The following is a 71,936-nucleotide window of genomic DNA, read 5'->3' as shown; positions in this document are numbered from 1 at the left end:
GAAAAAGAATTCCAACATATGGTCGCTTTAACCCCCGCAGCAAAATGTGTCCGGGGCATAACCCCCAGGATATTTTGGGGGGTAGAATGACTGAGGTCAGACATTCTACTCCAAAATGTAATTATGTTGACAATAAATCAAATCAAATTGTATTTGTCACATACACATGGTTAGCAGATGTTAATGCGAGTGTAGCGAAATTCTTGTGCTTCTAGTTCCGCCAATGCAGTAGTAACCAACGAGTAATCTAACTAACAATTCCAAAACTACTACCTTATACACCACACACAAGTGTAAAGGGATAAAGAATATGTACATAAAGATATATGAATGAGTGATATATATCAATATCAAAGATATTAAAGTGATGAGAGCCACTGCAGGGAGATGAGGAGCAAGTGGTGCCTGTGTGATCGTGGCACTCATTCGCGCCACTGCTCATTCTGAAACTCAGGTTAAGAAGGTTTTTTTATTCTATATTTACAAATTTTTCCAAATTTCAATAGCTCACTGTTGGTACAAATAGCCTACACATTGTAACTTGTCATTTATCTTAAAATGGAGAGTATGTGTTTTTTGGCAATTAAGCCCAGATACCATTTGTCTATGCGTGCAGTTGGAAGGAAGTTGAAGGTAGTTTTGCGAGCAATCTCTAACAAGCATTTCTACAGGAAGAGATAGCATGCTAGCTGTTCCCATAGACTTCCAGTCATTGCGCCAAACGCTTGGTAGTAACTTCCTTCAAACTGCGCGCAGAGACAATAATGGTATCCATGAGTTAATCTGACTCAGGGTAAGTAGAGAAAAGCATAATTGCTGAAGTCTCGCACTATCCCTTTATAAGTGCCTCTGCAGAGAGATATACAAAACTCACCCAAAAAAATAAACGTCCCTTTTTCAGGACCCTGTCTGACAAATAAATTGCAATGGCCATACTGTGAGACGCCTAAGACAGCACTACAGGATCGTCCTCACAGTGGCAGACCACGTGAAACACCTGCACAGGATCGATACATCCGAACATCACACCTGCAGGACAGGTACAGAATGGCAACAACAACTTCCCAAGTTACACCAGGAACGCACAATCCCGCCATCAGTGCTCAGACTTTCTGCAATTAGCTGAGAGAGGCTGGACTGAGGGCTTGTAGGCCTGTTGTAAGGCAGGTCCTCAACAGACACCACCGGCAACAACGTCGCCTATGGGCACAAACCCACAGTTGCTAGACCATACAGGACTGGCAAAAAGTGCTCTTCTCCGACGATTTGCGGTTTGGTCTCACCAGGGGTAATGGTCGGATTCACGTTTATCTTCAAAGTAATGAGCCTTACACAGAGGTCTGTACTCTGGAAGGGGATCAATTTGGAGGTGGAGGGTCCGTCATGGTCTGGGACGGTGTGTAACAGAATCATCGGACTGAGCTTGTTGTCATTGCAGGCAATCTCAACGCTGTGCGTTACAGGGAAGACATCCTCCCTCATGTGGTACCCTTCCTGCAGGCTCATCCTGACATGACCCTCCAGCCATACTGCTCAATCTGTGCGTGACTTCCTGCAAGACAGGAATGTCAGTGTTCTGCCATGGCCAGTGAAGAGCCCGGATATCAATCCCATTTAGCACATCTGGGACCTGTTGGATCAGATGGTGAGGGCTAGGGCCATTCCCCCCAGAAATGTCCAGGAACTTGCAGGTGCCTTGGTGGAAGAGTGGGGTAACATCTCACAGCAAGAACTGGCAAAGCTGGTGCAGTCCATGAGGAGGAGATGCACAGCAGTACTTCATGCAGCTTGTGGCCAGATACAGCAGATACTGACTATTACTTACTGACTTACTTTTGATTTTGCCCCCCCCGCCCCCTTTGTTCAGGGACACATTATTCCATTTATGTTAATCACGTCTGTGAAACGTGTTCAGTTAGTCTCAGTTGTTGAATCTTGTTATGTACATACAAATATATACACATGATAAGTTTGCTGAAAATAAAACGCAGTTGACAGTGAGGGGACATTTTTTTTGTTGCTGAGTTTATATAACGTTCAAAAGTTTGGGGTCACTTAGAAATATCCTGGTTTTTGAAAAAAAAATGATTTTTTTCCCCCATTAAAATAACAATTGAGCAGCCATACAGTGTAGACATTGTTAATGTTGTAAATGACTATTGTAGCTTGAAACGGCTGATTTATGGAATATCTACATAGGCCCGTTATCATCAACCATCACTCCAGTGTTCCAAAGGCACGTTGTGTTAGCTAATTCAAGTTTATTATTTAAAAATGCTAATTGATCATTAGAAAACTCTTTTGCAATTATGTTAGCAGACAAAAACTGTTCTGATTAAAGAAGCAATAAAACTGGCATTCTTTAGACTAGTTGAGTATCTGGAGCAAGTCCTCAACTGGCAGCTTTATTAAATAGTACCCGCAAAAGCCTAGTCTCAACGTCAACAATGAAGAGACTACTCTGGGATGTTGGCCTTCTAGGCAGTTGCAAAGAAAAAGCCATATCTCAGACTGGCTAATAAAAAGAAAAGATTAAGATGGCCAAAAGAACACAGAGAGGAACTACGCCAAGATGGCCAGCATCCCGGAGTCACCTCTTCACTGTAAACGTTGAGACTGGTGTTTTGCGGGTACTATTTAATGTACTAAAGTACTTGTCCTCTTGCTCAGTTGTGCACCAGGGCCTCCAACTCCTCTTTCTATTCTGGTTAGTTTGTGCTGTTCTGTGAAATGGAGTAGTACATAGCGTTGTATGAGATCTTCAGTTTCTTGGAAATTTCTCGCATGGAATAGCCTTCATTTATCAGAACAAGAATAGACTGACGAGTTTCAGAAGAAAGATCCTTGACATGTTCAGCCTGTAATCAAATGCACAAATGTTGATGCTCCAAATACTGAACTAGTCTAAAAGGCCAGTTTTATTGCTTCTTTAAATCAGCATAACAGTTTAACATAATAGCAAAAGGTTTTTATAATGATAAATTAGCCTTTTAAAATCTTGGATTAGCACACACAACGTGCCATTGGAACACGAGTGATGGTTGCTGATAATGGGCCTCTGTACGTCTATGTAGATATTCCATTAAATAAAACAATTAAATAAAAGAACATTTCCAGCTACAATAGTCATTTACAACTTTAACGAGGTCTACACTGTATTTCTGATCAATGTTATTTTAATGGACAAACTGCTTTTCTTTCAAAAACAAGGACATTTCTATGTGACCCCAAACTTTGGAACGGTAGTGCATATTGATTCATTTACCATACTTTCGGGAGTGGTGTAAATTTAAATGACTATAGGGTAAACAATCACATTTATTTATAAAGCCTTTTTTTATTTTACATCAGCCGATATCACAAAGTGCTATACAGAAACCCAGACTAAAACCCCAAACAGCAAGCAATGCCGAAGCTTCTGTTCACACTGATTAACATGTAGACAGAGTGTGAGGACTGTTACACACATTGGCAGTGCAGTTAAAAGAGCTTCAACTGAGAACCAAGAGCTAGGTGAAGTATTAGTCCATGTTCTGGATCGAGTTTGTATCTCGGGCGAGCAGCAAAACACTAAACCAATGTTTAACTTATCTACCCGCGTCTGCCTGTTTGGCGACGCTTTTCCCATGTCGGAGGGTATATCTTTGGTCAGTGGACAGTAGGGAATGTGTCGACGAGCTGTGCCCAGGAAATAATTCAATCCAATTGTTAGATGCCAACACCCCACCGTCAAATCAAAACCAAACATGGATTCCATGTTGTGTTATTGCCTTGGGAGCACACCTTCTTCAGGATTGGGTTGGTGGCTCACATCCAACTTTTAGGTGCACACACTGCCACCTACTGTACTGGAGTACCTACTGTACTGTCTGGGAGGATAGAACTTTACCACTCAACCCCCCCCTGCAACTATTTTGCAGTAAAACCTAACAATAACAAGTACTTCTTTGCAGCTGCCACGACAACCTCAATTTTCTGTGACTTACAGTCCCATTTCTGCAGTACAGTTGACAACAACGGCAATGAATTCTAAGAAACCCACATTATTCCCATTCCTCTCTGCGTACTCAAGAGGAACCCTCTCAGGATCCCTCACTCTGTACCCATCTTCCTCTAACACGCACTACACTGCTTCAGCATTACAACACACTTTCTGTGCTACTCTGACCCTGGAACCCGCAACCTGCCTTTCTCTCACCGGACACCTCAGATCTCCAGCCCCATGGGCACCCCCACCGATACTACGCATCCCTTTGTCTCATGCCCTCCTGCACACATCTAGGGATCTCCCTCCTACACAATGGCTGCAACATAACTTAAGCTTGGCACCTAAAACAAAACAAATATTTTCAGAACAAAAGCGCTAACAGGATAACTGACATCCTAACTTGACCTTGTCAGGCAAAGACGTCTAACAATTGGATTCAATTATTTTCTACACGGGCACTGCTCAGCAAATGATGCATTACCAATTCCTCTGACATGGGAAAAAGTGTTGACAAACAGGCACAGAAACAGATTGGTAAATACGTTGCATGGTGGGTTAGTGTTATACTGCTAGACCGAGAAACTCAGTCTTGAACCTGGGCTAGGGGAAACATATGACATTGGAGGAACGTTTCAGAAATATTTCACTAATACTTACCATACACCTACGAACCAGTTTAAAGGTCTCATTCCATGTCTTTTCTGCATATTTTGAGTGCAGGTCAGAAATGAAGGACTTACTCCCGACCACTGATGGGCAGAAGATTAAGTACTTAAGATACGAACACATTGGATGGCGACATCAAACAAGACAGCAGACTGGAAATAACAATTGCCATTGTGTGAATGGGGTCAAAAACAAGGCCGAGCCTCTATTGGCTATATATCTGCGTTCAATTGCTTCCCTCAATTACAATATTTTGAATATTTACCTCGGTATTGCCTTCTCTGAATTACATTAGTTCGCCAAGCACTAGTCTGACTAAATCAGGCTGTAATGTACATTTAGTTGGTATACGCCCAAAACTAATGACTGAACAACTGTTCTTTAAAAGCCAGAATGTTGAATAAAATTCTATTTGAGCTTACTCTAGCTGTTGGCTGTACAGTTTGTCCTTCAGCCGCTCCCAATTTGAGACATACCCGCAGGAAAGTATGGATTACACATTTTGTTTGTGCACAGTGCTGAAGTTTACATTTCTATCACTTGCCACATGCGTAAAACCATGTAATTAACTGCCGAATTTCCGTTAGTATGCATGCAACACGTACACACGTGTTTGCTCATGACCAAAGGCAGGTGCAAAAGATGGAAGTAGCCTACATGCACGCATACTAACTAAAGTCTGCAGGTGTTTACATGGTTGTTACGCATGTGCCAGATGATCGTAGACATTTCTACTTCAGTACCAGCGCTCTAAAAATTTGGGTAACCAATTGTTTACCGTGGATATTTCGATCATCTGAAGGTCCACCACCACGGACAACCAGTAGAAAAAGTTCTAATTTAATTTAATTAAACACTGGCTCGTGAGGAACGTTCACACGATGTTGCAGTCATTAGTTTCAGGCTGTATCAATTAATTTATCAGAATAGCCAAGCACATCTCTCACCTGCCATCTTCAATTATATCTTGAACCAGAAGTTGGTGCCCATGCGGTTTCAGAATGAAATAAACTGTTGTGTTTCCTCTAAAATAGGCCTACTCTGAAACAGGTCAACAACAAACAAAAAAAGTGTATGTGATGATTACGCACAGGAAGAGCTCCACCAACTGGGACATGACACTAATGATTTAAATACCCACAGTAGATGACGCTCAGGGGGAGCTGTTTTGAAGCCACTGATCCTCCATCTTGGCACTTCCCCACGTTGTGAAATATATTTTGGAAACTATATTTGTATTTATTTATCCGTTATTTTATCAGGTAAGTTGACTGAGAACACGTTCTCATTTGCAGCAACCGACCTGGGGAATAGTTACAGGGGAGAGGAGGGGGATTAATGAGCCAATTGTAAACGGGAGATTATTTGTTTACCGTGATGGTTTGAGGGCCAGATTGGGTATTTAGCCAGGACACTGGGGTTAACACCCCTACTCTTACGATAAGTGCCATGGGATCTGGGTTAGTGCCATGGGATCTGGGTTGGCGCCCCCCCCTTGGGTTGTGCCGTGGCGGAGATCTTTGTGGGCTATACTCGGCCTTGTCTCAGGATGGTAAATTGGTGGTTGAAGATATCCCTCTAGTGGTGTGGGGGCTGTGCTTTGGCAAAGTGGGTGGGGTTATATCCTTCCTGTTTGGCCACAGTGTCTCCTGACCCCTCCTGTCTCAGCCTCAAGTATTTATGCTGAAGTAGTTTGTGTCGGGGGCTAGGGTCAGTTTGTTATATCTGGAGTACTTCTCCTGTCCTATCCGGTGTCCTGTGTGAATTTAAGTATGCTCTCTCTAATTCTCCCTTTCTCTCTCGGAGGACCATGCCTCAGGACTACCTGACATGATGACTCCTTGCTGTCCCCAGTCCACCTGGCCGTGCTGCTGCTCCAGTTTCAACTGTTCTGCCTGTGATTATTATTATTTGACCATGCTGGTCATTTATGAACATTTTCAACATCTTGGCCATGTTCTGTTATAATCTCCACCCGGCACAGCCAGAAGAGGACTGGCCACCCCACAAAGCCTGGTTCCTCTCTAGGTTTCCTCCTAGGTTTTGGCCTTTCTAGGGAGTTTTTCCTAGCCACCGTGCTTCTACACCTGCATTGCTTGCTGTTTGGGGTTTTAGGCTGGGTTTATGTACAGCACTTTGAGATATCAGCTGATGTACGAAGGGCTATATAAATACATTTGATTTTATCTTTAATGACCTCAGAGAGTCAGGACACCCGTTTAACGTCCCACCCGAAAGACGGCACCCTACACAGGGCAGTAGCCCTGGGGCATTGGGATATTTTTTAGACCAGAGGAAAGAGTGCCTCCTACTGGCCCTCCAACACCACTTCCAGTAGCATCTGGTCTCCCATTCAGGAACTGACCAGGACCAAACCTGCTTAGCTTCAGAAGCAAGCCAGCAGTGGTATGCAGGGTGGTATGCTACTGGATAAATAGAAATGCATTAATGTAAAAAAAAAGAAGAAAAGTTCAGTATTATTTTACAGACACCTTAATGTTTCAATTATATTTAATTTGAGCTTAACCAAAATGGGGGGGGAAAAATCTAAAACAAGTCAATTAAAAAATATATATTTAATGTTACTGTCCCCAGTAAAAAAAAATGAAATACCCGGTATATGTAGTTTTGTCCTTGAAACATTTAAATAATTCATTCAAACCTGTGGAGAACTTCCTCATCTGGGGAGTGCCAATATGGCCTACCAGTGGCTTCAGACTCTCATTGGCCAATACATATTATTCACATCCAGGGTTTATATACATTATTGCATCACCCCATTCCTTCTTTTAGCGCCAAACACAGACTGTTTGTTCATTTGTCTAACGATTTCAAGCACATTCCAATTGTAACACTATTTAGAGACTCTAAATTCAATTATTAGTCATTATTAAGTATACTCTAAATTAGAGTATAAATTGTATATCGCCAAACTGTAGCTCACTCACTGTGGATTGTTTGTAGATTGGACTGATTTGCTGCAGATTACTCACATACTGGTCACACCCACATAGTTATCCAGCAGGTGCAGGTACTTAATAATGTTATATGTTTTTCTTTGGAATTTGATTGGCGGATTGCATCCAACTTTTAGGTGAGGTCAGTCACGGCCTACCCACATTAAGTTATCTTCATTAGGCCTGTTCTATGTTGAGCAGTGTGTTTCCTAATATCTATATCCCGTAAAGATGTGCTAGGTAGAAATCGCTCCACCTTTTCCTGGTTGCTAAAAATTGTAATAGTTTCCCTAATTTCAATTTATGTGACAAAACAAGCAAGTATAGTTTACAAAATCATTGTACCATCTAAACTGCTGTGACAAATATTTTCCATAACCAAAAAGATTGTATTTTCAGCTGTTTGAAGCTGTTGTACAAAACTGAAAGTAAAACATGCAAATTTAATATAATTTAACAGTTCTACCACTTCTTAAACTTGCTTTCAATGTGAATGACAGATCTACAACACAGATTTCTATGTGAATTTAGTGGGTTGCCCAGAAAGTTACATATTGCAGCATTAAATGTTTATGTGATATTATGTCCTGATATTGTGAAATGTAATAGCCTTTGCATTGACCATTGATACAATAACTATTGAGAAGTATTGATTAATTAGTGAGATATTAATGTTAAATGATGAAATTACAGTTTATGTGCATTTTGGATTATCACAGTGTTAGGCTTTAATACTTTTGAATTTTGGTAAAGATGTCCTTTATCTATTTCCCCAGAGTCAGACGAACTCAAGGATACCATTTTTATGTCTCTGTGTCCAGTATGTTAGCGTTTGCTCGCGAACCTACCTCTAGCTTCCCTCATGCTGGACACAGAGACATAAAAATGTCATCCACTAGTTCAGTGGTTCTTAACCTGGGTTCGATCGAACCCCAGGGGTTCGGTGAGTCGGTCTCAGGGGTTCGGCGGAGGTCAAGACAAACATCCGATTCATATGATTCGTGATGACACGCTCCGCTTGGCCATCATTGGCTGCAGGTGATCACGCTACATCGCTTGGCCTATCTGTGCTGCAGGGAATTTGGTGCGCTCAGTTTGTGACTGTGGTGATGGTACGTCTTGTGATTTCTTTCTTAATATTTTAATCCCTTCATACTTACTATGTCGAGCAAAAAAAGAAAGTGGTCGGACGAATATGTACAATATGGATTTACATGTATAACCGAACGTGATGGGAGTCAGTGTCCTAACTGCATGATTTGCAATGCCAAGTTGAGCAATTCTAGTCTAGCACCTTCAAAACTAAGAGAACACTTCCTTAAGCTGCATGGAGATGGAAAATACAAGAACACAACGCTCGCTGAATTCAATGTGAAGAGAGCCAGATTCGATGAAAAGGCTACTCTGCCGGTTCTCGGCTTTGTACCCATCAACAAACCGATCCTCACAGCATCGTACGAAGTTGCTTACCTGATCGCAAAGCAGGGCAAACCACACACCATTGGTGAAACACTCATAAAACCAGCTGTGTTGAAGATGGCGAATATCATGCTGGAAAAAGAGGCTGAAGTTAAGTTATCCCAAATTCCTCTTTGAAATGACACCATCAGCGACAGAATAGAGGACATGAGCAAAGACATCTTGGCTCAAGTAGTTGCAGATCTGATTTCAAGCCCGGCAAAATTCAGCCTTCAACTCGACGAGACCACAGACGTTTCCAATCTAAGCCAGCTTGCTGTATTCGTGCGCTATGTGAAAGACGACGTGATAAAGGAAGAATTTTTATTTTGTAAGCCTCTTACAACAACAACCAAGGCAGCCGATGTGAAGAAACTTGTGGATGACTTCTTCAAAGACAACAATCTTTCGTGGGATATGGTTTGTTCGGACGGAGCTCCAGTCATGCTGGGAAGAAAGTCTGGTTTTGGTGCGCTAGTGAAAGCCAATTCATTGTTACGCATTGTATTCTGCATAGGCATGCGTTGGCAACAAAAACCTTGCCTCCAAAACTGGCAGAAGTATTAAAAATTGTAGTTTAATGCGTGAACTATGTGCAGTGCTCTGCGGCATCGCATCTTCAGTGAGCTGTGTAAAGAAATGGGCTCTGAATTCGAGGTACTTCTGTACCATTCTAACGTTAGGTGGTTATCCTGGGGACAGGTGCTGAATCGTGTTTTTGCCGTGCGTGTGGAATTAGCCCTGTTTTTGCAAGAGCACCAACATTGTCATGCAGATTGCGTCAAAAATTCTGAGTTCATTCTCATTTTAGCGTACATGGCCGATATCTTCGCAGCTCTCAATCATCTCAATCAAAAGATGCAGGGCGGTGGAGTCAACATCATCGAAGCTGAGGAAAACCTGAAGGCTTTTCAAAGCTACTGTTATGGAAACGACGAACAGAGAACAATAACTTCGCAAACTTTCCCCTGCTGGACGACTGTGTAAGTAAGATCGAAGATGTATCTGGAATCGGAGACATTTCTGTACCCGCTGAACTGAAGCAAGCAATTGCCATGCACTTAGATGAGCTTGCAAACTCTCTCGACGGATACTTCCCTACAAGAGAGTCATATCCAGCATGGGTGAGACAGCCATTCACGTTTAGTGTTGAGACAACAGATGTCAATGATGAATACCTCGATGAAATCATTGAAATTCAGCAGAGCCAGGTTCAACAGCAACTTTTCAGAACAACAACTCTTTCAACGTTTTGGTGTCAACAAATGGTAACGTACCCTGTTATTGCTAAGAAAGCTCTGGAGATTTTCATACCGTTTGTTACAACATATCTTTGCGAGCAATCCTTTTCGAGGATGCTGGACATAAAAACGAAGAAAAGGAACAGACTTTGTTGCGAAAATGACATGAGAGTGGCACTTGCCAAGGTGAAGCCGCACATTTCTGAACTGGTCTCTGAAAGGCAACAGCAGAAGTCACACTGATTTGCAGTAAATATTCATTATTATGTTTTTGTTTTTGTGTGAAAATGATAATCTGTGTGAATGTTTTGATGATTTTGTTCTTTGAACACAGTGATGTTGATGCACGGTTCATTTTGTGCACCAGTCAAATATATACCTATGTTTTGAATTAGATTTTTTTTTTTCAATTAAGAAGGGTTCGGTGAATGCGCATATGAAACTGTTGGGGTTCAGTACCTCCAACAAGGTTAAGAACCACTGCACTAGTTCGTCTGACTCTGGGGAGGTAGAGAAAGGGCCTCAATGCCAAAATCCCGAAGTATCCCTCTAGCCTGTTCTGGTCGATACTTGGGGTGCGTTCAGCAGGAAACAACGGTTTGTAACTTCCAGATATAAATATGTTATGTAAGCTAGAACAAACATGCCTCACAGACCATTTAGGCTGTGTTGACACAGACAGCCCAATTTTTTATTTTTTTTTAGCTAATTGGTCTTTTAGTGGCATCCCTCTTGATGCTGGAGAGACGTTTAGGTTTTAAAGTTAATTTCCTGCAATTCTAGACATTTTGCCATGGGGCAGAGATCATTTTAACAATTTTAAATCTAATTTCCTGCAATTCTACACATTTTGCCAGGATTTATGCCATGTTCAAGATTGATGAGTGAGCATGACCTATATGAGTGGGCGTGACCTCTGTGCCCGGTCAGTACCGCTAGACTAATTTACCAATCTTGAAATTGTTTGCTGACATTGCTAATTGAGTGACTGTCAGTGACCGACATACCAATATAAAGATTGCTGATGCACAACCAAATGTCGAAGGTGCACCTTGTGTATTCTACTACTCTAACTCGCAACAGTAAATTGAAACCTGGAATGAGTTCCTAGCGGCCTGGGGACATAAGTAACTGCTTTGTCACTTATTCCTGGAGCCGACCCTAATGTTGGCTCTATTCATGTCATTTCTATATGTAATGTTCGACAACGTTTGGCTACTGAACGTGGCCCTGGTCGCTCATTTTCAGGAGAGATTATGCTGGAGTGACATGTTGTGCCAAGGCTCTCTAAACTGAGTTGTGTTAGGAATTATTGACACTGTCCTTATAGGCGTGTAGTGAATAGGCTATTTAGATAATCTCTTTGTTATTATGGCAGTGTTCCTCCTCAACGTTCAAATACATCCACACGTCTAGTGTGTAGAGTCAATTCGAAAATGTCCCAAGCTCAAACTGGTGTAGTTAGTTTGGAGTTGAGATGGCGGAAGCAGAAGTGTTTTTTGAAGATTTAATTCGTTGAGGACAGTTAGTGAGAACGATGAGTGGACAACAGTGAAGTCCAAGAATGGAACAAAAAGGGATAAAACTGTCGTGGAAAACGAGTCTGATGAATCGTTGCTTGTTGGAGTATGTATTTTGGATAAGGCTGTTCATTTGAGGAAACCCTTTTGAAGACACAAGGATGGTGAAGAAGGCGTTGGGGAACGTGGACGAAGTCAAAGTAACCAGGAGTGGTGTGGTGTTGATGTTGTGTGTGTATCTAAAGAGCAAAAGGAACGTGCATTATGGCTCGCAACGTTATCGGTGCATGAAGTGTACAGCTTTGATTTCCGGAGCAGGGCACAGGTAAAAGGTGTTATCTCTGGCGTCCCGTTGGATATTGATAATCGATATCTTAGGCAAAGAATTACAGGAGTAGTTAATGCACGTTGATTGAGCAAAGTGTATCTCTATTATTGATGTTTGATGAAGAGTATCTACCATCCTATGTAAAGCGGGGATATATAAGATATGCCGTAAGAGCGTTTGTGCAGTACAAGAAATGTACAAAGTTTGGCCACGTGTCAAATGTTTGCAGGCAGGAAGGAATATGTTATTGAAAGGCCTGTGAATGTAAAATGTTGCAACTGTGGTGGGGATCATATTCCCGAATTCCCTGAGTGCTGTGAAAGACGTTGGTATGGCAAGGATCGTGGCTGTAAAGCACATCTCCTGTGTGGAGGCGGTGAAGAGAGTCGAAGGGGCAAGAGGCCACAGTTCTGAAGAAGATATGGCAGTGGATGCATCGCAACCAGTTGCAAATGGGAAACCTCAGTCAAGTTATCGGGATACATTTAGTGTGAAGAAGGTGGATTTTGTAGCATTTATAGCCTCAGTTATTAATCGTACTGCACAAATGTCCAAGAAGCCCAAGCAGCTGGACATCATTATAGCTGCAGCTAAGAAGTTTTTAGGCCTCCAAGACTTCCCGGCAGAAGCACTGCAAGGACTACTGTCGCCAGAAAATGTCCCACCCTCACAGGATCCTTCTGAGCCTGTGTATGGACTTGATTATAACAGAAAAGCAAGCAGATTCATATTGTATGGAATTGTTATATATCTATTTGATCTTACCCTGCATTGTTTCCTTTTTGGGATCTTTATTATCCACTTGTACAGTAGGTGGCGGAATGCACCTATAATTGTGGCGTACGCTATTATACCAAAGAAGAGGTGGTCGGATTGGTGAAGCGTGTAGAGTTGAACCATAGTTCGGGGAATGGGAAATGGTGGCGAGTAGTGCGGATGGAATGGAGGAAAAGTTGGTGAAGCAACAGCTGTGCTGGAATGCGAACAATATGGGTGTCAGTATGGATGGTATGGAGCTGGAGGATGAGGGTCAAGGGCCGGAATGGTCGATAGTGGAAAGCCAGGAAGAAGAGGGATCAAGATACAGAAAGCAGTTGAGCGTCTAGTTAACAAAGCATAAAGAGGGCCAAGTTTGGAAGCAAGATTAATGATGTGTCGGAGTGGAAAGTTGTCATGGTGTTTGATGACGTAGAGAAAGAGGTAGGTGAAGTGAAATTAGCTTGGTTCATTGGTAGCCAAGCTCAGCAAGAGAAGATTTTAGAAATGGAAACACTTAATAGGACGACGTTTAAAAGCCATGTCCCTGGTGCTTATGCTAGATTGAGGGGAGTCATTACTGCGGCAGAGTGATTGAGGCCAAAAGGTTGATCAGTAGGAAAGAGGGTCAAAGATGTGAAAGCTTATCAGTGATGCTGAGGTTTGAGAAAGTCTTGCTGAGAAAAGTACAGATAGGACTCCTTGGTTTCAATGTTAGAGAATTTGTCCCATATGCACTGCAATGTTTTAAATGCCAAAGAATGGGACAAGTAGCTGCTCAATGTAAAGGAAAGAACAGATGTGAAGGGGAACATGATTACAGTGACTGTAGGAGCAATGTGAAGGTTCAGTGCTGTAATTGTGGGGGAGAACACAGTGCAGCATTTGGTGGCTGCCAGGTACAGAGAGAGGCTCAGAGATATAAGATCAGTCATGAGGTATCGTATGCAGAGGCCGTAAAACAGATTGGTAGAACTACAGTGCGGATTTATGGAGCTTACATGGATGTACCTGTAGTAAGTGTACTGACTGTTGTTGCTGGTGCTTCTGATGGTCCTGGCATGGTTTCGGAGCTTGTTCAGAAATCTTGTGCTCATGAATGTGCAGTGTCAAAGGACACTTTGATAATGAATAAAGTTGAGTTCATAGCTTTTTTTTGTAAGGTTATCAATACGATTTGGGTTGTGGAAAGCAGAAATTCCAGGTTGAAGGTTATTGCAGACACAGCAAAATAAATGTTGGTGCTAACAGGTGATCCTTATGAAATGGTTGTTGACATTTTTTATTTTACCTTTATTTTACTAGGCAAGTCATTTAAGAACAAATTCTTATTTTCAATGACAGCCTAGGAACAGTGGGTTAACTGCCTGTTCAGGGGCAGAACGACAGATTTTGTACCTTGTCAGCTCGGGGATTTGAACTAGCATCATTTCAGTTACTAGTCCAATGCTCTAACCACTAGGCTACCCTGCCGCTTTACAATCCTACGGGTGGAGTGTTTAATGGGAGGGGGAGGGTGTGGTAGAAGTTAAGGAATTATTTGGTTTTTATTTTCATGGTTGTACAGAATTGGGCAGCTCATGATTAATCTTTACATTCCAGCACAGTAGGTGGCGGCATGACTTAAACGATTGATTGCGGACCGCCATGATATCATAGAAGAAGAAGTAGATAACAAAGAAGAAGACTTGACAATCTCTTCTCTTGTTGCTAGGATCGCGAGAAGAGGGTAAGTAAACGATTTCTTCAAACCAGCTTGCAGCTGTCGTTTTTTGTAGCCTGTATCGCCCATAGTGTCCCAAGGTAAGGTTATTTCCAATACATGCTAGCTAGCCCAACCTTCTACCGCACTTCGAAGAACAAGTTAACTGACGTTAGTCATCTGGCTTAAGTAGCTAGCCAGCTAGCTTGAGTTTGTCGTTTTAGATAGTTAGCTACAGTACACCTCGTTTTTTTAGTATGTGAAACTAGCTAGTTTTGTGTAGCTAACTACAGTAACTAGCTTAGCTAGGTAATGCTAGCTTGCTTAGCGTCAGCAAAACTAACTAACGTGAACTGGCTAGCTACGATGGTTTCCTCGTCAAAAACACCATACAGCACTTGACATTTCACTTACAATTCCACTGTAGCCTAGCTAATACCCCTATTTCCCTGACACGTTGTCTCGCTCGCTTCCCTTACAGCGTCCTATTTCTTTTAATGGACTGAATGCTAACCAATCCTTGTTTGGAATTAGGACATACAGTGAATTCGGGCAGTATTCAGACCTCTTGACTTACCACATTTTGTTACGTTACAGCGTTATTCTACAATTGATTAAATAGTACCCCCCCCAAATCTACACACAATGCCTCATAATGACAAAGCAAAAAAAGTTTAGATCATTTAATACATTTGCACCAAAAATGTACAAGGTAGGACATTTTACATAAATATTCAGACCCTTTACTCAGTATTTTAAAGCACCTTTAGCAGAGGTTACAGCCTCGAGTCGTCTTGGGTATGATGCTACCAGCTTGGCACACCTGTATTTGGGGAGTTTCTCCCATAATTCTCTGCAGATCCACTCAAGCTCAGGTTGGATGGGGAGTGTCGCTGTACAGCTATTTTCAGGTCTTCCCAGAGATGTTCAATCAGGTTCAAGTCCGGGCTCAGGCTGGGCCACTCAAGGACATTCAGAGACTTGTCCTGAAGCCACTCCTGCGTTGTCCAGTTGGAAGGTGAACCTTCACCCCAGTCTGAGGTCCTGAGTGCTCTGGAGCAAGTTTTCATCAAGGAACTCTCTTTACTTGGCTCTGTTCATCTTTCCCTCAATCTGGACTAGTCTCCCAGTCCCCGAAAAACTTCCCCACAGCATGATGCTGCCACAACCATGCTTCACCGTAGGGATGGTGCCAGGTTTCCTCCAGACGTGATGCTTGGCATTGAGGCCAATGAGTTCAATCTTGGTTTCATCAGACCAAAGAATGTTGTTTCTCAAGGTCTGAGCCCTTTAGGTGCCTTTTTGACGAACTCCAAGTGGGCTGTCATGTGCCTTTTTACTGAGGAGTGGCTAACTTCTGGCCACTCTACCATAAAGGCTTGATTGGTGCAGATATGGTTGTCCTTCTGAAATGCTCTCATCTCCACAGAGGAACTCATGAGGTCTGTCAGTGACCATCAGGTTCTTGGTCACCTCCCTGACCAAGGCCCTTCTCCCTCAATTGCTCAGTTTGACCTGGCAGCCAGCTCTAGGAAGAGTCTTGGTGATTCCAAACTTCCGTTTAAGAATGATGGAGGCCACTGTGTTTGGAACCTTCAATGCTGTAGAAATGTTTTGGTACTCTTCCCCAAATCTGTGCCTCGACACAATCCTGTCTCAGAGCTCTACGCACAATTCCTTCGAACCCCATGGCTTGGTTTTTGCTCTGACATGCACTGTCAACTGTGGGATCTTTTTATATAGATAGGTGTGTGCCTTTCCAAATCATGTCCAATCAATTGAATTTACCACAGGTGGACTCCAATGAAGTTGTAGAAACATCTCAAGGATGATCAATGGAAACAGATGCACTGTTGCTCAATTTCTAGTCTCATAGCAACGGGTCTGAATTCTTATGTAAATAAATTATTTCTGTTTCATTTTTATAAATGGGCAAATAATAAAAACTTGGTTTTGCAATGTTATTATGGGGTATTGTGTGTAGATTGAAGGGGAAAAATGTAAGCAATTTTAGAAAGGCTGTAACGTAATAACGTGTGGAAAAAGTCAAGGGGTCTGAATACTTATCGAATGCACTGTATTTCTCTTGGGTCATTTCTAAATTCTCAGTTTCACTGATCCAGTTGTTTTAACTGCTGTGAGGGAACACTTCCTTGTGGGAGCACTCCCTTGTGGCGGTAGTGTACAATGCAGCAGTGTGAATGTATTTGATGTACTACAAATCATGTTATGTCTTTATTTATTTTTTCATTTTAGGGGACAAGCTCAATCTGCCTCACGTTGCAGTTGGGAGGTTGCTGTCCTATCTATCTGGCTTACCTTCAGATCCTCCCTTTTCCCCTCCTGGTTTCTTCCCGAACCTCTTGCTCTCCTTAAACCCTCTTTACTTGGAGTGAACCACCATGGCAACAGCAAAGCCCAAAGGGCAGAACTCTCTGGCCCTCCACAAAGTGATCATGGTGGGCAGTGGTGGAGTGGGGAAGTCAGCCCTCACTCTGCAGTTCATGTATGACGAGGTAAGAAACAATATTTGTCAGAAGAGCATATTTTGTTGGCTGTTTTGGAAGGCCTACTTTTCTTCTGGATAACATATGTTTATGGCCTACATCCAACTTTCGAGGCCAGAGATGGCTAAACGTTTTGGCTCGAAGGCCAAAAAAATAGAAAATACATACCCACTACCAGTCAAAGGTTTGGACACACCTTCTCATTCAATGGTTTTTTATTTTTCTACATTGTAGAATACTAATGAAGACATCAAATCTATGAAATAACACGTATGGATTCATGTAGTAACCAAAAACGTGTTAAACAAATCAAAATATATTTTTCCTCAAAGTAGCCAGCCTTTGCATTGATGACATCTTTGAACACACTTGGCATTCTCTCAACCAGCTTCATGAGTTATTCACCTGGAATGTATTTCAATTAACAGGTGAGCCTAGTTAATTTGTGGATTTTCTTTCCTTAATGCGTTTGAGCCAATCAGTTGTTGTGACAAGATAGGGCTATCTTCTGTATACACCCCCTATTTGGTAAAATACCAATATGACAAGAACAACTCAAATAAGCAAAGAGAAATGACAGTCCATCATTACTTTAAGAAATGAAGGTCAGTCAATCTGGTAAATTTCAGTCGCTTAAAGTTTCTTCAAGTGCAGTTGCAAAAACCATCAAGCTCTGAATGAACTGGCTCTTAAGAGGACTGCCACAGGAAAGGAAGACCCAGAGTTACCTCTGCTGCAGAGGCTAAGTTCATTTTATTAACTGCACCTCAGATTGCAGCTCAAATAAATGCTTCACAGAGTTCAAGTAACAGCCATATCTCAACATCATCTTTTCAGAGGAGACTGCATGAATCAGGCCTTTATGGTTGGATTTCTGCAAAGAACCCACTAAAGGACACCAATAAGAAGAGACTTGCTTTACACGAGCAATGGACATTTAGACCAGTGGACATTTTTTGGGTCTGATGAGTACAAATTTGTGATTTTTGGTTCCAACTGCCGTGTCTTTGTGAGGCCCAGAGTGGGTGAATGGATGGTCTCCGCATGTGTGTTTCCCTCCGTGAAACATGGAGCTGTGATGGTGCTTTTCTGGTGACACGCTGTTATTTTATTCAAAATTCAATGTAGCCTTAACCAGCATGGCTACAACAGCATTCAATGAAGGCCTGATTCATGCAGTCTCCTCTGAACAGTTAATATGATTGTTACTTCAAATCAAATTTTATTGGTCACATACACATGGTTAGCAGATGTTATTACGAGTGTAATGAAATGCTTGTGCTTCTAGTTCCGACAGTACAGTAATATCTAACAATTCCACAACTACCTAATACACACATCTAAATAAAGGGATTGAATAAGTATGTGTGTATATTTACGGTAGTGTTTTGAACGGTAGTGTATATACTGTATTTTATACCGTTTTAAGATGGTTTAAAATACAGTATATACACTACTGTTCAAAAGTTTGGGGTCACTTAGGAATGTCCTGTTTTTCCATGAAAACAGATGAAATGAGTAGGAAATATAGTCAAGATGTTGACATGGTTATAAATAATTATTTTTAATTGAAATAATTGTCTCCTTCAAACTTTGCTTTTGTCAAAGAATCCTCCATTTGCAGCAATTACAGCCTTGCAGACATTTGGCATTCTAGTTGTCAATTTGATGAGGCAATCTGAAGAGATTTCACCCCATGCTTCCTGAATTGCCTCCTACAAGATGGATTGGCTTGATGGGCACTTCTTCCATACCATATGGTCAAGCTGCTCCCACAACAGCTCAGTAGGGTTGAGATCAGGTGACTGTGCTGGCCTTTCCATTATAGACATAATAGCAGCTGACTGCTTCTTCCCTAAATGGTTCTTGCATAGTTTGGAGCTGTGCTTTGGGTAATTGTCCTGTTGTAGCAGGAAATTGGCTCCAATTATGTGCCGTCCACAGTGTATGGCATTGCAAAGTGGGTGATAGCCTTCCTCCTTTAAGATCCCTTTTACCCTGTACAAATCTCCCACTTTACCACTACCAAAGCACTCCCAGACCATCACATTGCCTCCACCATGCTTAACAGATGGTGTCAAGCACTTCAGCATCTTTATTTTTTCTACATCTCACAAATGTTCTTTGACCTGAACATCTAAAACTTAGATTAGTCTGTCCATGACATTTTTTTTCCAATCTTCCTCTGTCCAGTGTCTGTTCTTTTTCCCATCTTAGTCTCTTCTTTTTATTGGCCAGTCTGAGAGATGGCTTTTTCTTTGCAACTCTGCCTAGAATGCCAGCATCCATCCCAGAGTAGTCTCTTCACTGTTGACCTTGAGACTGGGGGTTTGCTGGTACTATTTAATAAAGCTGTCAGTTGATTACTTGTGAGGCGTTTGTTTCTCAAACTAGACACGCTCATGTACTTGTCCTCTTGCTCAGTTGTGCTCGGGGGCCTCCCACTCTTTCTATTCTGGTTAGAGCCAGTTTGCACTGTTCTCTGAAATGGAGTAGTACACAGCGTTGTACGAGATCTTCAGTTTCTTGGCAATTTCTCACTTGGAATAGGCTGACGAGTTTCAGAAGAAAGGACTTCTGGCCATTTGGAGCCTGTCATCGAACCCACAAATGCTGATGCTCCAGATGCTCCACTAGTACTACTAAAGGCCAGTTTTATTGCTTCTTTAATCAAAACAACAGTTTTCAGCTGTGCTAACATAATTGCAAAAGGGCTTTCTAATGATCAATAAGCCTTTTAAAATGATAAACTTGGATTAGCTAACACAACATGCCATTGTGACACAGGAGTGATGGTTGCTGATAATGGGCCTCTGTACGCATATGTAGATATTCCATAAATCTGCCATTTCCAGCTACTGTAGTCATTTAAACCTTAGCAATGTCTACACTGTATTTATGATCAATTTGGTGTTATTTTAATGGGCGAAGGTTTGGGGTAACTTAAATGTCCTTGTTTTTTAAAGAACCATTAAAAAAATGTGTAGTTTACATATGATATGAGTAATGCAAGATATGTAAACATTATTAAAGTGACTAGAAATCCATTTAGTAAAGTGGTCATGATTTCAAGTCTGTATGCAGCAGCCTCTCTGTTAGTGATGGCTGTTAGTCTCTCAGTCCCAGCTTTGATGCTCCTGTACTGACCTCGCCTTCTGGATGGTAGCGGGGTGAACAGGCAGTGGCTTGGGTGGTTGTTTTCCTTGATCTTTTTGGCCTTCCTTGTAATTGGGTGCTGTAGGTGTCATGGAGGGCAGGTAGTTTGCCCCCGGTGATGCGTTATGCAGACCGCACCACCCTCTGGAGAGCCTGGCGGTTGTGGGAGGTGCAGTTGCTGTGCCAGGCGGTGATACAGCCCGACAGTATGCTCTCAATTGTTCATCTGTAAAAGTTTGAAGAAATTTGGCTTGCCATCTAAAACACACAGTCTCAATAATGTCGCTCTTGCTGCGGGAGATTCCCTGATCCACCTCTACGCAGACGGCACCATTCTGTATACATCTGGCCCTTCTTTGGACACTGTAACAAACCTCCAAACGAGCTTCAATGCCATACAACACTCCTTCCGTGGCCTCCAACTGCTCTTAAATGCTACTAAAACTAAATTCATGCTTTTCAACCGATTGCTGCCCGCACCTGCCCGCCCGACTAGCCCCTGTTACTGTAATTTAATTATTCCAATATGTTTTCATTAATTGAATTCCCTTAATCTATTTTATGAGAATTTGTAAGATTCTTGTTTGCATAAAAATAGACGGAGACCAGCCTTATCAGTAATAGGTAACAACAGTTTATATACAATAACATGATGTAATTTCATTGCTTCTAGAATGAATCTCCTCCTCCCGACCTAGAATTAAGTGAGTTTAACAGTTCATTCCAACCCATTAACACACTCACAGGTCACACAACATAACTGAATTAACTCTTGACCCCTCACCATTATCGATCACCACTTAGCCGACAGATCTAATTAACAGAGAACCTAGGAATGCACTCACTTCCTTATCCAAATCACCCCAGAGCTCAGTTTCGTCGGTTCAACCGTAGGTTAACGACCCTATCTGCTTACTTAACCCACTCCTCTCCAGACTAGTATTGAATGGTGTTCGTTATATTTAATTACTCCTTGTCCGTGTCACACAATCCCTTCTTATGAACTCATATTGTTAATCAGATATAATAAAACAGAGTATACAGTGCCTTGCGAAAGTATTCGGCCCCCTTGAACTTTGCGACCTTTTGCCACATTTCATGCTTCAAACATAAAGATATAAAACTATTTTTTTGTGAAGAATCAACAAGTGGGACACAATCATGAAGTGGAACGACATTTATTGGATATTTCAAACTTTTTTAACAAATCAAAAACTGAAAAATTGGGCGTGCAAAATTATTCAGCCCCTTTACTTTCAGTGCAGCAAACTCTGTCCAGAAGTTCAGTGAGGATCTCTGAATGATCCAATGTTGACCTAAATGACTAATGATGATAAATACAATCCACCTGTGTGTAATCAAGTCTCCGTATAAATGCACCTGCACTGTGATAGACTCAGAGGTCTGTTAAAAGCGCAGAGAGCATCATGAAGAGCAAGGAACACACCAGGCAGGTCCGAGATACTGTTGTGAAGAAGTTTAAAGCCGGATTTGGATACAAAAAGATTTCCCAAGCTTTAAACATCCCAGGGAGCACTGTGCAGGCGATAATATTGAAATGGAAGGAGTATCAGACCACTGCAAATCTACCAAGACCTGGCCGTCCCTCTACACTTTCAGCTCATACAAGGAGAAGACTGATCAGAGATGCAGCCAAGAGGCCCATGATCACTCTGGATGAACTGCAGAGATCTACAGCTGAGGTGGGAGACTCTGTCCATAGGACAACAATCAGTCGTATATTGCACAAATCTGGCCTTTATGGAAGAGTGACAAGAAGAAAGCCATTTCTTAAAGATAAAAAGTGTCATTTAAAGTTTGCCACAAGCCACCTGGGAGACACACCAAACATGTGGAAGAAGGTGCTCTGGTCAGATGAAACCAAAATTGAACTTTTTGGCAACAATGCAAAGCGTTATGTTTGGCGTAAAAGCAACACAGCTCATCACCCTGAACACCCTATCCCCACTGTCAAACATGGTGGTGGCAGCATCATGGTTTGGGCCTGCTTTTCTTCAGCGGGGACAGGGAAGATGGTTAAAATTGATGGGAATATGGATGGAGCCAAATACAGGACCATTCTGGAAGAAAACCTGATGGAGTCTGCAAAAGACCTGAGACTGGGACGGAGATTTGTCTTCCAACAAGACAATGATCCAAAAGATAAAGTAAAATCTACAATGGAATGGTTCAAAAATAAACATATCCAGGTGTTAGAATGGCCAAGTCAAAGTCCAGACCTGAATCCAATCGAGAATCTGTTGAAAGAACTGAACTGCTGTTCACAAATGCTCTCCATCCAACCTCACTGAGCTCGAGCTGTTTTGAAAGGAGGAATGGGAAAAAATGTCAGTCTCTCGATGTGCAAAACTGATAGACATACCCCAAGCGACTTACAGCTGTAATCGCAGCAAAAGGTGGCGCTACAAAGTGTTAACTTAAGGGGGCTGAATAATTTTGCACGGCCAATTTTTCAGTTTTTGATTTGTTAAAAAAGTTTGAAATATCCAATAAATGTCGTTCCACTTCATGATTGTGTCCCACTTGTTGATTCTTCACAAAAAAATACAGTTTTAGATCTTTGTTTTGAAGCCTGAAATGTGGCAAAAGGTCGCAAAGTTCAAGGGGGCCGAATACTTTCGCAAGGCACTAAGTTTACTGAGTTACAGTCCCACTTAAAATGAGAATATTGTTAAGTCATTTATTCATAATATTCCTAACAGCCCCATATACTACCCACCATTGCGACCTGTATGCTCTCGTCGGCTGGCCCTCGCTGCATATTCGTCGCCAGACCCACTGGCTCCAGGTCATCTATAAGTCTTTGCTATCTCAGCTCACTGGTCACGATCACAACAGCCACCTGTAGCACATGCTCCAGCAGGTATATCTCACTGGTCATCCCCAAAGTCAACACCTACTTTGGCCACCTTTTCCTTCTAGTTCTCTGCTGCCAATGACTGGAACGAATTGCAGAAATCACTGAAGTTGGAGACTTATCTCCCTCACTAACCTTAAACATTAGCTAACTGATCGCTGCGGCTGTATACAGCCCATCTGTAAAAAGCCCATCCAATCTACCTACCTCATCCCCATATTGCTTTTAACTTTTTTGCTCTTTTGTACATCAGTATTTCTACTTGCGCTTCATCTGCACATCTATCACTCCAGTGTTAACAAGAAATTTGTGGAGTGGTTGAAATTTTAATTAATGACTCCAACCTAAGTGTATGTAAACTTCCGACTTCAACTGTGTATTTGAGATTCTTCAAAGTAGCCACCCTTTGCCTTGCCTTGATGACAGCTTTGCACACTCTTGGTATTCTCTCAGGTGTGCCTCATTAAAAGTTAATACATTTGAGCCAATCAGTTGTGTTGTGTTGGTAGGGTTGGTATACAGAAGATAACCCTATTTGGTAAAAGACCAAGTCCATATTATGGCAAGAACAGCTCAAATAAGCAAAGAGAAACGACAGTCCATTACTAAGACATGAAGGCCAGTCAATACGGAACATTTCAAGAACTTTGCCACTGTATTTGAAGACTTTCAAAAACCATTAAGCGCTATGATGAAACTAGCTCTCATGGGGACCACCACAGGAAAGGAAGAACGAGTTACCTCTAATGCAGAGTATAACTTCAATAGAGTTACCAGCCTCAGAAAAAGCAGACCAACTCAATGCTTCATAGGACCGGCCTCCTGGTTAGAATTTCAGAGGTGTGCACACCACCCACCGCTTCAAAGTATATTATTCGCCAATGTCCAGTCTCTAGACAACAAGGTAGATAAAATTAGGGCAAATGTTGCTTTCCAGAGACATCCTGGATTGTAACATACTGTTTCATGGAAACATGGTTCTCTCAGGAAATGTTGTCAGAGTCGGTACAGCCACCGGGATATTTTATGCATCACACCAATAGAAATAAACATCTCTGGGAAGGAGGGTGGGGGTGTATGCTTCATTATTAATGAGTCATGGTGCAATCGTAACATACACTTGTTCACATGACCTAGAATTCCTCAAATGCCTACCATATAATCTCCCAAGAGAATTCTCGTCGTTTGTCATAGCTATGTATATCCCCCCTCAAGCAGATACCACAACGGCCCCCCCTCAAGCAGATACCACAACGGCCCTCAAGAAACTTCACTGGACTTTATGCAAACTGGAAACCATATCTCCTGAAGCTGCATTTATTGTAGCTGGGTATTTTAACAAAGCAAATTTGAGAACAAGGCTACCTAAATTCTATCAGCACATTGGTTGTAGCACTCGTGCAGGCAATAAACTAGATCATTGCTACTGTAACTACCGCGATGCATACAAGGCTCTTCAGCAAATCTGACCACTATTACATTATGATCCTCACGTCCTATAAGCAGAAACTCAAAACAGGATGTACCCATGACGAGAACTATTCAACACTGGTCTGCCCAATAGGAATCCAAACTTCAAGACTGTTTTTGATCACACGGACTGGGAAATGTTCCGGGCAGCCTCAGACTAATATTGATTTATACGCTGATTTGGTGAGTGAGTTTAAGGAAATGCATTGGAGATGTTGTACCCACTGTCACTATTAAAACCTACCCTAACCATAAACTGGATACATGGCAGAATTCCAGCAAAACTGAAAGCACAAACCACCACATTTAAATCTGGGAAAGATGACTGTGAATATGGTTGAATACAAACAGTGTACACATCCCCTCTGCAAGGCAATCAAACAAGCGAAACGTCAGTATAGAGACAACGTGGAGTTGCAATTAAAATGGCTCAAACATGAGACATATGTGGCAGAGTCTACAGGCAATCACGGACTACAAAAGAAACTGCCAGGTCCTGGACACTGACATCTTGCTTCTAAACTAACACCTTCTTTGAGGATAACAGTGCCACCGACGAGGGCCGCCACCAAGGACTGCGGGCCCTCCCTCTCCATGGCCCGAAGCGAGTAAGACCTTAAACGCGTTAACCCTCACAAAGCTGCAGGCCCAGATGGCATCCCTAGCCGCGTCCTCAGAATAAGCGCAGACCAACTGGCTGATGTGTTTACGGACATGTTCAATCTCCCTATCCCAGTGTGCTGTCCCCACATGATTCAACATGGCCACCATTGTTTCTGTATCACAGTTATTAGTATTTTTATTTTCACCTTTATTTAACCAGGTAGGCCAGTTGAGAACAAGTTCTCATTTACAACTGCGACCTGGCCAAGATAGAGCAAAGCAGTGCGACACAAACAGTTACACATGGAATAAACAAACATAGTCAATAACAATAGGAAAAGAAAGTTGATATACAGCGTGTGCAAATGGCTTGAGGTGGTAAGGCCATAAATAGGCCATAGCAGCGAAGTAATTACAATTGAGCAAATTAAGGACAACAAAGTCGAGGTATTTGAGTGGCCATCACAAAGCCCTGACCTCAATCCTATAGAACATTTGTGGGCAGAACTGAAAAAGCTTTTGTTAGCAAGGAGGCCTACAAACCTGACTCGGTTACACCAGCTCTGTCAGGAGGAATGGGCCAAAATTCACCCAACTTATTGTGGGAAGCTTGTGGAAGGCTACCTGAAACGTTTGACCCAAGTTAAAAAATGTAAAGGCAATGCTACCAAATACACTCAATTAGTATGTAAACTTCTGACCCACTGGGAATGTGATGAAATAAATAAAAGCTGAAATAAATTATTCTCTTTGATCTTATTCTGACATATCACGTTCTTAAATTAAAGTGGTGATCCTAAGACTGAATTTTTACTACTATTGTCAGGAATTGTGGAACTGAGTTTAACTGTATTTGGCTAAGGTAAACTTCCGACTTAAACAAATCTAAATATATACAGTTAAACACTTTATTTCATAATTTTGACGTCTTCACTATTATTCTGAAGGAAATGGGAAACCGCACACTGCTCTTGATAGTATCACTGATCTTTAATAAGCTGACGTATCGGCATCACGGCCTTCGTCAGAGCTTTATTCTATAATGTAGAAAATAGTAAAAAGAGTTGTCTAAACTATTGACTTAATTGATCCATTATCATTTCTACATTCTCTGATTTGAGATGTTTGCATTAGGGATGCACCAATGTGGAAGTTCTAGGCTGATATATACACACAATTACATTTTTCTTTTTATTGCCTTTAACTACTTTAGCACAAACTGCAGCCATATTTCTACGTTCTTAAGGCTAATTAGAAAATGGCAAATGACTTGAATATGGTAATGCTGTAACTATTTTCATTAAGTGAAATGTTTTGGGATGTTCAGGACTCAAGTTCCTTATGTTACCTACGCCATCGGTGATTGCTGTAGAGACCCCCCCCCCCCCCCAAAAAGAAACATGCATGTTCCTGAGCGTCTCAACCATTCAAAAGTTAAAGCCAAATTTGTATGAAGAGAACAGGAACCGCTCTTTGTACGAACCTCTTTGGTGGATATCAGAACCAGTTACAAGTAACCTCCATGAACTAAGCGGCACATTTAGTTGACAAGAAAATATATACATTCCTGGAACCTTCTGGTGGTCTAAACCAGACATCATTTTGGCCAGCCTTAATCTAGGCTGATCTCATTTCCCCAATTTTGCAATTGTGTGCATGACCTCACTTGGTAGTAATTTATTGTCTGTTGATGCTACCCCCTTAGTTTGTTGAGGACTATGAACCAACTAAAGCGGACAGCTATAGGAAAAAGGTAGTTCTGGATGGGGAGGAGGTCCAGATAGACATCCTGGACACTGCGGGACAAGAGGACTATGCTGCCATCCGGGACAACTACTTCCGCAGTGGGGAGGGCTTCCTCTGTGTCTTTTCCATCACTGAGGCAGAGTCGTTTGCAGCTACAGCAGACTTCAGGTTGAGCAGCATAACAACTCATGTAGTTACATATCATAGTCCCATAGCTGTTACATGTCATAGCTCCACTGTCATCTAATGGCTCTGCTCTGCAGGGAGCAGATCTTGCGGGTGAAGGAGGATGAGAGTGCACCCTTCCTCCTGGTGGGGAACAAGTCTGACTTGGAGGACCGGAGGCAGGTCAGCGCCGAAGAGGCCAAGGCGCGTGCTGAACAGTGGGGCGTGTGCTACGTGGAGACCTCTGCCAAAACCCGTGCCAATGTCGACAAGGTGAGCCAGATTGGTTGCATCTATCAACCAGGGCTCAGCTCCTCTGCAGTCACAAACTGCAGAGAAGGTTGTCTTGGATGTTACATAGTAACATGGTGCCACATCTGTAGATGGACTGTGTTTATTCTCGTCTTTGCAGGTATTCTTTGACCTGATGAGAGAGATCCGAGCGAGGAAGATGGAGGACAGTAAAGAGAAAAACGGCAAGAAGAAAAGGAAAAGTTTGGCCAAGAGGATTAGAGAGAGATGCTGCATTTTATAGTGACAAGGGGGTCAGTGATGACTGCTTTGTGTATAAATATTTCACCTATTTTTGCATTTTATTTGTGCCCATAGAAGCCCCTTACTCCTGGTTCTGGTACCCAGGGATTCTAGTCTTGGATCAGAAGTAACTGGTAGGTTTAACAAAAGGTGAGTGACACTGACTGTGGCAAGAGGTTCATGGACAGATTTGGCAGTCCTATAATCCTTGTTGCTCAATCGATCCTCTATGCTCTGACACTCCTCAAAGCTGTGGCCTCTTTAGTTCTTCTGGATCACATGTTAGAGATGGCACAGACTTAATGTGGTGAAAACATTGGGCGTGGCTCTTTGTAGGCTGATTTTTTATTTTTTTTTTTAAATACATTTTAAAAAAAAAACGTGAATAGAACTTAAATGTAAGCATACCCAACAAGACCATGGTCATGTTATGACTGAGATCTTGGACAGCCCCAAACCCAGAACATTTTCCTACTTCTGAGGGACCATTTGCAATTGAAATGATTTGACACCAATTAACCAGATTGAATGAGAGGGAAAAAGCCTGCATGCCTCCAGGGTTGGGTTTCCCAAAAGCATCTTAAGGCTAAGTTTGTTAGAAATTTCTTAGGAGCATCGTTAAATCTCAGAGCTGTTTCACAAAACCATCATTACTAACTTCCATTTGAAAACACTTGTATCTAACTACTGCTTCAGACCACTTGTAGAACAGCTAAAGTGTCAGAATATCTTTTGCCCTCCCGCATAACTTTACACACCATCTCAGATAAACACAATCAAAGTGTTTGTCTCTGACTGCCGTTAACTTCATAGTTGAATAAAAATAGTCTACAAATTGTGCAATGCTACAAACAAGCGAAGCAATGACAAAACAGGTTTCAAATGAAAACCTGAGATTACTATATTGTAAGATAGATATTAGAATACATATTTCAGTCATATTGAAATTGTTTAATCAATTGAGTTATATTTTTCTAATTGTAGGCTACTGTAAGATGTGCCAAATCTGGTTTAGTGTATTATTATAGGCTAAGCTGATCATACTTTCTGTAGGAGCATGTCCTTCCATCACTATTGTATATTCTTTCTAGGCCCAGGACTAGTTAGGCACTGAATTATTTTAAAAATAAACCAAAAATCCAGGTGTACTATTGATGCATACACTCTTAAGTTTTCAAAACTTCAAAATTGTGTACGTAAGCACACTAACAAGCTTTGTTCTCCTCTGTTGCGAGGGGAATCAGTTTCATTATTTACACTCCCTTTCATTCATTCTTGGAGAGAAGACCAATTCTTTGGGTTCTCGTTCATTATGGTAGAAGGGTGTGAAACTTGACAGTTTACCTGTCCTTTACTTCATTTACTTTTTCCATTGGAAAAGTTAGGTCCTGTAATTAAGGAGCATTACCAGGAATCACCATATTCTCTGTCATGTTCTTTCTTGGTTTCTATAGCACCAAGTCCTTTCCATTACTGCTGCCTCAGACCCACTTGTTACAGACTGGGTCAACTGGATTCTAAACATGTCATAGATCTTTGGTCTTAAAGGGCTATTACACTTCCTAATTTTGCCTTGTTTTAGACTTGGTTCATTAAATGCTAGTTTCCATGACTGAATTCAAACGGGAGTTGGTTTCGCGGTCTGGTTTGATGTAGGTGTCTCTTGTGTGTTCAAAGGAGAGGAGAAGAGTTAGCCAATTAGCTTCAGCCGGCTGGTGTGCTACCTTGGCAAAGTTGGTTTGACTTTGGATAGCCTATCTCTGGGAATAGTAGGGACTAGATGTCGACAGATTATGACTTTTCAACGCAAATCGGCGCCCAAAAATACCAATATCCGATTGTTATGAAAACTTGAAATCGGCCCTAATTAATCGGTCGACCTCTAGTAGGGACCATCCATAAGTTACACAATGTACATCATTTTAGTTCTCATTAAATGCTTTCAATATTTGTACATGTATTTCTACAATTTATAGTTGGTTTGAAGTTTTTAAATCATTGAAAATTAGAGATTGTTCCATGTACACATCCTGTATCGCATACGGCTGTGATTGGGAGTCCCTTAGGGTGGCGCACAATTTGCCCAGCGTCGTCCGGGTTTGGCCGGGGTATGCAGTCATTGTAAATAAGAATTTGTTCTTAACTGACTTGCCTAGTTAAATAAATGTAAATGTCCCTGACTAGCCCAATAGGCATTATGATCAGGTAGTGTGGAGCTGTGCTCCGAATTGATGATTACTTGGGTGCTGGCTTGTGGGCATGATTCAAATAAACCCAACCCACGGAAAACTGTTGTCACGGAATGAAGATTAACACATGTCATTTTTATTTATTTTTTCTCGTCTTGCAAATATCCATTTTGGACCAATACAGTTAGTAGTACATTTTGACACTAGAATAAATGTTTGACTCATATCGATGCTACTTAGGCCATATTTTTTTAACCCCCCCATTTTCTCCCCAATTCAGTCATATCCAATTGCGATCTTGTCTCATCGCTGCAACAGGCTCGGGGAAAGACGAAGATCGAGTCATGCGTCCTCCAAAACATGGAACGCCAAACCACGCTCCTTAACACCTGCCCACTTAACCCAGAAGCCAGCCACACCAATGTGTCGGAGGAACACTGTTCAACTGACGACCGAAGTAAGCCTGCAGGCGCCTGGCCTGCCACAAGAAGTTGCTAGAGCCAAGTAAAGCCTCCCCTAACCCAGACGACGCTGGGCCAATTGTGCGCAGCCATATGGGACTCCCAGAAGAAGTTGCTTTTAGGGTCAGTCGCTCTTTAAGGTCCTCCATTAACTTTTTTCTTAAATAGTGCACGTTTTTTTGGCGAGCTAGGTTGTGTTCAATAGGCAGGGAAACAGAACATTTTGAAACCTGAATATTTAGTTTGTGTAGTACCTCCAAAGGTTTCTCTGAACATGACCCTGATTCATGTCACAACAGGGTGGTGACTTGTGGCTATGCACCAAAGATGACCATCTCTGCCACCATAGAGTTTGAAGCGAGGGCCAGCCAACGAGAGCCTACAGGTCGCAGTGGTGGGTGGTATATGGGGCTTTGGTGACAAAACAGATGGCACTGTGATAGACTGCATCCAATTTGCTGAGTAGAGTGTTGGAGGCTATTTAGTAAATAACATCGCCGAAGTCAAGGATTGGTAGGATTGGAGATGCTTAATGTGAGTCTGGAAGGAGAGCTTACAGTCTAACCAGACACCTAGGTATTTGTAGTTGTCCACATATTTTAAGTCGGAACCGTCCAGGCTAGTGATGCTGGATGGGCGTGCAGTGTAAAGGAGAAATGGGGGAGGCTTGGACAAGTTGCCGTGGGGGGTGCAGGGCTATTGACCAGGGTAGGGGTGGCCGGGTGGAAAGCATGGCCAGCCGTAGAAAAATGCTGATTTATCGGTGGTGACAGTGTTTCCTAGCCTCAGTGCAGTGGGCAACTGGGAGGAGGTGTTCTTATTCCCCATGGACTTTAGTGTCCCAGAATTTTTGGGAGTTTGTGCTGTAGGATGCACATTTCTTTTAGGAAAGCAAAGGCTAGCTTTTTCAAACTGCCTGTATATATTTGTTCCTATATATTTGCGTATCGCGGGGGCTATTTGATGCGAATGCCATACGCCACAGGATGTTTTTGTGCTGGTCAAGGACAGTCAGGTCTGGAGTGAACCACGGGCTATATCTGTTCCTGGTTCTACATTTGTTTTGAATGGGGCATGCTTATTTAATATTGCGAGGAATGCACTTTTAAAGAATGCCCAGTCATCTTTTACTGACGGAACACACCCTCATCTTCTACTGATGGCATGTGTTCAATTTGTTTCAACTTTTGCTACTTTGCATGACTGTTTGCACTGAACGACACGTTTCCCAAAAACATTCTTGAACAGAGAGGTACATTTGCTCCATTTGTGGGTGTAGTTAATCAATGCTTCATGTATTAAATTTCTCAGATTCAGTTCTCTCAATTGATTCAAAAAAGGGGCCAACATCCTGGTACTTTGCCCTGCCAGGAAAGTAGTAAACAGAAGGTTCTGGCAGATGGACTTTCTGTTCCCCTCTGATGCTCATACCCATGTTAGAAGGGAAGGTCACAAAAGAAAACGTTATTTTGCCACCTTAGGAATATACACTGCTCAAAGAAATAAAGGGAACACTTAAACAACACAATGTTACTCCAAGTCAATCACACTTCTGTGAAATCAAACTGTCCACTTAGGAAGCAACACTGATTGACAATACATTTCACATGCTGTTGTGCAAATGGAATAGACAACCAGTGGAAATGATATTAATTAACAAGACACCTCCAATAAAGGAGTGGTTCTGCAGGTGGGGACCACAGACCACTTCTCAGTTCCTATGCTTCCTGGCTGATGTTTTGGTCACTTTTGAATGCTGGTGGTGCTTTCACTCTAGTGGTAGCATGAGACGGAGTCTACAACCCACACAAGTGTCTCAGATATTGCAGCTTATCCAGGATGGAACATCAATGCGAGCTGTGGCAAGAAGGTTTGCTGTGTCTGTCAGCGTAGTGTCCAGAGCATGGAGGCACTACCAGGAGACAGGCCAGTACATCAGGAGATGTGGAGTAGGCCATAGGAAGGCAACAACCCAGCAGCAGGACCGCTACCTCTGCCTTTGTGCAAGGAGGAGCAGGAGGAGCACTGCCAGAGCCCTGCAAAATGACCTCCAGCAGGCCACAAATGTGCATGTCTGCTCAAATGGTCAGAAACAGACTCCATGAGGGTGGTATGAGGGCCTGACGTCCACAGGTGGGGGTTGTGCTTACAGCCCAACACTGTGCAGAACGTTTTTCATTTGCCAGAGAACACCAAGATTGGCAAATTCGCCACTGGCGCCCTGTGCTCTTCACAGATGAAAGCAGTTTCACACTGAGCACATGTGACAGACGTGACCGTCTGGAGACGCCGTGGAGAACGTTCTGCTGCCTGCAACATCCTCCAGCATGACCGGTTTGGCAGTGGGTCAGTCATGGTGTGGGGTGGCATTTCTTTGGGGGGGCCGCACAGCCCTCCATGTGCTCGCCAGAGGTAGCCTGACTGCCATTAGGTACCGAGATGAGATCCTCAGACCCCTTGTGAGACCATATGCTGGTGCGGGTTGGCCCTGGGTTCCTCCTAATGCAAGACAATGCTAGACCTCATGTGGCTGGAGTGTGTCAGCAGTTCCTGCAAGAGGAAGTCATTGATGCTATGGACTGGCCTCCTGTTCCCCAGACCTGAATCCAATTGAGCACATCTCGCTCCATCCACCAACACCGCATTGCACCACAGACTGTCCAGGAGTTGGCAGATGCTTTAGTCCAGGTCTGGGAGGAGATCCCTCAGGAGACCATCCGCCACCTCAGCAGGAGCATGCCCAGGCGTTGTAGGGAGGTCATACAGGCACGTGGAGGCCACACACACACTACTGAGCCTCATTTTGACTTGTTTTAAGGACATTACATCAAAGTTGGATCAGCCTGTAGTGTGGTTTTCCACTTTAATTTTGAGTGTGACTCCAAATCCAGACCTCCATGGGTTGATAAATTTGATTTCCATTGATCATTTTTGTGATTTTGTTGTCAGCACATTCAACTATGTAAAGAAAAAAGTATTCAATAAGAATATTTATTTAATTCAGATCTAGGATGTGTTATTTTAGTGTTCCCTTTATTTCTTTTGAGCAGTGTAGTTCAATAGCCCGGTCGAGCCTTTCCACTCTCTATTTAATCTTGCTCTTGTGACTGACTGGGTTCGAACCAGGTCTCCTGCGTGTCCGAAGACTGTTAGCCCACTTAGCTAAGCCACATTGGGATGAATTCAGGAAGCTAACACAAGTATTCAAGTCTCCAGCAAGGTTACTTGAAGAGTATGGTTCATCAAACCACCTCGGTTGCATTTTATCCCCTTTAGACCTCGTACTCGGAGATTATGGCACCAATATAACTGGGTTTTAATTCAGGCGTACTGCACGACACTGTGGCAAACCGAAGCAGAACCATCTGGCTTATCAGAGCCCTTCTCAGGATAGCCTTTCCACTCCATAGCCATAAGGACAGCCTTTCCACTCCTATGACATTGCTATTGAACTATATTCTTATGGGGGCCAAATTTAGTTTTTTGTGACATTCCCTTCTAACTTGGCTTGTGATCATCATAGAGGGGAATAATAATAGCTTATAGCCAAAGCGGTTCAAATGTTAGAGCCAAACTCGTGCGGAGAAAATGTTTTAACATGCCACATTGGCTTCAGTAACCGCCAGAAGTTCATGTTTACCACAGCAAGCATTTGATTCGATCTCTTCTCAAATCAAATCAAATTTTATTTGTCACATACACATGGTTAGCAGATGTTAATGCGAGTGTAGCGAAATGCTTGTGCTTCTAGTTCCGACAATGCAGTGATAACCAACAAGTAATCTAACTAACAATTCCAAAACTACTGTCTTATACACAGTGTAAGGGGATAAGGAATATGTACATAAGGATATATGAATGAGTGATGGTACAGAGCAGCATATAGTAGATGGTATCGAGTACAGTATATACATATGCATATGAGATGAATAATGTAGGGTAAGTAACATTATATAAGGTAGCATTGTTTAAAGTGGCTAGTGATATATTTACATTTCCCATCAATTCCCATTATTAGTGGCTGGAGTTGGGTCAGTGTCAATGACAGTGTGTTGGCAGCAGCCACTCAATGTTAGTGGTGGCTGTTTAACAGTCTGATGGCCTTGAGATAGAAGCTGTTTTTCAGTCTCTCGGTCCCAGCTTTGATGCACCTGTACTGACCTCTCCTTCTGGATGATAGCGGGGTGAACAGGCAGTGGTTCGGGTGGTTGATGTCCTTGATGATCTTTATGGCCTTCCTGTAACATCGGGTGGTGTAGGTGTCCTGGAGGGCAGGTAGTTTGCCCCCGGTGATGCGTTGTGCAGTCCTCACTACCCTCTGGAGAGCCTTACGGTTGAGGGCGGAGCAGTTGCCGTACCAGGCGGTGATACATCCCGCCAGGATGCTCTCGATTGTGCATCTGTAGAAGTTTGTGAGTGCTTTTGGTGACAAGCAGAATTTCTTCAGCCTCCTGAGGTTGAAGAGGCGCTACTGCGCCTTCTTCACGACGCTGTCAGTGTGAGTGGACCAATTCAGTTTGTCTGTGATGTGTATGCCGAGGAACTTAAAACTTGCTACCCTCTCCACTACTGTTCCATCGATGTGGATAGGGGGGTGTTCCCTCTGCTGTTTCCTGAAGTCCACAATCATCTCCTTAGTTTTGTTGACGTTGAGTGTGAGGTTATTTTCCTGACACCACACTCCGAGGGCCCTCACCTCCTCCCTGTAGGCCGTCTCGTCGTTGTTGGTAATCAAGCCTACCACTGTTGTGTCGTCCGCAAACTTGATGATTGAGTTGGAGGCGTGCGTGGCCACGCAGTCGTGGATGAACAGGGAGTACAGGAGAGGGCTCAGAACGCACCCTTGTGGGGCCCCCGTGTTGAGGATCAGCGGGGAGGAGATGTTGTTGCCTACCCTCACCACCTGGGGGCGGCCCGTCAGGAAGTCCAGTACCCAGTTGCACAGGGCGGGGTCGAGACCCAGGGTCTCAAGCTTGATGACGAGCTTGGAGGGTACTATGGTGTTGAATGCCGAGCTGTAGTCGATGAACAGCATTCTCACATAGGTATTCCTCTTGTCCAGGTGGGTTAGGGCAGTGTGCAGTGTGGTTGAGATTGCATCGTCTGTGGACCTATTTGGGCGGTAAGCAAATTGGAGTGGGTCTAGGGTGTCAGGTAGGGTGGAGGTGATATGGTCCTTGACTAGTTTCTCAAAGCACTTCATGATGACGGAAGTGAGTGCCACGGGGCGGTAGTCGTTTAGCTCAGTTACCTTAGCTTTCTTGGGAACAGGAACAATGGTGGCCCTCTTGAAGCATGTGGGAACAGCAGACTGGTATAGGGATTGATTGAATATGTCCGTAAACACACCGGCCAGCTGGTCTGCGCATGCTCTGAGGGCGCGGCTGGGGATGCCGTCTGGGCCTGCAGCCTTGCGAGGGTTAACACGTTTAAATGTCTTACTCACCTCGGCTGCAGTGAAGGAGAGACCGCATGTTTTCGTTGCAGGCCGTGTCAGTGGCACTGTATTGTTCTCAAAGCGGGCAAAAAAGTTATTTAGTCTGCCTGGGAGCAAGACATCCTGGTCCGTGACTGAGCTGGGTTTCTTCTTGTAGTCCGTGATTGACTGTAGACCCTGCCACATGCCTCTTGTGTCTGAGCCATTGAATTGAGATTCCACTCTGTCTCTGTACTGACGCTTAGCTTGTTTAATAGCCTTGCGGAGGGAATAGCTGCATTGTTTATATTCGGACATGTTACCAGACACCTTGCCCTGATTAAAAGCAGTGGTTCGCGCTTTCAGTTTCACGCGAATGCTTGCCATCAATCCACGGTTTCTGGTTTGGGAATGTTTTTATCATTGCTATGGGAACGACATCTTCGACGCACGTTCTAATGAACTCGCACACCGAATCAGCGTATTCGTCAATATTTTCATCTGACGCAATACGAAACATGTCCCAGTCCACGTGATGGAAGCAGTCTTGGAGTGTAGAGTCAGCTTGGTCTGACCAGCGTTGGACAGACCTCAGTGTGGGAGCCTCTTGTTTTAGCTTCTGCCTGTAGGCAGGGATCAGCAAAATGGAGTCGTTGTCAGCTTTCCCGAAAGGGGGGCGGGGCAGGGCCTTATATGCGTCGCGGAAGTTAGAGTAACAGTGATCCAAGGTTTTTCCACCCCTGGTTGCGCAATTGATATGCTGATAAAATTTAGGGAGTCTTGTTTTCAGATTAGCTTTGTTAAAATCCCCAGCTACAATGAATGCAGCCTCCGGATAAATGGTTTCCAGTTTGCAAAGAGTTAAATAAAGTTTGTTCAGAGCCATCTGTGTCTGCTTGGGGGGGATATATACGGCGGTGATTATAATCGAAGAGAATTCTCTTGGTAGATAATGCGGTCTACATTTGATTGTGAGGAATTCTAAATCAGGTGAACAGAAGGATTTGAGTTCCTGTATGTTTCCTTCATCACACCATGTCCCGTTAGTCATGAGGCATACGCCCCCGCCACTCTTCTTACCAGAGAGATGATTGTTCCTGTCGGCGCGGTGCGTGGAGAAACCCGTTGGCTGCACCGCATCAGATAGCGTCTTCCCAGTAAGCCATGTTTCCGTGAAGCAGAGAACGTTGCAGTCTCTGATGTCCCTCTGGAATGCCACCCTTGCTCGGATTTCGTCAACCTTGTTGTCAAGAGACTGGACATTGGCAAGAAGAATGCTGGGAAGTGGTGCGCGTTGTCCAATTTGTAAGTCGCTCTGGATAAGAGCGTCTGCTAAATGACTTAAATGTAAATGTGCCCTTTTTCGGAGTCTGACCAGAACACCGCCTCGTTTCCCTCTTTTTCGGAGACGTTTCCTTGGGTCGCTGCATGCGATCCATTCCGTTGTCCTGTTTGTAAGGCAGAACACAGGATCCGCGTCGCGGAAAACATATTCTTGGTCGTACTGATGGTGAGTTGACGCTGATCTTATATTCAGTAGTTCTTCTCGACTGTATGTAATGAAACCTAAGACGACCTGGGGTACTAATGTAAGAAATAACACGTAAAAAAAACAAAAAACTGCATAGTTTCCTAGGAACACGAAGCGAGGCGGCCATCTCAGTCTGCCTGGTTGGCAAGGTGATGTTGCGAGGTACTGTACATAATATATAAGGAGGTACTGTACATAATGACGATGGTCTTGTCTGCGCCCCCTAACAATGGTAGCCGTTGTTCCAAAAGCGGGAAGGCAGGCAGACTGCTTATCACTGTATTCCCACATGGAGAAATTGACGGGAGGGGACCCTTTCACTTCACCTCTTCCTCTCCAGTCATCACACTGTCATTAACATTGATGCCTTGATGTCCATTGTGATTGGGAACAAGTAGACCAGCGTTTCCAAAGCTCATTCTGCGGTACCAAGGGGTGTACATTTTGGTTTTTGCATTAACACTACACAGCTGATTATTTTAAAACGTGTGCCCCTTTGGGTCCCGAGGACAGAGTTTGGGAAAACCCTGAAGTATACTATCCCCACACCTAGATTAACAGTTATATGCAATGCTTGGAGTACCTTTTTTTTGAGCCTCAAATTATGTTTTCCTTTTGACTGAATTCCTTGTTATTAGAATTTCATCAGACATTACATTTCAGACATTACGTTTGACTACTTCAATTTAACTCTTACCCGCCATGTCTAGACTTGAAAGTTAATTCAGGTTTTGTATTTTGATCATGGAGTTCTGATCATGCAATTAAGAGCACGTCATGCATCTAAAACTACATTTAAATGTGTCCACATTGTGTCCAGTTTCCCTTTTCCCATGCTATATTCAAATGCCAGTATGCATTCTGCAAACGGTGGAACAGGATAAATCTGTCAACTTGATGGCTGTAGCCTACTAGCCAGCTAACCTCTGTAACTAGCCAGCAAGCTACAGGACACACCGACTCATTCCAGGGTTTTACTTTATTTTTACTATTTTCTACATTGTAGAATAATAGTTAAGATATCAAAACTATAAAATAGCACATATAGAATCATGGTACTGTAGCTAGCAACACTAAAGGGATTTCTTACAGGTTAGCTTAACTCTAGCCAAACAAAACATTGTTTTTCTAATAAACGCGAGCCAACTAGCTAATTGAAGCTAGCAAACACCTTTCTTACATGCTAGGAATGTATTTTCTTCAACATTTAATGAAAAAAAAGGTGCTTCTCTCCCAAAACACAAGTTTTCTGGAAACTTGTGGGCGGAGTGCTGATGTGGCCCACTGCTTGCACCTTACGTATCCTGATTGGGTCCAGAATGAGAAGAAATTCACACATGCATGCGTCTCTGACCACCTCTTGAAGTGGTGAGACTGATCCGACCACCACGGATCTGACTTTTGTGCATCTATACCAGTCTTTTTCAATGCAATGTTCATATTCTGATAGGCGAAGTTGCATGTAAATGTCAAGTTTAGACAGGCAGTCCAATTCTGATTTGGCAAAAGAGCTTAATCCCCCCGCTCTTGGTCAAATTAGTGGGAAAAGATTGTAATTGGGCTGCCAGTGTAAACACAGCCTTAAAGTAATTGTCCAGTGGCTCTATTTTAAAAGTTCAAAATTCTGATAACTCATACCCGTATAATGTCGTGACTCAGCCTATACTCGTATTTTTGGCCAAAGCATGAATTGGAGAATAAACACTTCAAAACCACCACAATTGTGTTTCTGACAGTTAAAAAAAAAAAAAGCTTTATTTCCGCATGGAGGATGATGAGCTGGCCAATCAGCTGTCTACTCATTATTATTATTTTTTTTCACCCACTCCAATCCTGCTCAAAGCTGTTTTTTTAACATATTTTTAAAGAATTGGTAGAAAAACTTCACTTGTTTTGTAATCAATTATCTGGAAACACTGGAATGCTACTTTAATATAAATCTGGAAATACTGGAGTTACTTTGTTTTTGGGAAACTCACCCCATGATAGTTTGAGCTTTTCAGTCTTATGTAACTTGATGTTAAAACCCCCTAAAGTCTATTGATGCACCGGTGTGTTATCTAAATACCATAATTAAAAAATCCCATCAATCTGTCAGGTTGCGCTAGAGAGATCTAGCATGGGCTACGTCTCAATCCACTTCATCCGCCTATGTCGCCCTTCCGCATCTGCAGTGGAAAGTGGCGGAGCTACAGAGCTGTTTGTCAAACCAGGAGACATCCAGAAAATCGTAGACTCACGAACATGACGGTGTTCTCCGTGTTTTGCTTTGACGTCCACAAGTGTCGCTGGACCAGTCCTAAAGGTAACCCAAACAAATGAATGGAGGTAGTTTTGTGCCAACAAAAATAAGGGGTTAAATGTGTTGTTTAATTCCTGAGCTTTCTTATCTCATTGATATAGGACAGACACTTCAAAACTTTATTCCTTATGATTAATTTTTGTACTGTCTTGTCGTTTATGAATGTATAATTCAATGCGTTTATGTGTTTATATGGGCTATAGTAGTAAAGGCCAAGTGTAATATTTTGTCATACTTTATTTATTTTTTGGGGATACCTAAAAGGCTCCTAAAATTTCAAATCAAATAGCTAAATGATCCATTGTATGACCTTAAAACAATTCCATGTCATCTTAGAACCCCCCCCTTGTAGAATTCTGTAGCACACCATTATCTACTTCCATGGTGCTATCTTGCTTTCTGACTGACCTAGATCAAGTTCTGTTTGTTTGTGTGTATGCACGTGCGTGGGTCCAAGCCCCTACTTGGTAACTCTGTCTCAAATGACAAATGTTTTTATTAACTTATTTTCCTATTGTTTGGCGTAATCACAATGGACTGGGCCAGGTCAAATTGAGCAAGGCCAGGTCTGGTTCGTGAGACTTATGTAGGACTTTGTATTACATTTTGTTGCAGTAATGTGAATGCAGGTGAATTTTCTCTACAGGAAACTTTTAATGTGAGTTTATTTATTTTATTTTTTACTGTACACATGTATTGCCTTATGTTTTAATATCCTTTTACTTTCAATTTGTAATATTTATCTTTGATCTTCAATTTCATAAAGCAAATCAATCTCAATATGGATGTTGGTTATACCTGTATTGTGTAGTTATTATGTTGTCTGTTTACTCACATCCTTAACAAAAACACTAATGTATCTTACTGTTACTGGGTACGATAATTGAAATGCTGTGTACCTTTCAGTTCATGTTTTGTGAGCTATTGGATAGACAAATAAAGTGATTATAATTTTTTAAACAAATCCACCCCTTTTTATTCTGAGACTTGCACTGATTGTTCTGTTATTGCAATGTAACACAGCTGTAAAATGACTATTTTAATATTTTGTTTAAATGTAATATTCATAGTAGACATTGCAAACTAAAATGACCCATTAATGATATATTTTCTCTTTCCAACATTCGTTTTGGCGGAATTAAATTGTATTAGGCACATGTGCCGAATACAACAGGTGTAGACCTAGTGAAATGCTTAATTACGAAGTCAACTCATGCAGTGTTTAGTTGCATAATCTTGACTAGTGAGGAATAATAATTGTAGCCTTGACTAGTGAGGAATAATAATTGTAGCCTATCTAGTCCTCCCTGTGCCTTGCCCCCTGACACTCAAATGGTGACGCGGGGCGAAAATCGGAATTCAAGCGTCAATGGATTAGTTATTAATATACCTATACTGAACAAATATAAATGCAACATGTAATGTGTTGGTTTCATGAGCTGAAATAAAATAAAAATCCTAGAAATGTTCCAAACTCATTCCGATTGGCTGGGCCTGGCTCCCAAGTGGGTGAGCTTATGCCCACACATGGCTGCACCCATGCCCAGTCATGTGAAATCAATAAATCTGGGCCTAATTATTTCATTTCAATTGACTGATTTCCTTACGAACTTTAACTCAGAAAAATATTTAATTGTTGCATTTTGCGTTTTATATTTTCAGTATAGTTTGATATGTTGTTTGTCCCATATGACATGGAGGCTATACCCCCCCCCCCAACCCCCAACCAAAATCACACATTCAGTGTTATTGGCTCTCGCCCTGTGACCACTTCTTGGCGCATCCTAGGGGTTGTATATTTTGGCCTGGCTATAGGTAATACAAAGTAACGCAGTATGATATTTGGAATGAAAAACTACTTAATGTTAGATTGACTATTTTCATTCCCAATGTGGAGAAACTTATGCGTCAGGAGTTTTCCTTTGGTAGTGACGTAAACACTGATCTGCACATCATTGGACGTAACAGCGGAATAGTAGGCCTTCAGTTTGAAAGCTACGGTTTGCGTGCTAGTTAGCTACCTACTTCCTTGTTAGTCCAAACTGGAGTGTGATGGCAAGCGTAAAGAAGTTTGTCCTAAAAAGCGAATGTTTTTTCCTTATTTTCAGCACTTTGGGAATATATTTTTAAAGCCGATGTGAGCTGCGATATTCCTCAAGAAACATTTCCTTTCGAGCAGGATACATTGGGCCTGCTACACTAAGCATGGAATGGAATGCAATTACGAGACACTGCCTAGCTAGCTACAGTTGCTAGCTAGTTAGCTACAGTTGCTAGCTAGTTAGCTCTGGCTAGCCAGCTAGCAAATATTTGGAATTGCAGACCAGGATTCTAATGATTTGATTTATTTTTCTCGTATCATCAGAAATTAATCTCGAGGTAAACATTGGATGGACTTGGTTGATGAATCCGATGGATTATCGATTGGAATAGCTCACTACCAGTTAGTGACGAGCTAGTTAGCTTTAGCTTACTAGCCAATTTGTAGCAAATGTTTTGTGTGGCAACATAACACTAAAGACAACTAATATTACCAAAAGTATATATCACATATTTTTGATAAATGCCTAACCCGGAGGTGTTTCGCGAGGGTCGGGGAAGAAGCCCATCGACACAGAGAAGTGCCAGACAGGAGCGGCGCAGTAACGTTAAACCTGGAAGCGGTGCTACTCCGCACCGAGAGAAACACCGGGAGAAGAGGCGGTCGTCATCTATCCGAAAGAAACACAGTCACGCTAGGGGGAAAACACAATGGCATACGCCAGATGAACCAGACAGTGAACGCAGAGGCACTCTTGAAAGAGGTGAACTTCGGACTTTAGTGGAATATGACGATGTGAGTTCCCAATCAGAACGCTTTTCTGGGAGCCCTTCGCCGAAACCAGAACCGCATGCTACTATTTTGGTCGACCGACTTAGCGAAGTTGAGTTCACAGGCATGAACGGACCGACATCCCCAGAGAGAAGGTCTCGAAGAGACAGGGCTGTATTGCATCTCAGGAAGGATGAACAAATCAGTGGTTCGTCCGAGAGGAATAGACAAGAGAAGGAACCGAAAAGAAAGGAACGCCAGAGCCGTGAGAGGGATACTTCGAAATCTCGTGGTAGTAGCCTGAGCGCCACCAAAAACAACCGAGACGGTGCGAGAAACATTGACAGTAACGGCAAGAAGACGTCTACAACCTTGGCCCCCATGTCTTTGGACAAAAAGGAATCTAAACGGCACAAAAGTAAGACACGTTCGGAAAAGGAGCCCCCGTCTGCATACAGGGATGCACCACAATCATACAGAGATGACCGTGAAGAACTCGGGGCCTACAGAAGAAGTCCTGGTTTCAAGGCAGACAGCCCACATGGGAAATCGTATTCCTATGGATATCAGTCTCCCAGTGGTAGTTATAATAACCAGTTTATATCTAGAAGAAGTCCCAGTTATGGGAACAAAAGGCTGTCCCCTACTTCAACATACTACAGCCGAGATTCTGAGGTCTATGGTGCCTACCACATTTCAAAGTCGCCCAGTTCATACTCGAGTAACAAAAGAAAGCGGTCTCCAACGAGCCCATTCAATTGGCGCAGGTCTCCAAGTTATGGCCGACATAGTCCATTCGAACAGGGAGAACTTGCTTCAAGTCCCTACGGTACCCGTCGGCGATCACGAAGTCCATACCGAAAGTCACTGAGCCCAAGTCCAGACGTAAGGTAGGCAATTGATCAGATGTTACTGCACTGGCTGAAAGCGAATTATTAATAGGTGTTACCCTCCACCTTATGAAATCTCTTGGAGAAAATAATGGCATTAATGTATTTTTTTTTTTAATTTCGTGATACTGATAGACATTGATGTAAATTTGAGTGCAGAATCTGGATCACCCAAGTGAGCAAAGCTTTGTGAAACGCATTTAGTACAACTATTTTACTAGATTGTGATTCAGATTGTAATGATGCCTTCAATGCCACTGAAAGTGTTTATTTGCCATTCCAGTAGTCTGATAAAACATCACTTATTAGACAGTATGAACATTTAAAGAGCCACAGCATACCAATTGGTACATGTTTTTCTGTTGCTTATTAGAAACATTTGATTTAATTATTGGTGTGTTTCCTGACCGACTCTGCATTTGGTTAATGATATTTGTCAACCATGAGACACTAGACACGGAAGCCTATTTTACTTCCTCAAAATAACCATTATGATTCTAAGAACTCAAGAAATCTGTAGTTTTGTTGTTTCTGCCGAGGATGTTTGTTGTGCAATTTGACATCTAAGGTGTTTGCAGTATTTCTCAAGTAAAGAAAATGTGTGACGTGTTATCTTATGTAAACAAAAGACAGAGCTGCTGGGCAGGTCTGTCTCACTGTTTATGCTATTGGATAGAAAGCAATCCCAGCTGCTATTCACCCCATGTTGGAGGAGAAATTGAACAGCCTTCATTTACCTGTTATAATGCATGGATATTCCAAACTTTTAAAAACTTTTGTTGTTGAGGATACTGACTTTATGACCAAAATGATCCTACTTACACTTTGTAGTCAATTTCGACACTAGGATAACTGTTTCTGACTAATCGATGCCACACAGACACTTTTTCAAAGGGATTTGTTGCTTTTTAAAGGCAGTCACTCTTTAAAGGGAACTTTTCTCCTTTGAGAGATTCATGTGTCTCTCCTTTCTCCAGGCGATCTGGCAAGTCTCGAAGCAGGAGTCCGTATTCCCCCTCGAGGCACTCCCGCTCACGCAGCCGCCACCGCCACTCTCGCTCCCGCAGCCGACCCTCCAGCCTCTCCCCCAGCACACTGACCTTCAAGAGCAGCCTGGCGGCTGAGCTCAGCAAGCAGAAGAAGGCCAAAGCTGCCGAGGCAGCTGCCCGGGCCAAGAGCTCCAGTAGCACCTCAACTCCCACCAAGGTTCCCTCTGCAGGCTCCCACCAACCCAGCCCCAAAACCAACCACGCCACTAAGAAGGGCCCCAGGACCCCTGTGTCGAGCCAGCCCCAGTCCCCCACAGACAGGACCTCCAAGAGGAGCACAGAGCCCCCCAAGCCCAGCAAGGCTAGAGATGTGAAGGGAAAGGATGTCCCCTCGGTGCAACGAGACAAGAGGAAAGTACCAGCATCTGGACAGGGCAAAGAGAAGGAACGAGTCACTGCCCCAACTGCCTCTACACTGACATCTCTACACCTGCCCCTGAACATCCTCGAGCACTTAGCTGGAGCAGACAGGTAATCAAACATATAATAAAGAGTTTTTTTTATAATTAAGAGAACTCATACATTTTTTCACACTCATACATGCCTCCCCCTCTTTCCATAGCCTAACTTCTCATCTTATTTTCCTCCCCTGTGCAGCTTGAAGGACGTCTTACCATCGCTATCAGGGAAGAATCCAGCAGAGCGTCAGAAGGCCCGCCACCTCCTGAGTGACCTGCCTCTTCCTCCCGAGATACCCACAGGCGCCTCCTCCCCTCACAGCCCATATGACGAGAAGAAGACCACGCTTCGCCGCAGGCCCAAGTATGTCTGGGCCCCTTGACTTTCCATGTCTCACCCTACCACGTCAATGGCCTATGCTCCTCAATAAGCTCTACTGCCTGGGGTTGAGAACCACTGCTTGACCTAATCTCTTGTTGGTTGGTTTGTCTTTCTCCCAGGATCTGCGGCCCACGCTTTGGGGAGATCAAGGAGACTGAGATCGATTGGGGGAAACGGTGCGTGGACAAGTTTGAGATCATCGGCATCACAGGAGAAGGCACCTACGGCCAGGTGTACAAGGCAAAAGACAAAGATACAGGTGAGGACGACTAAACGCTTACGATGTATTATTTTACCATCAACATTTTAACCAAACAGAATAATATGTTTGTCAAACTCTTAAATTAACATTTGAGTCTATGCCCAAGGTAACTATTATGTATGAAAAGTTATCTTCTAATATCCCCTTTACTTTATCTCTATCCCTGTGGTGTAGCTGAGATGGTGGCCTTGAAGAAGGTGCGCCTCGACAATGAGAAGGAGGGCTTCCCTATCACCGCCATCAGGGAGATAAAAATCCTCCGCCAACTCAACCACAAGAGCATCATCAACATGAAGGAGATAGTCACTGACAAGGAAGACGCCCTGGACTTCAAGAACGACAAAGGTCCATATGACAAACCCACTGAATTATCATTCTGCATCCGAAATGGCACTCCATTCCCTACATCGTGCACTACGTTTGACCAAAGCCCTATGGCAGAGGTTCTATAACTTTTTAGGGCCGGGTACCCCTTTTGTAATAGCAATCAGATTAATCATCTTTTTAACCTTTTATTTAACTAGGCAAGTCAGTTAAGGACAAATTCTTATTTACAATGACGGCCTACATAAAGGCAAAAGGCCTCCTGTGGGACGGGGGCCTGGGATTAATCTAGGACAAAACACACATCACAACAAGAGACGACACAACACTACATAGAGACCTAAGACAACAACATAGCATGGCAGCAACACACGACATCAACATGGTAGCAGCTAAAAACATGGGACAAACATTATTGGGCACAGACAACAGCACAAAGGGCAAGAAGGTAGTAAGATAAAAATAGCATACATGGAGTTTTATGTCTTTGGCAGTGCACTGGGAAATGAACAAAGTCTCGGGCCCTAGGAAGGAATATTTTAAAGGCCCGCCTCTTGGCATTGGGAGAGAATTTTGCAATTTGTTCAAGCTAATATTTTACACATTTTGCATTGAGGCAGAGGGAACATTTAACCGTTTTAAAGCTTCAATTGCAATGTGTCTTGTGTTTTAAAATAACATTTTGGGGGAATAGAAGTTTGCCGATTTGATTTGCACATTTTATACTTGGTCAACAAAAATTGAAAATATCCCTGTGAGCCTCCTAGGCCCATGTTGCCCAGGATTACGAACACATTGTAGATTAATAATATTACATTGTATTACACCCCCTAAACTTATCCCATGGATCTCTTGGCCAAAATGTACAAAAATATATATTGATATATCATTTTTAATTGTTTTAATATTTTTAGATGCGGTACCCCACTTTGAGAACCCCTGGTCAAAAGTAGTGCCCTATATAGGGAATAGAGTGCCATTTGGGATACAGACCATGTGTCTAGATTGTTTCTCCATGCATTTGTTCTCCTTTTACAGGTGCGTTCTACCTGGTGTTTGAATACATGGACCACGACCTGATGGGACTGCTGGAGTCTGGCCTGGTCCACTTCAACGAGAGCCACATCAAGTCCTTCATGAGGCAGCTGCTGGAGGGCCTCGACTACTGCCACAAGAAGAATTTCCTGCACAGGGACATCAAGTGCTCCAACATCTTGCTTAACAATAAGTGAGTGCTGCTCAGGATAGCTAGCCTGCTGGTCCCAGGTTGTCAGTGCTGTCTTGTCAACTCCTATGGTCATTATCACACCAAAGCACACGCAGATCTGGGACCAGGATAGTCAAAAATGAAAAACAATTTATATCCACTGCGGAATCAGTAGAATTGTCTGACAGAAAGGAGTCGGAAGTCACGTTAATGCTGTGTTCTGTTCTCTACGCCAGGGGTCAAATAAAGCTGGCAGATTTTGGACTGGCTCGGCTTTATAACTCTGAGGAGAGGTAAGTGTCCCGATATGGCTTAGAGTTGATTGCTGCCAATAGCTTCATCAAGCATATTGGTCTCAAATGTGTTTTGTTGAGGATGATGATGATATTATTGATACTTATGCATTTTTTGGTCACTGTCTTGTAGCCGACCGTACACAAACAAGGTGATCACCCTGTGGTACAGACCCCCAGAGCTTTTACTGGGGGAGGAGAGGTACACACCTGCCATTGATGTGTGGAGCTGCGGGTAAGAGACACACCTACGTTTAGTTGATTAGGTGTGGTGTTTCACTGGCTGATATTCATGATTCTTAAACAGAGGACAGATGGTTCTATAAAGAGAATCATGCATTCACCCTGTTTTTGTCTTTAATCAGGTGCATTCTGGGGGAGCTTTTCACAAAGAAGCCCATTTTCCAAGCCAATCAGGAGCTTGCCCAGTTAGAGCTGATCAGGTACGTTGTGTTCTGAGGAGAAGGGTACTATAAATCCCTCAATTTCTTATAATCAGCATCCCTTTTAACGGTCTGAAAGACCTTCAGCGATCTCATTGGACAGTCTTCTTGTTAGGGCATATTTTACTCTGGCCTTTGGCTTTTCTCCCTTCCAGTCGAATCTGTGGCAGCCCCTGCCCCGCTGTGTGGCCAGATGTCATCAAGCTGCCCTACTTCAACACCATGAAACCAAAGAAACAGTACCGGCGCCGGTTGCGAGAAGAGTTTGCTTTGTGAGTCGATTTGCTTGTTTGAATTCAGTAATTGGGCTCATCATTGGTGTGTGAAAATAATGTTGTTATCCTTTGGCTGTGTTTGACCAACCACTTCATCTTTCTCTTTGGTCAGTATACCACCCTCTGCCCTGGACCTGTTTGACCACATGCTGGCGTTGGACCCCAGTAAGCGCTGCGCTGCCGAGGCGGCGCTAAGCAGTGAGTTCCTCAAAGACGTGGACCCAACCAAGATGCCCCCACCAGAGTACGTTTGGCCAAAGACGTTTTACTTCATAGTCTGTGATTCATTACTGTAGAATATCATTTTTGTGATGACCCACCCTTTGATCTCACTATTTCCATTTTGTCTCCTGTCCTCTTCCCATCTCTCTCCTCCAGTCTCCCCCTGTGGCAGGACTGCCATGAGTTGTGGAGTAAGAAGCGACGGAGGCAGAAGCAGATGCCAGAGGAGCTGTCAGCCTCCAAGGCTCCCCGTAAGGAGCTGGGGCTGGGAGACGATAGTCGTAGCAACACCCCCCAGGGCTTCCCTCCGCCTGGGGGACTCAAAGGCCAACCTGTGGCTGCCTCAGCCCTACTGGGTGAGTAAATGGGCCTTTAGTCTAGTACCGCAAAGTCACCCCTCCTTACTGGCCTCACACCTTATCAGTTACACACTCACTTTAATGGCTTATATTGCAACGACTAATAACAACTTGGAGTGAGTTACTATTAAGAGGTACTTTTTAGTAAATTGCTTAAATATATATTTTTTTGTCTCCCGTAGACTCAAAAGCTCCCAACTCCCAGCTGACCCAGGAACAGCTGGCGGTTCTCCTCAACCTGCTCGGCCAGTCCAAGAGCGCTGTCAACCCGGCCCAGATTGCCAAGGTCAACCCCGAGACTCTACAGCAGCTCTCCAAGGTCCTGCCACCTGAACACTCTGACTCCGACCGGCCTCCAGAGCCACACCCTCCACTCAAGCACCACAAGCTCCCTCAGTCAGGTGGAGCACCCCGCACGCCCCCCATGCCCAAGCCCCCATCGCCACATCCCTCGTCGGCATCGCAGGGTAAGCCTGATGGGGAGGCGTCGGCAGCCACCCAGACGGCAGTCACCATGCTACTGGCCCAGCTCCTCCAGGCCCAGCAGAGGCAGGAAGCTGGCGATACAGACGGCACAAACGCACCAGCAGGAGGACCTCCTCCGCCACCCTCTGAGCCAAAGCAGCCCCCAGAGCCTATCCCTGTCTCGCCAGGTAACTACTCATAGAGAATATTGTGACATATTTTTTACCTCATTTTTTGCAAGCAGAAATAATGTGTATAGACTTGTATTCCACTGCTGTGACTATCCAGTAGGATTATGTGTCTCAAATTCTGTACACAATGGTTTTCATTTTGGATATCCCTATGGTAGAATACGAACTTGCAAAGTAGGACGAGAACTATCCCTTTGCTTTGAACTAACATCATGTCTTGTGTTTTCCCCATTAGTGTCCGAGGGGAGCGGAGTTTCCTCCAGACCCATCCTCCCCCCCGACCAGAGACCCCCTGAACCACCCGAGCCCCCTCCCCGCTGCGAGGACTTGGACTACCGGCAGAAGATGGCGCGTAAGACTGGCCACCTGCTGCCTATGCCAACCTCAGGTGGAGCTGGTGAGGGAGGAAGGCTCCCGGAGCCAGACTACCCACCCCACCCCGGCACAGAAGGACCCAGCTATGGCGGTGACTACAGCCGCCCACCCCCTCCACCCTTCCCTCCTGTAGGTTTTGGCGACTGCTACATGGGCCACATGTTGGGGGGTGGCCTACCCCCCCACAACCTGAGGGAAGTGTTCAGCAGCAGCTCTCAGCAGTCCTCGGCTACCGGGTCCCTGGCCACCTCACTCCAGGAGCCCTTCCCTTCAGGCAGAGGTGGAGGTGTTAGCAGCATGGTGTTCAGCGGTGACAAAGACCACCGCTTTGAGTACAATCACAGCCCCTCCTTGTCTGTGGAAGGGAAGCCCAACCCCACCAGCATCCACCTCTATAACCATGCTACCCCTCCCCCGCCCATCCCTCCTCCGGGCCAGTCCTGGAGCTCCCCTTCCCAGGCTGTGGCCCCACCTATGCCCCTTGGCTTCAACCCACATGTGAACTCAGCAGCCATGCGAGGACGTCACCTCCCCTTCTGATTGGCTGTGGCATAGTGAATGGGCGGGGTATGATGGACACCTCAGACTTGTGGACTCAAAAGAAACTGAGCCCAAACCCTCTCAGGCTAGACCAGAGGGATCTGGAAATGCACACTTGATTTGTAATAATAAATACAAAAATGTGTAAAGCATTGTATTCCTCCTGTATCTGGAATGTGGGGTATGTTGCAGAAGGGGGGTTGTATAGGGGGGCCTTTTTTTGCTCATACCGTTTCATATTGTTTTTTTGTTTGTATTCTACTACTGTCTTTTAAATTAAGCTTTTACCTTTGAGTGTACATTTACCAGGCTAGGTATTGCTTTTTTTATGTACCCAAGCCTTTCTTTTAATTGCTACCGAGCAAACTGTTTTGCACTACTGACTAAAGTAGGCGAGAACGATTTAGGTATGAAATTAAGTGCTATATCTGCACAACCTTTAGAAAACTACCAATGTTTTTTAATTTTGGGCCAAGCATATGTTGAAACCAGGAGGGCTCAGTTGATCGGGCTCCTGACTTGAAGGTGGTTTGTTTTTGAAGAGGATTGGCTCCTGAAAGACTGGTGGCACATGGGTGACTGCAGTAAAACTGATAGCTACTGATTGACTTGATGGAGGAAGGCCATGTTCACTTTAATTTCCACAAGCCCTTTGCCAATAGCCATTGTAAAACAAAAGGAGACATGTAACCCAACTTCAAAAAATACTTTTTGTACTAAAATGTTTTTTTCTTTTGGGGGGGTCATGTTTATTAAAGAAATGCCAACAATGTTTTTGTGTCTTTGACTGTCGATCAAAGAATCATACCTGAACATGTAGAACACACTAACCAGTGCAAGTCAACAAACTACTGAACGGCTATTTGGCTATTTGCTGATGTAAAACATTTGTAAATTGATAGCATACTAGAGAAGATCAACTAATGAAGGACATAATGTTTTGTTTTTATTTTTCAACGCAATACTATTTTTGGTTGGAAGGTTGGCTGCCAAATGAAGACATGGATGACGAAGGCAGGAACCACCTGAAAGGAAGTCAAGAAAAGCACCCAGAATAAGAGTTTGCTGGAGATGTACCGTTAAGGCCCTTTGCTCATCTAAGAGCTGTGTAAGTCATTACTCTGGTAGAAATGTCTACAAATGCCCGGCTGATGGCCTGTGAGGGATAAATAGGCATTAAAACACAACTGACTTCAGCCATACTCCACTGTAAAGTAATCTACAACACATTTCAAACTGAAGAAATGAATACGATGAAATCTATTTCTTCAGACGCTGTTGATATTGCTACATCTATTTCTGGGTAGTTTCTATAGCATAAGGGTAGATTATATTGATGTTTCTGCCTACACCCAAGAGTAATACTTGGTTGCACAGGCTTTGGCCAAGATATCTGCTGACAAATGCTTCTTGTAGCTGTCAATGAGTTTGCTGCACCTTTCTACTGGAAGTTTGGCCCGCTGTTTTCAGATCTCGGCATAGGTTTTCAATGAGTTTCATATATGGACTCGACACTGGCCACTCCAGAACAGTCCAGCATTTCTTGGAAAATTCCTGAGTACTTTTTGATATATGTTTGGGGTCGTTTTCCGTCTGTAAGAACCACAACCTTCAACCAGAGACCCATCGAGTAGGGCTTGTGTGAATGTTCTTGGGGCCTAACCTACCCCAAAAGTTTGAATACAATGGGAAACCCGTAGTAGGCTGTGAGGTAGTTTTGTGCCTGCAGGAACATTCATGTATGCTCTTTTACCTGATATCATGATAAGCTTTGGTCATATCGATATTGGTACCCACCACCAGTGAACATTGTTTTATGTGTCTCATTCCAAAACAACTTAGAAATTTTAACTTCAGATGCATGGGCTACTTCCATTTTCTCTTTGCCTTTGACAGGATAATGTTCTACTTTTGAGATCAAGGAGGAAGCAATAGAGCCTAGTCTATTTTGTGATAATAGAGAACATTTAGTTAACACCATTTAGTGGTGAAATGTGTGTTTTACATGCTGCTTTGTTTGAGCATTAGTCTAAGAGCTTATTTCAATTGAAAAGAGTCGAAGTAGACCTATCTGGACTAAATTTAATTTGAAATAATATCTATGTAAAAATGGCCAGCTTCAGTCAGCTAGGCTGAGCTTCTTGTTCGGCAGCTCAGCATCCTATTCGCATACGTGGAGTGTGTCTGAAAGTGAGCGTTGCAAAATAAGTGGGAGGATCCACATAAGTGGGTTATGGAAACCTAATAGCTATTTGAGCTGGTTGGTTGACACGCAAGACCGTTTTACGCGGAAGCATGCAGTTTCTAGTAGTATTTTTAGCTAAACCCAACCCTTTCCCTAACCTTAATCTAATTCTACTAACATTCTAGGTTAGTTATCCTAACCTGCCTGGTGAATTATCTTTACCGGTTTAGCTAAAATGCTACAAGGAAGGAATAAGCAGTCATGCAAAATTGTCTTGAGTGGCATCCAATCTGCCCAATTAGCTGGTATGTTTCCATACACCCACTTATGTTGATCTTTCAATTTATTTCGCAAAGCCCACTTTCAGACACACCACATATGCAGTTACGGATTGCTATGCACGATCCTTGGGAAGTCCCTACCCTAAACCTTAGCCTTGCCCATAACTCTTACCATCCCTAACCCTTACCATTTTAAATGTACTCATACTTGTCCTATACTTGTTCATGTGCTCGTCAGAACTAGGAACCTCAGTTTAAAATAACACAAGTTATTTGCGTAGAGTTTCCTATTGGCTAATTATGATACTTCCCAAGTGGGAAACTCTGGATCATCTTTCTACAACGATTTAGCAGTCGGATATTTCAGAGATTCCTAGTTGCCACTAGCACATAGACGCGGCTCTATTTACAAGACCCGAACTTTCCTTTCGTTCTTATTGGTCAAGGTCACGCCAGTCAGTATTATGTCAGCACTCAATATTCCCGGGACGTCAGTGATTGTAGGATTCCAGCACGAGCAGGGCAGATGTCAGAAACGTGCTTTTAGTGGTGATGGACATTCAGGGTCTTTTAGCTGAGCCGCACCATTTGGCTCCTTCACGTAAAAGAGTAGCATAATTTTGCATCCAAACGGCTCTTCATTCAAAAACTTGAATATCGACCTAGAACCATAAAAAAAATCGAATATTTAATGTAAAGCCCAAAGGGTAGGCTACCTTTATGTCAGATCGTGATATGCATTACCTTCAGAGAATGATTTTGTAACTTATTTGCAGATAATGGTTGTTTGAAGCTCAAACGGAAGTAAGCCTACTAGGCTAGAAGTGTGTAAATCAGGGAGTCAAACGAACGAACGTCTCTCACTGATATGATTCGGTTCCCAACGTTCACCAAAAGGAGCCGTTCAAAAAGACCAGTTTGTTCGCGGAAGACCCATCAATAGCTTTCAGCAGAGGTCCTACAACATTTTTACATGAAAATAACACCGTGAAGTGAGGAGTTTTTAGATAGAGGTCAATGAGAGTGTCGAATTTGGTAAACAAAACAATGTAATTGCTCATTTGCTATGTAAGGTTTATTTGATCAAATGTTACGAATGCACTAGTAAACACAAACAAATATATATAAACGCAACATGTAAAGTGTTGGTTTCATGAGCTGAAATAAAATAAATAAAATATTCCAGAAATGTTCCATACGCACAAAAAACGTATCAAATTTTGTTCACAAATTTGTTTACATCCTTGTTAGTGAGCATTTCTCCTTTGCCAAGATAATCCATCCACCTGACAGGTGTGGCATATCACGAATCTGATTAAACAGCATGATCATCAGCATGATCATTGGCATTTCGGTAATAAAAAATAAAAAACGTTATATCGGAGTTGTGCCTGTTGTTTCCAAGCGTATCTGCCCTCTCATTGGCTAGAATCCCCCCCCCCCCTGTCTTGCCTCGTCTCGCTTGCCTTCCATCTTTGAGGACATTTATTTCCGTTGTTAGAGCTGTCACTCAACATTCTCTTCAATATAATAGATAGTCTTTGCTTTCAGTCAAAAACCTGCTTTCACCACAATGACTGTATATGAATGGACAAAGCCATCGATCACGTGACACCATTCATTCCTACGTGAAGAGCATTGATGACAAATTAAGTCGGTTAAAATGGCATCTCATGGAGACATAACATGCGCAGTTTGAGCTACTCCAGGAAGTGAAGTTGCAGGCTTGCTCAATGCTTCCCCCTTTCATTGACTACATGTACACCAATATCCGTTATTATTCGGGATACGCAAGTATTCTGTTTTTGAGTTGACGCATATAAACATCATATCCCGTTTACAATAACCTGATTAAGCTTGTATCCTGCGTATGTGAAACCAGGATAATATGCCTGGGATATGCATATCTTAGATGGGATATTGTGGCATGTAAAAATCTTATCTTGTTTACTGTTCTTTTTTGCGACCTGCACGTGCTCAGTTGCTCATATCATATGTGTTGTGCAGTGTGTGGTGTTTTGTAATTGTGTTTTCATCTGGTGGTCAAACAAATCACTTCAAAAAGTAGGCTACCTGCGCAGTTCAATCCACCATAATAATTCAATAAATTTATTTTGCAGATACTCCATACTGAACGACATAACATATTATGTACTTTCACTCCTAATTTAGACACGTTTCTACTTATAATTTCCAACATTTGGTAGGCCATATTATAATTTTGCACATTTGGTAGGCCATTTGTCAACTATAGTTAAATACGTGCAACTACTCTTCTGTCATAAATCGTTGACCTAAAAGACTAAATAAAGTAGTGCTCACCAGAATGATGTCTTACATCCATAGTTAACACTGGTAAAATTGTCTGTTTCATTTAGAGACCGGGATAAAATGCAATAGCTCCAAAACAGTGGAAAGATTTGTCATGTGCAAAATGTCCAATGTCATCAGATTGACCAGTGTTAAGGAAATTAAAAGCTGAGAAAATGATTAAGCACCTTTGTAAGACTTCAGTTCATCTTGGGCGCATATTTTATGTACTTGAACTTGTCCGCTAAGATAACACGTTACACACGCCTTCACATTTTCTCAAGAGATGCTGAAAGAAAGAAATCATATTTCTCCACTCCTGTTCCTGAGACAAAATGAACATTTGTTGTATCATTTTACTCCCAAGAAATGTATAATTCTGCAGGAGTTAATATTAAATGACATGTGAGAGGTTATAGGCCTACAGTGAGTGTCCATATTTCAGTTACTATTCCATTTTACCCATATGAACTTCAATCATGAATATTCTGTTTATTCACGGATACAGGGATACTCCTGAATGGGATATCAAAGGTGCATGTAAACAGCTTATTCCGGATAAGACCTTAAGTGGGATACAGCGGCCAACTCACGCATTGTCCATGAGACACTCGCATCCAGTTCTCACGCTCACACACCACACCTCTTCTATCTCACGCATCTAAAAGCACTGATTTTATTTGACTGATTAATCCAGTGTATAGTCAGTGCTTTAACTTTTCATATGTCCAAATCGTTTTGAAATCGGAGCATCTGCACCTAGGGGCGGAGCCAGAGGTGTGTCCGGGTGGCACTGGACATGACATCTGATTGGCCACCCTGGGAGCCACCCCAACATTTTATTTGCTACTGGCAGTTTGCTGATTGCCATCTCATTTCACCTCTAGTTGAAAGAAGCATTTATTTTGACGTTCGGCGGCGCATTTTTTCAAATCGAGGTAGAGAGAATATTGGTTGGTTGCGAGATACAGAAGAATAAGAACATACAGAAGAAGAGATAATATTTCTACAGCTCCACGAGCTCTTTTCACAGTTGGCAAAAGCATGGTATTTGAAGTAAATTTTAAGTTTTAGCATCGGGTTTAGATTTCCTGAAAACTTTTACGAAAGTTGAGTTGCTATGTAAGTTAATGGAACCAAAGATCTAACGTTAACAGACAGTTAATCATATAAGAGAGACCGGTTACCAATTTAGCCTAACATTATGTTTACATCTGTGCTAGTAATACACGCATATACAGTGCAGTGTCGTACGTTACAGTATACGAATGTTTAGCTAATATGGGGTAACTAGTAGGCTACAGCTGTCAGTGTTCAGCAATTTGATGAGGCTAGTCCAGTCAGTGTGGTCAGACTTCACAAGGACCCAGTCTACCACCACCAGGTCAGAGCATCTACCAGGCAGTCAGTCACATGCCCAGTTCAGAATTTAAGTTTAGCTTCAGCTTGTAATGGAGGATTTTGTTAGATTAAGCCTCACTTTAAAATGTTGGTTGTGGTTCATGTGTGTTCTTGTTGATGGCTGTGGAATTTTTATTGTGATTATACACGAATGGTTCTTGTGTTATTTTAATGTAATAGATGTATCAAGGGATGACACAGAGACCTCTGGCTCTGAGCAAGACAGTGAGCCAGAGCTGCCTGGAGATGTCATCAAGCACCAGATATGCTGTTCCAAAATGACCCAACTTTAAACTACACATTTTAGTTAGCAGCTGTTAGTATCTAATCTTGTGGATCCCTTAATTATACATTTCCATAGAAAGATGACACATTATTTAACGTCTATTTCAGATATTTCAAGATCCAGAAAAGAAGGTTCTGTACAGCTGTGTTTGAAAACATTTCCCAGAACTCAGCTTGGTACTAGGAACAGGCCTTTCAACAGGTCCTGGTATAAGGACAATTCATGGCTTGAATATTCTGTAAATCAAGATTTGACTCATTTTTCTCTGCTCAATACACCTGAATCTGCCTTCACATCACAGTCAGGTTTTTGTAACTGGAAAAAAAGGGGCTGCTTAAAGATTCTGGGTTTAAGCTCCATTCGAAGGCAGAGCATCATATCAATGCTATGTATGCTTGGAATCAGCATAACAGGGCTATTGACAGCAACTCATCAATGTTAGATGTCATAAATGAGGACCGGAAAAGAAAGTGGAGAAAAACTGTACTTACATTAAAACTATTGCAGATGTGCTCCTATTAACTGCCACTCAAAATATGGCACAGAGTTCGAGACTCACAACAAGGGACATTGTTTGACAGTCTTAGAAGAAATAGCAAAGCATGACACTCAGAGAAAAGGAAGAATGCATGTGGCAATGCCAAGTACACAAAGCCACCAAATCCAGAACAAAGTTCTTGAGGGCTTAGCTGAGATAGTACAAAGTTGTCACGCCTTGGTCATTGTATCTTGTGTTTTTGTTATATGTTTGGGTAGGCCAGGGTGTGACATGGGTTTATATGTTGTATTTCGTATTGGGGTTTGTATTAATTGGGAGTGTGTATTATTAGGGGTGTGTCTAGTTAGGCTTGGCTGCCAGAGGCGATTCCTAATTGGAGTCAGCTGATTCTAGTTGTCTCGGATTGGGAACCGTATTTAGGTAGCTTGAGTGCGCGTTGTATTTCGTGGGCGATTGTACCTGTCTTAGTGTTAGTCACCAGATAGGCTGTATTAGTTTCACGCGTTTGTTGTTTTTGTATTTTCAGTTATTTCATGTACCGCATTATTCTTCATTAAAAGTCATGAGTAACCTACACGCTGCATTTCGGTCTGACTCTCTACAAACAACAGACGAAGTTCATTACAGAATCGCCCACCACCATTCACAGACCGAGCAGCGTGTGAACTGGCAGGAGCTAAAGGAGGACGATATGGACGGCAGAAGCAGGGATTATACGACGTGGGAAGAAATCGACAGGTGGGCGGCCGACCCAGAGCGAGTGCAGGAGCCCGCCTGGGATTCCCTACAGCAATGCGAAGAGGGCTATACACGTATTGAATCGAGAAGGAAAGCATTGCTATACAGAGCAAAAACCGAAGGTAAAGGGGGAAAGCGCAGAGAGAGAGTGGCTGAGTCAGAGAATAGACCTGAGCTTACTCTCCCTGTTAATCGTGAAGAGCAGTTGCAATGGGAGAGACTGCATCATTTGGAGATTTGGACATGGGAGGAGGAATTAGACGGTCAAGGACCCTGGGAGCAGCCGGGAGAATATCATCGTCCAAAGGAGGAAATAGAGGAAGCTAAAGCGGAGAGGCGCATGTATGAGGAGGCAGCACGGTGACGCGGTTGGAAACCGGAAAGTCACCCCCAAAAAAATATTGGGGGGGGGGCTAAAAGGGAGAATAGTTATGCCAGGTAGGAAACCTGCGTATACTCCCTGTGCTCACCGTTGGGCTAGAGAGACCGGGCAGGCACCGTGTTATGCTATGGAGCGCACGGTGTTTCCAGTGCGGGTGCAGAGCCAGCTGCGACACATACCAGTCCTTCCTATTGGCCGGGCTAGAGTGGGCATCGAGCCAGGTAAGCTTGGGCAGGCTCGGTGCTCAAGAGCTCCAGTGCGCCTGCACGGTCCGGTCTATCCAGAGCCACCTCTACACACCAGTCCTCCGGTAACAGCTCCCCGCACCAGGCTTCCTGTGCGTGTCCTCGCACCAGTACCACCAGTTCCAGCACCACGCACCAGGCCTCCAGTGCGCCTCGCCTGTTCAGCGCAGCCAGTGCTTTTCTCCCCTCCTGTGCTAGCGGAGTCTCCAGCCTGTTCAGCGCAGCCAGAGCCTTTCTCCTCTCCTGTGCTGCCGGAGTTTCCTGTCTGTTCAGCGCCACCAGTGCTCCCAGTCTGCCCAGCGCCGCCAGTCAGCCCAGCGTCACCAGTCTGCGAGGATCCGCCAGAAGTGCCAGTCTGCCAAGATCTTCTAGATCGGCCAGACAACCTGAATCATCCAGGTCCACCAGCCAGCCAGGATTTACCGGAGCCTACTACCTGCCTGAGCTTCTTCTCAGTACTGAGCTTCTTCTCAGTACTGAGCTTCTTCTCAGTACTGAGCTTCTTCTCAGTACTGAGCTTCTTCTCAGTACTGAGCTTCCTCTCAGTACTGAGCTTCCTCTCTGTACTGAGCTTCCTCTCTGTACCGAGCTTCCTTTCTGTACCGAGCTTCCTCTCTGTCCCGGGCTTTCCCTCGGGCTTCCCCTCTGTCCCGGGCTTCCCCTCTGTCCCGGGCTTCCCCTCTGTCCCGAGCTGCCCCTCTGTCCCGAGCTGCCCCTCTGTCCCGAGCTGCCCCTCGGTCCCGAGCTGCCCCTCGGTCCCGAGCTGCCCCTCGGTCCCGAGCTGCCCCTCAGTTATGTGGGGATCAGGGTGAGGACTATTAGGCCATGGTCGGCGGAGAAGGTGGATTATCCTAGGACGCGAAGGGGAGGAACTAGGACATTTATGGAGTGGGGTCCACGTCCCGAGCCAGAACCGCCACCATGGACAGACGCCCACCCGGACCCTCCCTATGCTCGAGGTGCGTCCCGGAGTCCGCACCTTAGGGGGGGGGGGGTTCTGTCACGCCTTGGTCATTGTATCTTGTGTTTTTGTTATATGTTTGGGTAGGCCAGGGTGTGACATGGGTTTATATGTTGTATTTCGTATTGGGGTTTGTATTAATTGGGAGTGTGTATTATTAGGGGTGTGTCTAGTTAGGCTTGGCTGCCTGAGGCGATTCCTAATTGGAGTCAGCTGATTCTTGTTGTCTCGGATTGGGAACCGTATTTAGGTAGCTTGAGTGCGCGTTGTATTTCGTGGGCGATTGTACCTGTCTTAGTGTTAGGCTGTATTAGTTTCACTCGTTTGTTGTTTTTGTATTTTCAGTTATTTCATGTACCGCATTATTCTTCATTAAAAGTCATGAGTAACCTACACGCTGCATTTCGGTCTGACTCTCTACAAACAACAGAAGAAGTTCATTACAAAAGTGAAGTAATAAGAGAATTAAAAGAAAGTGAAGTTTTTAGTGTAATTGCAGATGAAACCAAAGATTTAAAGACAAAAATAACAAATGTCTTTAGTTGTGATGTACTATTACAAATGGGGCCATCCACAAAAGCTTGTTACACTTTCAGCCAGCTGAAAGCTTAGATGCAGCAGGTCTCACAAAAATGATAATTGATTGGCTTGAAAAACATGTTCTGGACTACAGAAATAATCTTGTGGGGCAAGGCTACGAAGGTGCATCCGTCATGAGCGGAAATTATTCTGGTGTGTCTGCACAGATTAAAAACAGTGCAAGATTTGCATTTTATGTGCACTGTAATGCGCATTGTTTGAATTTGGTTCTTGTGGATGCTGTAAAATCAGTGCCTGAGGCAGTTAAAGCTTCTGCAGGAGAGCAAAAAAGTTTTAGCTTTGTATCTGGCTTGTACGTTCATCTCAAGTGGCTTGCAGTTCAGAAAGAGCTGTATCCACAGCACCAGTCCCTCTGGTCAGGATTAAAACCTGCACTGTGTACTAGCTAGTATACTGACATTCTAAAATGATACATCCAAGGGGTATCATGTCACACAGATTTCATTTGGTCTTGATTAGGCCAATTCCAAAACTTTTCTTTGCTATTAGTTAACATAATATATTTTAGCATAAATATGATACTGTAAGTTTAATATCGATGGGTGACAAAAAGTAAATTTCTTGATACCTGGTATGTCAAATTGCAGTGTTTAAAAAAAAATGCACTATGCAATTTATGTAACACACAAATGCATCTTATCTCCTTGGTGCTTGAGCTTTATTTTCTGAAAATATTTTGGATGTTCAACACTTATAGACCCAGATTATATATTAATGAAAACAGAGTGACCCAAGTCTCTCCAGTGTGACGACAGTACTGTGTGTGCGAGAGAGAGAAAGAAATTGAGCTGCAGTTCCGAGATAGACATTGACTATTCACAGTATGTTAAAGAATTCTAGTGAAGTAACCCTTTTGGACCACACTATCTGCCACATTGAAGAACTAATCAGAAATCATAGGATTCATTCATGCTCCTTAGATGCAAGGTTAGGTCTAGTTATGTTAAGGGATCAAGGTGATTGGATGGGCATTTTAAAGAAAAGACCCTCTAGATTAGAGTGGAGCTGAATGGAGAGAACGTTCTCCTCTAAACTTGTAAAAAAGAGCAGCAAGGTAGCGCTCTTTTATGTGCAATGTCAACACAATTATGTAGCTGTTACTCCCGTCCCTTTTGACAGCTTGTACTAAAGTCGATTTAATCCACACTTGCATTAGTCCCCTTGTTTGGTAATTGACATTTAGGCTGTGACAAGGAGAAGGCAGCAGACAGACCTACACTATGTTTTAGCAGGGAAGGTAGGATGACCTGATTCTAGAGGGGAAATAAATAGAAAAAATAATTTGGTTAGGGTGTAGGGTCGTCTTGTATTCACAACATGTTATTATCTATCTATTACCTGATCATTGGAACAATTCTCATTCTTAACATTGCGATAAAATCAAATGTTATTGGTCACATACAGTACACATGGTTAGCAGATGTTATTGCGAGTGTAGCGAAATGAGTTTGCTTCTAGTCGCGACAGTGCAGGAATATCTAACATGTAATCTAACAATTATAGGGTAATTCGTGTACTTGTCAGCAACAACACTATTATTCCCCACACTTATTTTATTGTTCGGCTTCTTCACAATTTTGCGTGTGTAATCACATATTTGATATCTGATATGCCTACTTGTGTCTTTCAAAATGAATGATATGAGGCTATGTATGTTTGCAGTCATTCACGGACAGAATTTGAACAAGTCACACATAAGCATAGACTATTAAAATGTTCCAGGCCTCACATAGCATTTTTTACATTTTAGTATTGTGCCCATACTAGGCAGAGATGGTAGTGGACTCACAAGTCATAAACACATCATATTCTGTCTATGCAGAGTAAGATGATGAAAAGGATCTTCAACTAGTAGGCATAAATACCACCTGTTTATTTTTCTTGAAGGTTGGGTGATTTTGATTAATTAATTGTTATAACAAGGACATTTTTAAACACCCAGCACTTGGGAAACATAGATCAGGATTTGCCAACCCTCCTATGGAGCAAGCAGGGTCTTCTTATTTAAAGAGATAGTTCAGGCAAATTACAAAATGGGTGATTACATTTTTTTTAAACACACATTTAAAATCACCCACCACCCTACACTGAACAAGTTATTTGAAGCAAACGTGCCTGTACGCTGCTCTTTTGCACTGTGCAAAATGTAGTCATGCAGAAACGAGAGCCCAAATGTGTGGCTGTTTTATGACAATCAGGTAATATTTCACAGATGTCCTTGTTTTCAATGAGAGCATGACGGTAAATGCAGTTGAGGCATGGCGGTGAATGCCGTCAGCCACAATGGAAGACAGGACTTGCCACCAGAGTAAAATATTTTAACTTTGCCACCAGAGTAAAATATTTTAACTTTGCCATCTGCAACAAAAAAATAGTTATCGTTTATGGCCCTCGTGATAAATAGGCTAAGACTTTTGGGGATTACATAGATTATATTTAGTTACATTTAACTGGTTACATTAATCATACATATAGCCTAATCATAAGAGTTGCCTTCGTTCTTCAATATAATAATTTATTCATTCAGAAGGTTAAAACTAATACACAATGCAGCGGGGGAGGTTTGATAATGCTGTGGGTTTGTTTTGCTGCCTCTGGTAGCAAGGCATCATGAAATCAGCAGATTATCAAGGTGTTTGAGTCCAATGTGCAACCCAGTGTCCAAAACTAGGTCTCTGTCACACACACACAAAAATAAATCACCCAGGAATGATTAAACAAGAAATGTTAGACTGTTCTGGAGTGGCCAGCATTGAGTCCAGATCTGAATGCCATCAAAAACAGAGATATCTAAAAACACCAGTTGGTAGAAGGTACCCCTCAAACATTGCAGAATTGGAGTGGTTTGTAGTTTAATATTGGGCCAAACCTCCAGTAGAAAGGTGCATCAAGCTCATTGATGGCAAAAAAAAAAAATTGTCAGCAGTTATCTAGGCCAAAGGCTGCGTAAACAAATATGACCTCTTGGGTGTTTTGTTTTTCTTTTCTAAATAAAAATTCCAAACTTACATTTCAAAAATCTAAATTGTTTCTGCAATGTTGAACATCCAATAATGTGTGGAGACCAATTTTTTTTTTTCCAAGTTGAACTTGTTTTGGAAGAAATAGGGAATTATTTAAGAAAAGTGCAAGGCTGCCAATATATTTGGCCACAACGGTATATCATAATGGCAGATTCTGTTGATGTTGCTGCCCTTGGGGCAGTAACCTGACCATAGTATAAGGTGAGATACCATACACAAACTGCTTCTTTGGGGTTCCATATACAACATTTTGGTTCTTTTGACGAGATTAAAGAAAACTTTACTAAAAAAGGTTCTATATACAATGAATGTATAAAACATAGAGTGACCAAGTGAAAGCTATGATCCCTTATTGATGTCACCTGTTAAATTCCACTTCAGTGTAGATGAAGGGAAGGATACAGTTTAAATATGGATTCTTAAGCCTTGAGACAATTGAGACATGGATTGTGTACGTGTGTCATTCAGAGGGTGAATGGACAAGATAAAATATTTTAGTACCTTTGAACAGGATATGAGATTCGATGCCAGGCGCACCGGTGTCAAGAACTGCACCGCTGCTGGGTTTTTCACGCTCAACAGTTCCCTATGTGTTTCAGGAATAGTCCACCAAAGGACATTCAGCCAATTTGACAACTGTGGGAAGCATGAGTCAACATGGGCCATCATCCCTATGGAACGCTTTTGTCACCTCGTAGTCCATTCCCCGATTAATTTAGGCTGTTGAGGGCAAAAGGGGTTGCAACTCAAAATTTAGGAAGGTGTTTAATGTTTTGTGCACTCAGTGTATTTACCCAGTGAAGGTAAAGGAAGGTACAGGAAGCGGCGCAGGTCCTAATCCAGGCACTTGTCATCTCCCGTCTGGATTACTGCAACTCGCTGTTGGCTGGGCTCCCTGCCTGTGCCATTAAACCCCTACAACTCATCCAGAACGCCGCAGCCCGTCTAGTGTTCAACCTTCCCAAGTTCTCTCACGTCACCCCGCTCCTCCGCTCTCTCCACTGGCTTCCAGTTGAAGCTCGCATCCGCTACAAGACCATGGTGCTTGCCTACGGAGCTGTGAGGGGAACGGCACCTCAGTACCTCCAGGCTCTGATCAGGCCCTACACCCAAATAAGGGCACTGCGTTCATCCACCTCTGGCCTGCTCGTCTCCCTACCACTGAGGAAGTACAGTTCCCGCTCAGCCCAGTCAAAACTGTTCGCTGCTCTGGCTCCCCAATGGTGGAACAAACTCCCTCACGACGCCAGGACAGCGGAGTCAATCACCACCTTCCGGAGACACCTGAAACCCCACCTCTTTAAGGAATACTTAAGATAGGATAAAGTAATCCTTCTCACCCCCCTTAAAATATTTAGATGCACTATTGTAAAGTGGCTGTTCCACTGGATGTCATAAGGTGAATGCACCAATTTGTAAGTCGCTCTGGATAAGAGCGTCTGCTAAATGACTTAAATGTAATGTAAATGTAAAGGAGCATGAGGATTCTATCCAAACCACAGGGTGTAATGGGGATTTCAGAAAGCAATAGCTAACAAACGCTAACCCAGTCAAATCAAACACAAAAGTGTTCCAGCTGTTTTGTATTGACATGTATATCCATATTAATGATGCTGCTCCATGATTTTACCTGGTCAGAAAAAATGGCTAGTTGACATCTGACATGTTAGCTCTCTATGGCAGGGCAAAGATCAAATTCAGATTTAGCAACATTGTTGCCTAGGTCTGAGTGGAAAAAAGGTTCATACAAACCTGTGCTGTTGCAAACTAAATGCTAGCAAGAGGAAATCCTGTGTTTAATAAATGCATGCACTCTTAAAACTGCCATTCCAGCATGACGATGCAAGAGGATGGTGGTTGAACCAACTAGCAAGTAGCCTACACATAAGCACGTTATTTTTCAATGTATTAAGGTAAGCACATCATCTTTTTTTATTCAAATATATGAAACCAAAGTCATATGATTAACTACAGGTTAGATAATTAAAGTTGAAACTAATTTGAGCACCTTTGTAAGCTAGCTAGCAAAACAGAAAAAGCTAGGGTACTTTAATTTGCCACTTTATAATCTAGCCAGCTAACGCTTTCAAATTAACATTGTTTTGTGTTATATGCCAAATAGAGCTACAGACCCAGCCTGACAGCTAATTGTTACTTTCATTTCAGTATTTCAGTGTGGAGTCAATTGAGGAGACTATGTTCCATGAAGCTTGTTGCTGACTGAGAGGAGGCATGTATAAATGATTTATTATACATTATGTATGAGAAGTCTTAGTGATTCAATAGCCAGTAAATCATTACATGACTTGTAACAGACTATACAGTTGAAGTCGGAGGTTTACATACATCGTAGCCAAATACATTTAAACTCATTTTTTCACAATTCCTGACATTTAACCCTAGTCGAAATCCCCTGTATTTGGTCAGTTAGGATCACCACTTTATTTTAAGAATGTGAAATGTCAGAATAATAGTAGAGAGGATGATTTATTTCAGCTTTTATTTCTTTCATCACCTTCCCAGTGGGTCAGAGGTTTACATACATTGCCTTTAAAATGGTTTAACTTGGGTCAAATGTTTCAGGTAGCCTTCCACAAGCTTCCCACAACAAGTTGGATTAATTTTGTCCCATTCCTCCTGACAGAGCTGGTGTAACTGAGTCAGGTTTGTAGGCCTCCTTGCTCCGCACATGCTTTTTTAGTTCTGCCCACACATTTTCTATAGGATAGAGGTTAGGGCTTTGTGATGGCCACTCCAATACCTTGACTTTGTTGTCCTTAATATATCCACATACTTTTCCTACCTCATGATGCCATCAATTTTGTGAAGTGTACAAGTTCCTCCTGCAGCAATACACCCCCACAACATGATACTGCCACCCCTGTGCTTCATGGTTGGGATGGTGTTCTTCGGCTTGCAAGCCTCCCCTTTTTCCTCCAAACATAACGATGGTCATTATGGCCAAACAGTTCTATTTTTGTTTCTTCAGACCAGAGGACATTTCTCCAAAAAGTACGATCTTTGTCCCCATGTGCAATTGCAAACCGTAGTCTGGCTTTTTTTATGGCGGTTTTGGAGCAGTAGCTTCTTCCTTGCTGAGCAGCCTTTCAGGTTATGTCGATATAGGACTCGTTTTTACTGTGGATGTACTGTATTACATTCACACATATTACACACATATGCCACACACACATGTTACACACGTGTACAGTCGTGGCCAAAAGTTGAGAATGACAAATATTAACTTTCACAAAGTTTGCTGCTTCAGTGTCTTTAGATATTTTTGTCAGATGTTACTATGGAATACTTAAGTACAATTCCAAGCATTTCATAAGTGTCAAAGGCTTTTGACAATTACATGAAGTTTATGCAGAGTCAATATTTGCAGTGTTGACCCTTCTTTTTCAAGACCTCTGCAATCCGCCCTGGCATGCTGTCAATTAACTTCTGGGCCACATCCTGACTGATGGCAGCCCATTCTTGCATAATCAATGCTTGACGTTTGTCAGAATTTGTGAGTTTTTGTTTGTCCACCTGCCTCTTGAGGATTGACCACAAGTTCTCAATGGGATTAAGGTCTGGGGAGTTTCCTGGCCATGGATACAAAATGTCAATGTTTTGTTCCCCGAGCCACTTATCACTTTTGCCTTATTGCAAGATGCTCCATCATGCTGGAAAAGGCATTGTTCATCAAGAAACTGTTCCTGGGTGGTTGGGAGAAGTTGCTCTCGGAGGATGTGTTGGAACTATTGTTTATTCATGGTTGTGTTCTTAGGCAAAATTGTGAGTGAGCCCACTCCCTTGGCTGAGAAGCAACCCCACACATGAATGCTCTCAAGATGCTTTACTGTTGTCATGACACAGGACTGATGGTAGCGCTCACCTTTTCTTCTCCGGACAAGCTTTTTTTCCAGATGCCCCTAAATCGGGAAGGGGATATATCAGAGAAAATGATTTTACCCCAGTTCTCAGCAGTCCAACCTTTAGCAGAATATCAGTCTGTCCCTGATGTTTTTCCTGGAGAGAAGTGGCTTCCTTGCTGCCCTTCTTGACACCAGGCCATCCTCCAAAAGTCTTTGCCACACTGTGCTTGCAATTGCACTCTCACCTGCCTGCTGCCATTCCTGAGCAAGCTCTGTACTGGTGGTGCCCCGATCCAGCAGCTGAATCAACTTTAGGAGACGGTCCTGACGCTTGCTGGACTTTCTTGGGTGCCTTGAATCCTTCTTTACAACAATTAAACCTCTCTCCTTGAAGTTCTTGATGATCCGATAAATGGTTGATTTCAGATGCAATCTTACTGGCAGCAATATCCTTGCCTGTGAAGCCCTTTTTGTGCAAAGCAATGATGACGGCACGGGTTTCCTTGCAGGAAACCATAATTGACAGAGGGAAGAAAAATGATTCCAATCACCAGCCTCCTTTTGAAGCTTCTAGTCTGTTATTCAAACTCAATCAGCATGACAGAGTGATCTCCAGCCTTGTCCTCGTCAACACTCACACCTGTGTTAACGAGAGAATCACTGACATGATGTCAGCTGGTCCTTTTGTGGCAGGGCTGAAATGAAGTGGAAATGTTTTTGGGAGACTTTGCAATTAATTGCAATTCATCTGATCACTCTTCATAACATAACGGAGTATATGCAAATTGCCATCATACAAACAGAGGCAGCAGACTTTGTGAAAATTTATATTTGTGTCATTCTCAGAACTTTTGGCCACGACGGTATGTGTTCACATGTATATTCTGTATTATGTATGTATTTCTTAGTACAGCCTTAACGACTCTCACCGTCACAGTCCAGTGGTTGTGTTCATTGTACATCATTGGATCTATCTGAAATTTTAAAAAAGAGCAAGGATACATCTGCTGGAGTTTAACATCTGTCAAACATAACATATAATATATGATATTATGAGAATAATCCAACCAACCTTAAATTTGGATTTCTTGCCCCTCCAAATGCCGGTCATTTCAAAGGTGTTAATGTAGAAAGCTTGCTCGGTTGACTGCCTATTAAAATTCCACACCAGATGGAACATGATGGTCTGACAGAAAAAAAGAAAGACAGTGAAGATCAATCTGTTACTTGGAAAAACAACTATTTAAGTTTTCCTTATAAATACGCAGATTAATCACACACATACACTGTTTATATATACTGTATGTGCAACACAAGTCTTACCACACTTTCCAGCTCCATAGTTGGACCAGTTCTGTGGAGATCCCGATAAAAGATTTTATATGAGCCGATTTTAGACAACAGCACATATACATATTTTCCTCCCCAAGCCTCTGCAACACCTTGAAAAATGTACCTGCAAGTGTACTGAGATATATAAGATGGATCAACCTGGGAAGATTACATACATTTGTTTAGATCAGTAGCAGCTGCTGCTGCTGGTGTGGTGGTTCTGGAGGCTGCGGAATTTATTTTATGAGGGATCCGACGAGTCTCCTCTATATGAGGCCTCAGGTGATCCATGCTTATTTTAGAGAAGATAACCCCCTTGTCATCTTCCAAGTCCGCACTTTTCCCTTCGAGACCTCAAATCATATATGGGCCTAGATTAGTTGGGATCTAGTTTGCCCCCTTTCCTCTGCACTCATGTTAACTTTATTTTTCGCACAGAGTACAATTTTTTTAACAATTATTGTTACTATCATTTTATTATTACTACTGTACCTACATTCTTAAACTAAAACAGAAAGTCTAAAAACAATGTAGGGGGGGAAACAACACCGGTTTGGAATAGTATACAGCTGTACCAAAGGCAATCAGTGTTATTCCACTTCATAAATTAAGCTTCTTTTCATTTAAAAGTTTCAATTTTCTCGTTAGAACATTCTGTAAAGCTTTCTTCCGCTAGAACGAATTATATGAATCTTCTTTCTAGTGATTTATAGATAGGGCAGGTGCCTAGAGAATCAATCACAAAGCAAGCAATGACAGGGAAACTGCTGTTTTGTCAGTCTGATGTCTGTCCCGCCTCTCCATAGTGTTATTTTTGTGCGCTGTGGTTGTGCGCACAAAGGGAGAGCATGACACTTCTACTTCGTTGTCTCTTGTGAGTGAATTTACATGTATGTCTTGGGCTAATTTGTGTTCAGAGATTTAAGAATGTATAACATACATGTGTATTCATATGCCAAATAAAGACAGGGCCTCAACTTATGCATGTATCATCACTGTCATTTCTCAAACTGGGGTTTAAAATACTTATGGGCAGTATTACTTGTTTATCAGTAGCTTGTGTGCACTTTTGTAGTTATTAGTGTAATGATATGCACAACATAAACATGCTGTTACATGTTGTCTCCATAGGTGTCAGCATTAGCTTACCACAAGGTATGTAAACATCCACTTTATTCCTGTACCTCTGGGAGGTATTCACTAGAACAAAACAGCAGGAAAAAGGGCTGAAACTGGGAGGGGATTTATTGAACATTTCTTATTTAACTTGTCCAATAAAAAAACACATGTTTTATAACAAAAAACTATCCCGGTTGGAAAATATTTAGCTACTTATCATGTTTTATAAATGATTGGAGACAGGCGCAGGAATACGTAATAGGGAGTTAATACTCCACCCAAAATTACAATATACCATGCAGGCACAGGGACAAAGCTCAAAACAAACATGTATACAAAAACACAAGGACGAGGTTAAACCTCTAATAAATACATGGGACAAAACCCATAATAAAAACTACGAGACGAGACCCGTAGTAACGAGTACGCAATACACGCAGCATGACAGCCGACACAACAAAGCACAGGCCAACGAACATGGGAACAATAACAAGAAATGGTGAACAGAGGGCACATATATACAATTACTAATCAAGGGAATTTGAATCAGGTGTGCGAAATGAGAGTTCAATGAAGCCTAGAGGCCGGTGATGTAGACTTCTGAAATGTGGTGCTTGGAATGAACAGCAGTACCAGGGAATCTGTGACACTACTGTTTGCATTAATGATATCCCTGGCATCATAACATGAAGCTGATAGCAATAGCTCCCATACTTAAGCTGAGTTTCTGTCTTTTACTTTCAGTTTTGTACACCAGCTTCAAACATCTGAAAATACAATATGTTTGGTTATGGAAAATATATTTCACAGTGGTTTAGATGGTACAATGATTCTCTACACTATACTTGCTTGTTTTGTCACATAACATTCTAATTGTTCACATAATTTCAGTTTAACAACCAGGAAACGGTGGAGCAATTTCTGCATAGTGAGTCTTTAAAGTTGACATATGTACTGTAACATTTTGGGAGACCTCACCAAATTCACATAGAAATGTGTCTTATAGATCTGTCATTCTCATTGAATGCAAGTATAAGAACAGATCTAATGTGCCACTTCTGTGTGCTTTTCTATGCTTCCCGTTCAAAAGTTAAAGTTTTTGCACCATTTACCTTCGGTTTGGTACACCAGCTACAAACAGCTGAAAATATAATATTTTGGTTATGGAAAATATATTTCATAGAAGTTAAGATGGTACAATGAGTCTCTACACTATATTTGCTTGTTTTGTCACAAAAACAGAAATTAGGCGAACTATTAGAATTTTAGCAACCAGGAAATGGCAGAGCGATTTCTGCATAGTGCATCTTTAACATGGTGAACGTAAATCTGTAACACTCAAATTAGTGTCATATGTTACGTTTGATATGGTTGTATAAGACAGAAGGGTACTTATTAAGGCAAACTATGAAAGTAGGGTGGCTGGTCAGGCTGGATGGGCAGGCGTATAACACAAATATCTAGCAAACCAGTGTTTGACTCTCATCATGGACAACTTTAGCTAATTAGTAACTTTGCAACTACTTAGCATGTTAGCTAACCATTCCCCTCGCCCTTTAACCTAACTCTTACCTTAACCCATAGCCTAGCTAACATTTGCCAACTGGTGTTAGCCACCTAGCTACCTAGCTAACATTGGCCACAACAAGTTAGAATTCGTAATACAGTATATTATATACAGTACCAGTCAAAAGTTTGGACACACCTACTTCTTCAAAGGATGTTCTTTCTTTTTTAAAACTATTTTCTACATTGTAGAAAATAATAATAGTGAAGACATCAAAACTATGAAATAATACAGGAGTACATGAATCAAAACTATGAAAAAATACATGGAATCATGAAGTAAACAAAAAGTTGTTAAACAAATCAAAATAGACTTTAGAATATAGATTCTTCAAAGTAGCCACCCTTTGCCTTGATGACAGCTTTGCACACTCTTGACATTCTCTCAACCAGCATCACCTAGAATGCTTTTCCAACTGTCATGAAGCAGTTCCCACACATGCTGAATACTTGTTGGCTGCTTTTCCTTCACTCTGCGGTCCAACTTATCCCAAACCATCTCAATTGGGTTGAGGTCAGGTGATTGTGGAGGCCAGGTCATCTGATGCAGGACTTTATAACTCTCCTTCTTGGTGTGTTGGGTCATTGTTCTGCCTGTGATTATTATTATTTGACTATGCTGGTCATTTATGAACATTTGAACATCTTGGCCATGTTCTGTTTTAATCTCCACCCGGCACAGCCAGAAGAGGACTGGCCACCCCCCCACCCTGGGGTGGCAGGGTAGCCTAGTGGTAAGAGCATTGGACTAGTAACCAGAAGGTTGAAAGTTCAAACCCCAGATCTGACAAGGTACAAATCTGTCATTCTTCCCCTGAACAGGCAGTTAACACACTGTTCCTAGGCCGTCATTGAAAATAAGAATTTGTTCTTAACTGACTTGCCTAGTTAATTTAAAAAAAAAAATAATTGCCTGGTTTCTTCCTAGGTTTTGGCCTTTCTAGGGAGTTTTTCCAAACCACCGTGCTTCTACACCTGCATTGCTTGCTGTTTGGGGTTTTAGGCTGGGTTTCTGTACAACACTTTGAGATATCAGCTGATGTACAAAGGGCTATATAAATACATTTGATTTGATTGTCCTGTT

General features: G+C 42.6%; 3 protein-coding genes across 7 annotated transcripts in view; 2 read left to right on the top strand and 1 right to left on the bottom strand.

The window, feature by feature from the left end:
• Positions 1-5,772, bottom strand: part of zgc:111976 (uncharacterized protein LOC553663 homolog) — a 10,604-nt gene extending 4,832 nt beyond the window's left edge. The window contains exons 1-2 of one of the 3 annotated variants that reach the window (XM_046355075.1): positions 5,602-5,772; positions 4,646-4,737 (exon numbers count right to left, since the gene is read on the bottom strand). In XM_046355075.1, coding sequence (XP_046211031.1) covers positions 4,646-4,737; positions 5,602-5,608 — 99 coding nt within the window. In that variant the 5' untranslated portion in view covers positions 5,609-5,772. Of the gene's footprint in view, positions 1-4,645; positions 4,738-4,919; positions 5,056-5,076; positions 5,422-5,601 lie in introns of those variants that run through there. The other 2 variants (XM_046355076.1, XM_046355077.1) reach the window with 2 other exon arrangements.
• Positions 5,773-13,218: 7,446 nt separating this feature from the next.
• LOC124039732 (ras-related protein Ral-A-like) lies at positions 13,219-40,538 on the top strand. Of its 3 annotated transcripts, XM_046356020.1 has the most exons (8): positions 13,219-13,358; positions 14,517-14,643; positions 16,873-17,132; positions 26,936-27,144; positions 27,240-27,414; positions 27,554-27,617; positions 27,751-27,825; positions 39,371-40,538. In XM_046356020.1, exons 3-7 carry the CDS (start codon positions 17,019-17,021, stop codon positions 27,804-27,806), a joined length of 618 nt encoding a protein of 205 aa, XP_046211976.1. In that variant the 5' UTR covers positions 13,219-13,358; positions 14,517-14,643; positions 16,873-17,018; the 3' UTR covers positions 27,807-27,825; positions 39,371-40,538. The 3 variants fall into 3 exon arrangements, 1 of the variants encoding a protein (XP_046211976.1); XR_006839626.1 differs by having other exon boundaries at positions 27,554-27,825; XR_006839625.1 differs by lacking the exon at positions 13,219-13,358 and having other exon boundaries at positions 14,633-14,717; positions 27,554-27,809.
• An 808-nt stretch (positions 40,539-41,346) lies between these two features.
• cdk13 (cyclin-dependent kinase 13) lies at positions 41,347-50,833 on the top strand. Its single transcript, XM_046356019.1, has 14 exons — positions 41,347-43,276; positions 44,254-44,796; positions 44,923-45,087; positions 45,225-45,364; positions 45,542-45,712; positions 46,730-46,919; positions 47,135-47,191; positions 47,325-47,426; positions 47,557-47,634; positions 47,790-47,906; positions 48,022-48,153; positions 48,288-48,487; positions 48,673-49,143; positions 49,382-50,833. The coding sequence occupies exons 1-14, from the start codon at positions 42,138-42,140 to the stop codon at positions 50,059-50,061; spliced, it is 4,185 nt and encodes a 1,394-aa protein (XP_046211975.1). The 5' UTR covers positions 41,347-42,137; the 3' UTR covers positions 50,062-50,833.
• The last annotated feature ends 21,103 nt before the right edge of the window (positions 50,834-71,936 follow it).

Source organism: Oncorhynchus gorbuscha, linkage group LG07 (genome assembly GCF_021184085.1).
Source record: "Oncorhynchus gorbuscha isolate QuinsamMale2020 ecotype Even-year linkage group LG07, OgorEven_v1.0, whole genome shotgun sequence".
Classification (NCBI taxonomy): domain Eukaryota; kingdom Metazoa; phylum Chordata; class Actinopteri; order Salmoniformes; family Salmonidae; genus Oncorhynchus; species Oncorhynchus gorbuscha.
Note: the sequence above shows the minus strand (reverse complement) of the source record. Positions and strands in the feature narration are given on the sequence as shown.

Excerpts from the sequence above, each read along its gene's own strand:
- LOC124039732 (XM_046356020.1), top strand. The coding sequence starts at position 17,019 with ATGGCAACAGCAAAGCCCAAAGGGCAGAACTCTCTGGCCCTCCACAAA. Across the intron at positions 27,145-27,239 it reads GCAGCTACAGCAGACTTCAG|GGAGCAGATCTTGCGGGTGA; the intron begins GTTGAGCAGCAT and ends TCTGCTCTGCAG. Across the intron at positions 27,415-27,553 it reads CCCGTGCCAATGTCGACAAG|GTATTCTTTGACCTGATGAG; the intron begins GTGAGCCAGATT and ends TCGTCTTTGCAG.
- cdk13 (XM_046356019.1), top strand. The coding sequence starts at position 42,138 with ATGCCTAACCCGGAGGTGTTTCGCGAGGGTCGGGGAAGAAGCCCATCG. Across the intron at positions 43,277-44,253 it reads AGCCCAAGTCCAGACGTAAG|GCGATCTGGCAAGTCTCGAA; the intron begins GTAGGCAATTGA and ends TCCTTTCTCCAG. Across the intron at positions 47,192-47,324 it reads CTTTATAACTCTGAGGAGAG|CCGACCGTACACAAACAAGG; the intron begins GTAAGTGTCCCG and ends ACTGTCTTGTAG.